Source organism: Hypomesus nipponensis, chromosome 6, assembly GCF_054491055.1.
Source record: "Hypomesus nipponensis isolate SF chromosome 6, ASM5449105v1, whole genome shotgun sequence".
In the NCBI taxonomy this organism is placed as follows: Eukaryota; Metazoa; Chordata; class Actinopteri; order Osmeriformes; family Osmeridae; genus Hypomesus; species Hypomesus nipponensis.
Window position 1 is genome coordinate 19210251 of NC_140366.1, and position 61931 is coordinate 19272181.

At 44.2% G+C, this 61931-nt stretch overlaps 3 protein-coding genes across 6 annotated transcripts; 2 read left to right on the forward strand and 1 right to left on the reverse strand.

The window, feature by feature from the left end:
* Window positions 1–7440: 7440 nt before the first annotated feature.
* mei4 (meiosis-specific, MEI4 homolog (S. cerevisiae)) lies at window positions 7441–27355 on the reverse strand. 4 transcript variants are annotated; one of them, XM_084700013.1, is made up of 7 exons: window positions 27014–27355; window positions 26540–26779; window positions 25072–25619; window positions 20567–20698; window positions 19152–19229; window positions 8146–8415; window positions 7441–8098 (listed from the first exon to the last, which is right to left on the reverse strand). In XM_084700013.1, the coding sequence occupies exons 1-6, from the start codon at window positions 27048–27050 to the stop codon at window positions 8161–8163; spliced, it is 1290 nt and encodes a 429-aa protein (XP_084556139.1). In that variant the 5' UTR covers window positions 27051–27355; the 3' UTR covers window positions 7441–8098; window positions 8146–8160. The 4 variants fall into 4 exon arrangements, with proteins under 4 accessions (XP_084556139.1, XP_084556138.1, XP_084556140.1 ...); XM_084700012.1 differs by having other exon boundaries at window positions 7441–8415; XM_084700015.1 differs by lacking the exons at window positions 7441–8098; window positions 8146–8415 and adding an exon at window positions 9153–11580.
* Window positions 27356–27494: 139 nt separating this feature from the next.
* LOC146287513 (5-hydroxytryptamine receptor 1B-like) lies at window positions 27495–30617 on the forward strand. The gene has a single exon (XM_084700016.1). It carries the CDS (start codon window positions 28272–28274, stop codon window positions 29418–29420), a length of 1149 nt encoding a protein of 382 aa, XP_084556142.1. The 5' UTR covers window positions 27495–28271; the 3' UTR covers window positions 29421–30617.
* A 14549-nt stretch (window positions 30618–45166) lies between these two features.
* impg1a (interphotoreceptor matrix proteoglycan 1a) lies at window positions 45167–59442 on the forward strand. Its single transcript, XM_084700295.1, has 16 exons — window positions 45167–45269; window positions 46550–46771; window positions 48023–48189; window positions 48680–48714; window positions 49195–49345; window positions 50076–50225; window positions 50859–50917; window positions 51521–51541; window positions 52298–52488; window positions 52608–52642; window positions 52828–53020; window positions 53456–56110; window positions 56654–57318; window positions 58118–58337; window positions 58645–58855; window positions 59253–59442. Exons 1-16 carry the CDS (start codon window positions 45167–45169, stop codon window positions 59440–59442), a joined length of 5268 nt encoding a protein of 1755 aa, XP_084556421.1.
* Window positions 59443–61931: the final 2489 nt, after the last annotated feature.

Below are 61931 nucleotides of genomic sequence, written 5' to 3' on the forward strand. Positions count from 1 at the left end.
CCCTGAAAGCCCAGCCAACGAAGGGGCAATATTCTAAGATGCATTACTGTGGAGATTGTTTGAATAAGTGACAGCCTGCATGCTGAGAGGAGATACGTCAATCAACACCGGACCCTGTTATGAGACTTGAAATGCCTCAAGTCGTGAACAGCCAAGTCTGACTCCGGGAGCTGGAGGGCGCCCCCTGTGGGTCGGGCCCACTCTCTCTCCTGTTCCACGCAGGAAAGCTCACGCTGGCATTGATTTGTCACCAGTCAAAGCCCCTCAAAGAAAAAACAACACAGAGAACAGATTCCTTCTTTCAATGCGGATTCTAAAAATGCAGGTTATGAACGATTGACACGTCAAACTGTTGGAAGTGGAACACAGAACGACATTTGAATATGTTGGCAACGGTTCCTGAGACGGATAATGTTGCACGCACCGATTATTCTTACCTACAATATAATTATTTAAAATATGTATTTATTTATTTCCTTTGTATGACAGTTTTATTTAGCTTCTTTGCATTCGATTTCCACACCTGCTTACATCCACTGCAAGCTCTGTCTCTATCTGCCCTTCATTGTTGTCTTCAACCCAATTCTCCATTTCTCCAAACCAATCTTTATGTGGGTTTTTACACAAATACCCACACATTTCCCATGTCAAAATGTCACAGACCAGAAGAGATAATGACTGAAGCAGCAATCATTGAACATGCCAATGAAATGATTGATTAATACTAACCTGCCCAACCTCTTCTTTAATTAATTCTGCACATATATTACCTTGATAGAGTTATAACCGTCAGATGAAAGGGAGGGAAAAAAACAACTCTCTTTCTGAACTTTGTCTGTTTGAGAACTTTAGAGTGCTACAGACATGTTAGATAACATTCACGCTATAAGTGCAAAGTTTTCTTCAGTAAGAGCCTGTCTGAAACTAGGGTATGCTCATATATATGTATCTCATAGCAACAGGTAGATTTTGAAACCTTTCATTTTGTTCCATCTACAGACACCTCAAAGTAAAGCATAATCTATCTACAGCTCAATACATGTAAGCCCATGAAGCTCAATTAGTAAACCCATGACCTTTAACCCTCGGGACGCGTGCGTTCTGAGAGCCCCTGCTCTCTCATGTACTCTGCTGTTCCTCGGCCAAGCAGCTGTTTTGTTCCAACTCTAATTTATGCATCTGTGAACATTGTTAGTGCTCTCATAGCCTCTGGGGTCATTACAGACATTGTCAGAGAATAATAATGATATGCAAATCCTATTAATTACACTGTGTTTATTCCTCTTGCCTGCAAGCTATAATTTGATTACAAAACCCACGTCCCTATTTGGTCTTCTGAACTGCAGGGGGACAGCAGAGGACAGGGGGGGGGGTCCCATTGCAGGGGATCTCCATTTGCTTTGTAAGTTTAGGAGATACCTCCACTGCTTTCCTGCATGTAGCAAAGACGCAAAGGATGCAGTATATAACTGCTCACAACAAAAACAACAGCTCATATTCTGCTGATGTTTCGATTGGGGAAGCAGTGATGCAGTAAGGATGTCCTGGGGGCCAGCATAGCGCAGCTTTTGTGTGACATTGACCTCTTTCACCAGCAGGGGCAATGTGGAAGCCTCCAACATATTCTAAAGGAGATTACGTTGTCAATACCTACCTATTTCACAGAGATCAATAGTTTGGATGGTCAATAGGTTGTCTAAGTAAAGGACCACACTTAAATAGCTTAAATTGACTTTAGCCTCAAAGTGGAATTCTCATAGAACACTCAATCCTCTTCCATCACTGAATTTAGATTTGTTTCCACCAGACAGTTATCTATGGTGACAGGTATGGGTACTGGAATGCATTCACACAAGGTTTAGGGTATTGCAATGTGCTCATTGGAAGTATTTGCTGTACATTTCCTTGTTGTATTAATTACGGTTGATGGAACACATACTCACTACTACACACAAGTCTCAACTGACCGATTCTCTCTCTGGTGTTTTAAACTGTTCGACCGTAAGACCAGGGAGGCATAGTGGCATGTACAGTTAGCAACATCACTGACGGGATCATTCGATCACAGGTCTTGCAGCTGCATCAGTAGGGTGTGTGTTACTTCAAGGGTAAGATTTCCATCTCCTACCAGTACAAGTATTTATGATCCTGTCTGGAAGGACGTCCCATCCGTACAGGCCTTGCAGAGTAATCAGTCACATTGTCCCACAAGTGCCCGGGAAGGAGATCGGGATGGAAAAGTTTGTTCATCAAAAGACTCTAATCACTCCTAAGCATGCCTTGTCTTGAGAAACACTTCATGATTTCTGGGATCAGTGAGAGAGCTCTCCTCCCCCACCTCCATCACAGCCATGCAGTATGAAACGTAGGCAGGCAGGTCTGTGACTAACAGCTAGAGATGCTGATGCTTGTCAGGGTAGGGGAGATGCTGGCGTTAGCCTGGAGGTGACAGCTGCTTCAGACGGATGGTTGAATCAATACATCCCCGCGTTGGGACTGTTCTTCAAGAAACAGCTGGCAACTTGGGGCCACATCATTATTGCATGACCTCCTCAAGCAAACTTTATCTCCTTTTTTTTATTTGCTGCATAAACTGATCTCTGCCTTAATCCATTTTCAAGTCATCTAAAAGGTCAAGTTTTACATTTAGTCATTTAGCAGACGCTTTTATCCAGAGCGACTTACAGTAAGTACAGGGACATTCTCCCCGAGGCAAGTAGGGTGAAGTGCCTTGCCCAAGGACACAACGTCATTTTTGGCACGGCCGGGAAACCTACCAGTGACATTCTGATTACTAGCCCGATTCCCTTACCGCTCAGCCACCTGACTCCCTTAAGTTCTCTTAATAAATGTAAGCCATTTACTCAAGTGCCTATGTCTGGCTGCTGACAGTACCTCACACTTACTGCTGTGAGTGAACGGGTATGCTGTTTAACAGGACACCAAGTCTTACACACAAAACATGCTGTTCACACCTGGGCCGACTAGGGCAGTCTCGTCAGGGCAGTCTCGTCAGGGCAGTCTCGTCAGGGCAGTCTTGTCAGGGCAGGGCGGGGAAGACATCTGACCAGGCCTCGCTGACATTTACAGTGTTCTGCCATTCTCAAATATGACATCCTATCTGTACTACTTTGACTTGCCAGTTTGAACGCTTTCAGCAGGGTCACTTGGCGAGAGGGAACTAATGGGATTTCACTCTTGATTAAAGTGTGGCGGAAGTGATGTGAAAAAGCTTGTCTCCTCGCTCGTCTCCTCGCAATTTCATTTAATCCTAATGCTTATTATGTAATATAGTCCCATAGGGTCAGTATGTAAGTGAAAATTGCTTTAGATAAATAAATAAAAAAGTTTCAGCTTTTGGCTATTCTTGTTAAATTGAAAAATCTAATCACGGACATTCTGGCAGTGGTAATTTATAGTGTTGTTGTTTTGTCAAGACAAGGAGAAGAGCTCGATGCTGGGATGTTTCTCTCCAAAAAAGTCTCTGTGCCTATTAACCTGTTTGTCCTGTGACAGTAACCAAGCCTGCTAATGACAGATGGTTGTTTGTGATTTTTAGATCAAAAACTGTTTCACAGACAGACTACTGAGTGACCACTAATTACTAAACGAGGGGGAGGTTGGAACATGGAGAATGCTCTCAGAGTAACAGCCTAAAGGTATTGGCATCATAAAGCACACAGCATATTTTGGGGACCAGAAACTCATCCCTAATGAGAATACCGGCTGTTTCATTAGGCTCGCAATGGCCCATTGAGAAAACCTTTACACACATGGATCAGGGACAGATGACTAGGTTTTTTGTACGATGACTGATGAAATTCCCCATTCTCGCTGATATTGGATTACACAACACAAATACTATAGACTAGAAGGTTCCTTCCTAATTTCACACAGGGCCTCCAAATAAAGCCCACTGACTCTTAGCTTGACAACAGTATCTAACGCATGCATAGGCCTTGTTGGATGCCCGAACTTGCGTACCAGAATAGGAGTTCCATTCCAAGCACAGCAAGGTACACTGTATGAGTGTCGGGGGAGGGTAATGGGACAGGGCTGGATGAAGGGATGCTTGGATCTCCCAAGGCCCTGCAGGTATACCACTGTACGTTCCTTCCTTTCTTGCTGAAAAATGAATGTGACTAATTGGCAAGTGGATGAAAACACCCCTGGATTCTAGTCCGAATCAGCCACAGTTCCACAGCCCAGAAACAGAGCCGACTGGAGCAGGCTTTCCCTGAGGCTTGGGCCTGGTTACTGCAGTGACCCATCAAACTGGTTCTATCCTAGCAGGACTTATTTTCCTCATGATGTTGGAATAGCTGCCAACAGGGGGGAATTAACAGTGTTTGCAGTCTTGTTTGCCTTCATCATAAATTCCCACAAGACTCCCGATATTGCTCAATGGAGTGTGGCTAGCTGGAGCTTTAGGTTTAACTGCATTAAGATTGATGGACATGCGTGAGGCGTTGAGGAGCTCTTTGACTACAGGCCATCCCTCTTCCCTCCAGCCTCCCTATAAAGCAGGCGGCCACATTCCATACTGACATGGCTGTGGAGGATAAAACGCTGTCACCCCCTCAGATGCAAAGCATGTCAAATTAAGACAAATGAGTCAGAGTCTGCTTCAATTTCCAGCTTGCCAAAGTAGATCCAATTCATCTATCAGATTCCACTCACGCTAGAGCCGTCGCACATTCATGAAGGAGGCTGCTTGCTGAGATTTCACGTCAAATAGACTGAGATAGAGATGAGAATTAAAAAATGCATGGTTATAAATAAAGGTTTTATCCAAAGTATATCATTGACTATGAATGTTACCTCTTATGGCATGGATGAGCGTAATTCAACAAAGTTTCAAAGACAATCACTCAGAGATGTCAACAAGGACATCTCCTGAAAGGGACTCTTTTAAAGTAAGAAGGAAAGCCCCTCTTTCTTACAGACGTCTCACAGCTGACGATGCTTGAAGAGCACCTCTTAATCCCACATTTGACTGTGGACAAGATTGCCAATAGCCTCTTAATGATCATTGTGTACCAAATAACCTTGAAAGGCAGCACGATAGGAGTGTACGTTTATGCATGTATCTGTGTGTGCGCTTTCAGAGGACAGCAGACTAAGGCCAGTGAAACAGATAGTTGATGCATCGCTAACATTCAGCTATACTCCCAGCAGAGTCTAATAAATCACTAGGTGTTTTCTATGCGATTCCAAGAGCTTATCGGACCCTTAAAACATTACAATTTTAATTAAACAAGGTTTCGAAGGTCCTGAAGGGACCATTTGATGCATATTTCAAGAGCATCTCAACGAGCAATTAAGTCATTCCTGAACATGCAAAACAGGACTATCTGTGAGCGGGAATAAATTGATGAAGATTTGTATATTTCTCAATATAAAAGACGGCACTTGCTGTGTATCGTCACCACTGTTGACTTGATCTGGCATCTTTGATGAAGGCCTCCCTGGTCAGTTCACTACCTCAGGACAACAAGTGAAACAACGCAGAAACGATATGAACACAATCAAGTGTAGGATGAGAAGATCGTGTTAAGGAACGGAGTGTGACGAAGGCATTGACCTGCTGTGTTGGTTCCTATTGTTCATTTTCTTGGGTTTCATACGCTAGGCTCTGTTGAACACCTAATGGATGACTTTTTAATGTCTCTACCCAGGATGGTAATTACTAGGGGGTAATTAAAACGTCGAGGAGCATCCAGTGTTGTTTTCCATGAGAGCTGACAAACTAAAAAGGCTGTATGGTGGACCTTTCTCTCTTGGTCCAAAGGCTTTAGTTAATAGGACAATAACCTTAGTCTTAAGTCGTTGGTCGGGTTACAAAGGTTTGCTTTATTTGTGCCAGGAATCGGAAGTTACATTCGTTAGGCGTCTCAGCTAGAGAAGCCCGCCTAGAAGTCAGTACAGCCGATATTTATACACTTCATGCACGTCATACAAATACTTTAGTCTGTACATTGGCAATCGGCCTGAATTAAGAATCTCTTGTGTGTGTAGATGTTTCGTTCTATCTCTGTGTATTTGTAGTGGCTGAGGCTGACACGATCTAGAACCAGACAGATCGCTCTGTGGGAGCCCTCTTGGTGTCTGTATCACAGACGCCCATCAGGACCTGGAGAATAGAGAGCCAATAAGCAGTCAGAGCTGCAAAATGACATCTGGGTCACATGCACCCTGAGGGGAACAGTCAAACGGCAAGCTTTTAACCAATGGCTGAAAACGACCGTGGCCTGTATCTAGAGAGAAGAGTCGGGCAGTTGTGTGGAAATTCAGGTTTTACACATCGACACATTACTCAAACAGCTATTATCATTTTAAAGCGACCTTGAGTTCTGGAAAATGTAAAATTGTTATTATTATCATTGAAGTTCCTGATTAAGATAATGTAGTGCAACAGCCTAAATAAAAATATGCTTTTGTAAATCTAGAGTGACCTATTTCTCCATATGAATGTAAGCGTCAACTCCAAACGCTTACCCTAAATGTTTACAAACATAGTTATGATTCCACTCACGGCAGCAATGTTTAAAAATAACCAATATACAGCAAAGTCATGATGCTATATTCTGAGCAAAGAAATACTGACTACTACATTTTTTTGCTGACTTTACATCAATTAGCAAATATACAAAGCTTTGGGATTGATCAGACCTTGACATTCAGCGGTTCTTCTTACAGCAGTATCTCACACATGAATGCATCCTCACTGCTAACGTCTGCTTGTAAGAAAATACTGAGGGAGGAGGAGGCCAGGGAACAAACACGCCCGGACCTCCCTGGTGATGACGCAGGTAATGACCATGTCGGTTCCTGGCAGTGGCATCTTCTGTTAGTTCAGATCCTCTCCTCGGCCTCTCCTACGTAGCGGAGCCACATTAGGTGTCTGAGCACGTAAAAGCTGTCTTGTTCCCCCCCCCCCCCCCCTTTGCGGGTGCCTACCTGCTTTGCTTGCAACAGGATATGAAAGATGAGGAGATCCCAGGCGGAGAGAGGCAGAGCAGAAACAATGGGAGTGATGGCTATCAGTGCCAGCAGCACGGGCTAGCGTTAGTCATTCACCAAGCTACTGCAAACTTATTTAGTGCTGGAGCCATTTGGGCTCTCATGCCTCTGCCAATATCAGAAAACACACACACACACACACAAAATAACCTATGAGAGTAGGTGGCAGCAAGTCATTCCAAGCAGTTATCCTGGTTCTCTATTCCCAGGAGGATAGGTGAGATTTGGGGAGGGTGAAGCTGCAGGTCAATCTGACTTCTTTCTCCTGTACAATCCACCACCGAGGCCGACTTTCAAAGGCCTAATGACAAACCTCACTGTTCCATCTGTACCAATGATTTTGTCAACGGTAAATGAAAAGCTTGCCAACAGAATATTAACATAACATGAAAAACATTGAGAAAATTGATAAAAATGTACGTTAGATTCCAGCTTTATTTACCTTTTTCTAATCCACAAAATCCTGCTAATGGCATTAACAAGTGAAACTGTAAATGTTTAACCAAGTGGATCCCTGACAGTAATGAGCCTGTATTCTCTGGGGAGGGGGTTATGCACATACTTTCACTTCCCCATGTATACAAATGTATTAAAAATGTGACGCTCTTTCCATAGTTCCTAGTGTTATCACTGAGGTCCATTGAACACTGCCACACTTAGCATAACAGTTAACATAACAGTGGGTTCTAGGTCTCTCCTGGATTTGAGTGAACCGTGACACTATTTTTATATAGTTCCGAGATAAGTCAATGAATAACACATGCAGCGTACTCATTCTGAAATCTTGTTTAGCCTTTGACTCCAGGAAGTGCCGGGTGGTGGAGGAAACAGCCCTACCCTTTGAGGTGGAATACCTAGAGCAGGATTTACATGAGAGTGGTGCGTTTGCTGGCAGGCTGTAGAAACATGGGGCTCAGAGGGGGGGGGAGCTCCTAACCTCCAGAGGTACAGGTCAGGTGGTGGAGGGGAGGAGAGCTCTTAACCTCCAGAGGTACAGGTCAGGTGGTGGAGGGGAGGAGAGCTCTTAACCTCCAGAGGTACAGGTCAGGTGGTGGAGGGGAGGAGAGCTCTTAACCTCCAGAGGTACAGGTCAGGTGGTGGAGGGGGGGGGGAGCTCCTAACCTCCAGAGGTACAGGTCAGGTGGTGGAGGGGAGGAGAGCTCTTAACCTCCAGAGGTACAGGGCGAACAGAGGAAACTCATCGGAGAGAAGCAGGACACGGTTCTCCAGGTGCCCCAACATGGTTTTCTGTTCTGGGGTCCAGTCCTGGCAGCTCACCCCGGCCCCCCCGGATGCCGGCGCCCCCTGCAGCAGCTGCTCCAGGATCCAGAACAGGTAGAAGGAGTTCTCATACAGAGCCACATCAAACAGCTCAGGCCCGTCGCTCTCTCCCTAAAAAACAGCAAGGTTACATTGAGGTCACATGGTAGGAACGTACAGCTTCTGACTGCAGATCAAACATGTAACGCTTAAGCGCGACTGCATGAAGTCTGTCTGTCATTGAAATGTCTGCATTCTTCTTCTCTTTCTCGTTTGGGCCATTCATACATGAAATCACCTGGGAGTATAGGGAGGAAACGGAACTGAAAGTGGTTCCTAATTAGCAGGAGAGGAAGAGTGGAGCGGCAAGTGCATGAGGAGCAGGTGGAGTGCATGAGGAGCAGGTGGAGTGCATGAGGAGCAGGTGGAGTGCATGAGGAGCAGGTGGAGTGCATGAGGAGTAGGTGGAGTGCATGAGGAGCAGGTGGAGTGCATGAGGAGCAGGTGGAGTGCATGAGGAGCAGGTGGAGTGCATGAGGAGCAGGTGGAGTGCATGAGGAGCAGGTGGAGTGCATGAGGAGCAGGTGGAGTGCATGAGGAGCAGGTGGAGTGCATGAGGAGCAGGTGGAGTGCATGAGGAGCAGGTGGAGTGCATGAGGAGCAGGTGGAGTGCATGAGGAGCAGGTGGAGTGCATGAGGAGCAGGTGGAGTGCATGAGGAGCAGGTGGAGTGCATGAGGAGTAGGTGGAGAGCATGAGGAGCAGGTGGAGTGCATGAGGAGCAGGTGGAGTGCATGAGGAGCAGGTGGAGTGCATGAGGAGCAGGTGGAGTGCATGAGGAGCAGGTGGAGTGCATGAGGAGCAGGTGGAGTGCATGAGGAGCAGGTGGAGTGCATGAGGAGCAGGTGGAGTGCATGAGAAGTAGGTGGAAAAATGAGGGGAGCAGAGCAGGGGGAAGGGCAGTTCCTTACCACATTTCAGGTTGTGTTTGTTTGGGGATTAAATTCCAGGGAAAGACCTGAAGCTCATGAACTTGGAACTTTTAAATATGGCTGTGTTCTAAAAAGTTTTTGCGACTACTACGTTTAAGGATACTTTCTATAAATTGTGAAACTAATCCTAACACCGCATGGGAGCCACACACACACACACACACACACACACACACACGAGTGGTCATGGATCCGGTGCCAGGGTTGCAGTGACCCCTGGTCTTGTCTGGTCTCCTGAAGCAAGATTAATGAGTGACATAGCACACGCGTGTGTGTTGGTCTGGGCGTTTGTGTGTGGATGTAAGCGTGATATTGCGTGTGATGTGTAGCGTGTGATGTGTAGCGTGTCACGGAGCAGAGCAGCATCCAGATGGCTGTCAGGTACAGCTCCGGGCTACGCTCTCCAGAGGCCTGACAGGATGTGACAGAGTCGACTTCCCTCCCGCTGCAGACGCCATCGGGATCAGATCACGTACGGCTTCTCTCTCAGGGGTGGAACGTGCAGCTCTCAAAATGGCTGCCTCAAAACTTTCACTGCCAGTTTTAGAAGCTTTGAGAGTGTATTCCCGATCACTGGTACATGGCCATACAGAACCTGTGTACATAGTTAGGGTTAGCTTGCACCATGTTCCATATTTCAGAGAAGACAAAGTTTTGGCATTACTCCGTAAGTAGAAGTCAAACTAAACTATAGCCCATAGTCTACATTTCCTGACAACACAATGCAGTCTAACCACTGACTTGACCACTTTTTAAAGCAGAAAACGCAGTAAATCTCTTAGTAGGGGACTTGAATGTAACTCTTCGCTCTGACAAAATTAGCTACTATAGTCCCATTGCAAGACTACTTTAATGAGATGTGCATTTCCACCCTTGACAATAGAACCAAAGAACAGAGCGTCGGAGGAGGAAGTCAACAAAGTATGCTGACAAATCCTTTTGAGCTGGGTTAATAAGTGACCAAAGAGCTTGCTAATGAACCCCTGAACAGCCACAGATGTGTCTTGGACACACACACGCAGTTTTCTCCAGAAGATGTTCCCGACTCTCCAGTCTTTTGAATGAGCTCACATCTCAGTGTAATACTGCCTTCTCCAGCCAGAGAAGGACTAACGGAGTGAGAGATGATCGTCACAAGATCTGCTCTAGTTCATTCTCTCAGATGAGCCAGTTTCCTGCATTGTGAGTGGTCAGCAGGGCGTTGTTCTGCATCCCTGTCGTCAGCAGAGAACAGAGACACCGTAATGAAATAGACCCTGAGAGCAGTTTTAATCGGGCATTTGATTAGACCTGGGGCTCTTTACTGATCTCAACCCTTGGCCAACCATCCCCATGCCCTGATTGGACAGTGTGCTCTTAGGACCCCGGAGAGAATGGAGCATAGAAAAGGGGAGGAAAATTAAGAATGTTAAAATAAGAGAAATGTCATGTCTTAGAGGACTGAAGGAGGTAATGGTACTGATGGACAGGGACTGATTACAGGGCAGAGTGGAGGAGGGAATCTCGGGTTCGATTCAGACAAGCCAGAGGCAGGAAAGTGGATGAAACTAAGCACCAGCTCTCTCAAGGCTGCCCAGCTCCACCAGGTTCCAGGGGTCTGGGGCCAGGTGACCAGCAGGCCTGACAGCCCAGTCTTAACAATCATCTACATTCATAACCTGCAGTCCTCTGGGGTTTCAGCTTTCAAAATGACCGCTGTATACAGTAGTGAGAAAAGGTTTTGGGCACCCAGGATTTTTTTTACACAAATATTCTCAGAAATATATCTGTTTTGTCTTCTGTATTTGTGCTGAAATATAAAAGTGCAATGTCGATTTTTTTTCTTTGTCTTGTTATGTTTTATAGGATTTTTGCTTTTAAAATATTTTTCTTTGTGCCCAAGACTTTTGCGCAGTACTGTTTATAGAAACTTCCTGACGGCCATCTTTCTTTCTTTACAATTCTGCTCTTTTTATCTTTCAGAGCTGCCTGGAGACTACCAGCTGTGGCCTGACATCCTCATTGGCACACCCATCCTTTCTGTTGACATGCTACATACTCTGTGCATTACAAAAGCATTCTGTCAGCACAAGAAAGAGTTATATTTTGACGGTTGTAAAAAGAATGCCACGAGGCCTCAAAAGAAAGTGGAACTTTCTTTATGTTGAACACATACAGCCTACACCTCATGATACGTCTAGACAGTTCTGGATCAATATGAAATATAACACGTTTGTGGATCCCAGAATGGCCACAGCCAGCGTTCCACAGCATCACCAGTGAAGGGGCCGACAGCCTGAACTCATCTCCAAATAGTCTGATGTAGTCTGCAAGGTCATCAAAACAAGAGTAAATGGCTCAATCTAAATCTAGTGGCTGCAGTGTAATTCTGTGGTGAGAGAAAAATAAACTCACACGCCTCAGATATTGCAGAACAAAATAACTACCATCATTCAAATACTCAAGGTATAAACACAATTTAACAGGTATAATTTCACTACATTACTTCCATTGTAAACATCAACAGTGCCGAGAAACTCATATTGCCTCTATCAAGCATACATATGATCGGCACAGGAAACCTTACCACGCTGAGTGAATGATAAGAAAAATATCAACCAGAACCCCCCCAGGCAGGCGGTATTGTGACGGCTGGTATATGAATGAAACTCTCAATACAAATGAGGAGACAAAGAAGTGGTCTTCTTCTCCACTGTCAGCCTCGTCCTGGCAATCTCATGCCGTGTCATCGTGCGTGGTCCGTCGGGTTTGGGATTACAGAGCAGATAGCGAATGAGATTCTTGCCGATTGTCCTCAGACAGATGATGGCCATTGTTCTACAGTGTGGACAAGTCGACGGTAACAAAGTCTTTGTTGCTCGCCCAGGAGAGAAAACAAGTACCGGGAATCGATTTTTTTTTGTAGTCCAGAGAACAGGCTTGTTTCCGATGCTTTCAAACCATCTCTTTTCAAGGCGGTGCACTGACAATGCAGATCAGACTGCAGATCAATCTGAGCTCCCAGTGCATTCTCCACTATTATATCAAATAGTATATTGGCTATTGTTTATATGAAAATGTTCTTTCCCTTGGGTATGTCACAGAAAAAACGCCCAGTTCCTCTAGGTTATCTCAACAATCCTCACCACCACAAAGTCTCCCTTTGCTAAATTCAAGAATACAGAGAATCCTCACACATTATTTGGGATTCTGGATCCTAAACTCCTTCAAAAGGTGTGATGAAGTCAAACCTTTTACATTTATGCTGGTAATGACCTGCTGCGCCATCAGGTTATATTACAACTTCCCCAGGGTTTTAACTCTTTAATATTTAGTTAATTTCACAAGGAATGGGTTTGATTGAATAGAAAAGCCCCAGGGGCTACAGTAGCAGGTTGCCGTCGGCGTGATTCCACAACCCAACATTTTCCTTATTTCTCTGACCGGCTCGTCCTTGGCCTTCTCTGCTCTGTTTGCCATCCGTTTTTCCCATTAGCCCTGGAGGAGAGGAGAGGGGAGCAGTGGCCCTCTGCTTTGACCCTGGCTCGCTCCAGCCCATTGCAGCCAGGGGACAGGGCCGTCTCACGGCAGTCCTGATTCACGTCATCTCAGCCACTAAACAGACGACGGATATCGACATGATCTCAATCTCCGGGTCCTGCGTGCGGGAATACTGATGGCAGGGTGAGAGCCTGCTGTAAGTAAAAGCTGTCTGATGTGTGTGTGCATGTGTGTACGAGTGTGTTTTCCTGTGTGTGTGTGTGTGTGTGTGTGTGTGTGTGTGTGTATGGAGTGTACCTCTGCTCTCAATACATTTTTTTAACTTCACAGAACTGAAGTAGTCCCCCGAGGAGAAAGGAAGCTCCCATGCTGAAGAAGAGTAAACAAGAAAAAGGCTGGTGAAGCTTCAGCTTAATCAAGAGAGACAACACCTTCCTGCTTACATTAAGAGTGCCAACTGTGGCCCCCAGTGCCATTCAAACTCTAATTGAAATGTCTAATGCGGTTTAATGAGTATCCTAAAGAAGACAAAAAGAGCGTCGTAGTCACATAAAGATCCTTGGTCGTGCGTCAACATCCTTTAGAGACACGGGCAGCTATCTGAGCACAGCATTAAAGAGAGGGAGGCCGCCACTGAACAGCTACAAACCCTGAGCATGTTGCTGACGCTGCCTTTAAAGCAGAGGACCTTGTTCTGACAAGCAGCTGACCTGGGAGCTGGCGAGCCGTGCGTTCGGAGGTGACGGCCGTGGACAGGGTCTGTCAAGGGACGAGCCCTTTCCCTTCGCCATGACGACCACTTAAGCTCGGTTGTGTAATTCGACTTCAGTCACACACAGCCTCATTTTGCCTCTCTGTTAGAGACGTAATGAGATCAGGGGCCGGCTGAAGGGAGACGACGTCTCTGATCCCGGCTGGTCCACCAACACTCCACCAACCCTCCTCTGCAGGCTCCTCCTCTTCTTCTCTTGATCTGACCTTCAAGTGCATCCCGTGCGGGGGAGATGGGAGAGATGCTCTAACCACGAGGGGTTAGCGTCAGAGTGGCAGTCGTTTGTTAGACGCAGGACAAGCGGCCTCTGACACATGTGGGGAGAGAGGCGTAATGAGCTCACACCACTGACAACACTGTCATACTGATGGCATACATCATCAGCGTGATGTGCCGGGACACAATCCTCCAGGTCCCTCTGTCACGCCAGTCAGCTGGATGCACAGCGCTACAAAATATGTCGACATCATATCCTGCTATAAGAGGAAGTCACTGCTTGAAAAGGTAGGATGACCGTCCGCAAGTTGACATGAAAGTCTTTCAGCATCACAGGAAATCACCACCAGCATAATGACCACCGCTCGTTCCCCAGCTCTCTTGTCACATTTCGATCTCAAAGGCCGTGTGCTTTACAGCAGATGGATGGGCATCAACACGGAGGTAACGTCCAGATGGATGGGCATCAACACGGAGGTAACGTCCAGATGGAGGGGCATCAACACGGAGGTAACGTCCAGATGGAGGGGCATCAACACGGAGGTAACGTCCACTGCGTCCTCATCTGCAGTCCAGTCCTGTCGGCTCGTCATCATCCTCAGCCTGGAGTCCTGAGAGCAGATAACTCTTCCTTACTGCCATAATGAGGGCCGCGGTTAGACATAATCTTGTGTCATTGCCATAACTGCCTCAGTATTATAATATACGACAAATGTTATTGATGTTCCTGCCGATTGCAGCAATCCAAAAGGGGCCAGACATTGTGGTCGGCCAAGATATAAATACTCTTGGGTCTGTTCCAGGACAAAGGTACACTCTATATCACCTCTCCTGCTGACTCAGACATGCAAAGAGTTACTGACCTCCCAGTGTAAGTCATAAAAAGAGACATACACTTGGCCGAAAAATAAACTGATGACCTTCCTGTTTGTTTAGGAAAGTTCCAAAAAAGGAATGCAGTGGAGACTTGTCTCTCAAGAAGTGAAGTGCTTTGCTGTGATGTCAGGCAGCACAACCTATCAAGCCACGTGTGTGTGTGAGAGTGTGTGTGTGAGAGAATGTGAGAAATATTTGTCCTGACAAAGCTTTTTGTAGTGACCCTGAGGCAGAGAAGGCGTCCTTCAGAGAGCCTGAATAAATATCCAACAGTGCACCACTGGTACAGCCTGTTCAGAGAAGGGTCCCGATTCAGGCTCTGATGGAGCCTGGCTGGAAGACAGTCTGGTGCTGTGGGGCTCTGGCTTGTCACTGCCTGGCACTGGCATCGACCCTCGGCCCAGACCTCCTGTGTGTGTGTGCATATGCACACAACACATTAAGGCTTCGGGCTGCCATGGCGACATGTAAGGAGAGGATGCTAGAAGAGGAATGTGCTGGTAGCGTATGAGGCTGCCAGGCACCGAAATGTCAGCTGTGGAGTGGGCTGCTCCGCTGAAAAGACCACATTTCAACTGACAAAGAAATGTCATCAAGTCATGAAAGATGAACTCGGTGTTTCAGTACTCCCGTCTAGATCTAAGGGACAGTTTGTTCTAGCGAGTATTAGGAGGCAATCGTGGCATTAGGAGAACACAAGCTGGTTCTACGGAAGTCTTTGGCTGGAGAAAGTGTTTGAAGCTCTGCGTTATCTAGCTCATGACATTTAGAGAGGAGAACTGAGGGGCTTTGGCCATAGACAGCATGAATCCAGAGATCCAGAAAATGTTCCCTGAGTGGCGGTGTGATTTCTTGGGCACCAACAGCTAATCTATGTGCTGCTGCCCTTCACAGGCTTCAGCTGGGAAACAACAGTTTCTCGTGGCTCTGCCACTGGAGAAGTGAGGCCTGGCTGGCAGCCTGGAGATTTCCATGTCTCATCCTGCAGCCAAACTCACAGAGCCTCTCTGTAGGCTGTCTGGAAGCTTTACAGACATCCTCTAATTGGAGGATAGATGACCCTTGGTCCAGGCAGGTCAGTGTTGATGCCTGTGCCTGGACGACCCTCGTGTTTCTCAGGAGGTGAGAGTGAACTACAAAAGGTTTAGTATCCCCTTCTAAAGGTCCCAGCACCCAGCAAACAAACAGCGGTTAGCATCTGTGTCGAAGGAGGAACTGTCTGGGTGTTCCGTGACTCGTTTGTCCTGTGGGCTAGTGTTGGGGACTGTGCTGTGACTGTCATGCCCTCTGACAGACCAACACGGTGCTCCAGATGGTGGAGCTTATCTGTATGCTACGCCGCTCTGAGGACAGTGGCTGTCTGCCACGGTGGTGCATGAACATGAAGCTGTGTCTGACTGACTCCTCTCTCCCCAGAACTGCACCGGCTGACCAGCAACTCTCTGATAGAATCTGACTCCCTAATGTGGCTGGTGAAATATGAATCGTCTTAAAATATCTTAATAAATCTTCTTTAACTGAAGGGAAACCTGACACCGGAGCACCTCTGATTGTACAGAACACCACAGTAACTCATGTTTATAATAGGGCTGCTAATCGTGATTACTGATATCTAATCAATAATCTGAAATTTGCCAACAACAATTGGTTGCAATGAAAATTAGGTGCATGCTCCGTAAAAATCTGGGTGAGAGGAGAATCCCCCCCCTCCTCCCCAACAAACCTGTAGCACTAACCCTTGCTGACGGTGTATGTCCAGGAGTTTCAGAGGGAAACCACCTGCTTCGCTTATCCCAAGTAAAGGGTTAACAGCCATCTCAACACTCACATCCATCGATGCAGAGGAGACACTAAAATACACTTTGTCTAACAAGTTGGCTGCTAGTGTATGCAGCAACGAAACCTACGAGAGACAGGCGAAGAGTTTGGCACACACACAAATTCACTCACACACGACATCTCTCTATGTAACTTCCACTTTGTGACTTCTCTGGAGAGAAGCGTGTGGCTGCATGTTGAGAAATTATCAAAACAAGCTCCTCCCTTCTCCGAATGGCATGCTCTTTACATGATCACAGAGATTTCTTCAACGCTTCGGAAAGCAAGACAAGCATCTGGCTGAGCCACAAACCCACTGAGAGACGAGCTCAAGGTGAAGTCTCCGCAGTCAAATTGGACTTCAACTAAACAACGGTGGCCTTCCAGGAGAGCGCGTGGGGTCTGGAACAGCTGTTCCTTCTCCCCAGGTAGGGGCGAGTGCTGAGCTTCTTATCTGGAAGAATAATTGAAGAAAACATGTTTTTTTGTCACCTCTCCTGGCGTGGTACTGTGTTGCCAAAACCCCCTGGTAAACCAGATATTCCCAATGTTCCAGTTTACAGTTGTGAGTGAAAAAGGTTGTTAATTGGAAGGACTAGACACAAACTGCCAGCAGAAGTTTTCAATCGCATACAGTAGCTGGAACCACACAGTGCATTGGTGTCAAATAGAAAGAACAAAGCTATCTTTAGGAGAGTGATCAGTTCAGGTTATGATTTCAAATGCAACCTTAAAAATCTGGATAGTTTACTCGGCTAAGAGAGCTAGTGTTCACATATCTTTAAACGCAGTCAATTGTATTTGTAACTAATTAAAAAAAGGTATTTAAAGGCTTAGTGATTTCTGTTGTCTAGCCTAACTTGATACACTGTGTCATCATATGTCTATGTCCCTACATGAGGATAAACTAGGCTACATGGACCCACGTCCTGCCTTATTGTGAGTGTCTCACAGCATGCTGGGAACAAACTAGTGGAGTCAGCCGGTAGCTGTAGCTCTGCAGCAGGAGTCTGTGTTCTGATCCAGCCCCCCAGCAGGGGAGGAGGGTGCAGGAGAGTGTGTTCTGATCCAGCCCCCCAGCAGGGGAGGAGGGTGCAGGAGAGTGTGTTCTGATCCAGCCCCCCAGCAGGGGAGGAGGGTGCAGGAGAGTGTGTTCTGATCCAGCCCCCCAGCAGGGGAGGAGGGTGCAGGAGAGTGTGTTCTGATCCAGCCCCCCAGCAGGGGAGGAGGGTGCAGGAGAGTGTGTTCTGATCCAGCCCCCCAGCAGGGGAGGAGGGTGTAGGAGAGTGTGTTCTGATCCAGCCCCCCAGCAGGGGAGGAGGGTGTAGGAGAGTGTGTTCTGATCCAGCCCCCCAGCAGGGGAGGAGGGTGCAGGAGAGTGCTGATGGACCTGATGCAGGCTTGACTGCAAGAGAGGGCATGGTGGAAAAACAAGCTTCTAGACCACGTGTCCGGGCTTCGAGGATTGTCTGATAGTTTTGATGCGTCATGCGGCCCCCTTGTAGTTTTTGAAGTGCAGCCTTCAGCTCCTTCCATGTACATCTCTCTCATCCCCTCTCCTCATTGTACAGAGCGGAGCTCATTGTTTTATGTTGTTTCATTGTTTGTCCAATCAACCCACAAGAGGTTGAGCATAATCCTGTGATATGAAAGTCTTAGTTTTTGTACCACAACAAAGACAAGCCTGTCTCGGATGAAGCTGATGTAGTGCATGTGGCGGAGGGCTGATCAGCTGATGTAGTGCTTCAGAGTTCCTCATCAGGTGTTGCCAATGCAGCGACTTTGTCGCCATATTTAGTAACTTTTCACCTTCCCAAGCAACAAAAAAAATCTAATCTAGCTACTTTCCACTACTCTGGCAATCTGTGTTTTGGTTGTTGAGCGGCGGCAAAATAACTGTAATTGTACTTTTGTGTTGTTGTAGCCGACAGTCATAGTATCTCACTCACTCTCCTGTGTTGTTATAGCTGCCAACCATGGTTAGTTTACTTAGGTTAAGGAGCTGGGTGTGGTTGGGTTAGAGTTAGTGGTTGGGTTAGTGGTTGAGGGCCACAATTTGGTTTTGATTTTGGTCATCACGTCATCTAGTGACTTTGCAGAGAGACATTAGCGACTTCACTTGATCTTGTTTGCCAACACTGTCCTCGTCACATAGTGCATTAGTCCTCGAGTCACATGCTCAAAGGAGAGGGTCGAATTGGGAAGTCTGGTTAAGTCTTTAAACACCACTACTCTTGAAACACTACAAGGTTTTGTTTACCTTTCATTTGTTTAATTCCTTAAATTTTCAGATGTTGTATTCCTGCTTCATTGACGTCCTAAGAAAATATTGGACTCTTATTTTATATAGATCCCTGGTTTGAGCCTCGCTCGCAGGCAAAACGAGGTTATAGAAATCCTCCCCATTTGCTTAGTGTTGAGCTGAGCCTGTGGCTTGGGCAGGCTGTTGTGGAAGAGGAGGACCAAACAGACACAAACACTGCCTCTCCTCAGTGGGAGTGAAGCTCAACAGGAGGATAATCTGCTTTCCTTTCCTATTCACATATTTCAATTTCAGGGGACCCCCGGGGGCAGAGTTCTCTGAGCACCTGCTGGGTGTGGGTGTGGGGGGGCGGGGCAGGGACAGTCTGACTCCCACCCCCCAGCACCATGTCTGGCTCAGACTAGGCCCTGACACCCGGGGATGCTTTGAGCCCAAAATAAACATTTACTAACCCTTCTGTCTGGAGTCATCTCGGAGCCAACATCGTTTCCTTCTGTGTCGCTAACCCGAAGACTTGATTTCTCAACACCCTTTTATGGAAATTGGACAGTGTCAAAGTTGCAGCAACACAGTTTGGCAAAAAAAAGAGAGAGAGAGACATGAAGAGAGACAGTGACAGAACACCTAGAAAAAGTGAGAGACCCAGAGAGAGAGACCCAGAGAGAGAGACCCAGAGAGAGACCCAGAGAGCGAGACAGAGAGAGACCCAGAGAGAGAGACCTAGAGAGAGAGACCTAGAGAGAGAGACCCAGAGAGAGAGACCCAGAGAGAGAGACCTAGAGAGAGACCCAGAGAGAGACCCAGAGAGCGAGACAGAGAGAGACCCAGAGAGAGAGACCTAGAGAGAGAGACCTAGAGAGAGAGACCTAGAGAGAGAGACCCAGAGAGAGAGACCCAGAGAGAGACCCAGAGAGAGAGACCCAGAGAGAGAGACCTAGAGAGAGACCCAGAGAGAGAGAGACCTAGAGAGAGCGAGAGAGACCTAGAGAGAGCCAGAGAGCGAGACAGAGAGAGACCCAGAGAGCGAGACAGAGAGAGACCCAGAGAGAGAGACCTAGAGAGAGAGACCCAGAGAGAGAGACCCAGAGAGAGAGACCCAGAGAGAGACCCAGAGAGAGAGACCTAGAGAGAGACCCAGAGAGAGAGAGACCTAGAGAGAGAGACCTAGAGAGAGAGACCCAGAGAGAGAGACCCAGAGAGAGAGACCTAGAGAGAGACCCAGAGAGAGAGAGACCTAGAGAGAGCGAGAGAGAGAGACCTAGAGAGAGACCCAGAGAGAGACACCTAGAGAGAGACCCAGAGAGAGAGAGACCTAGAGAGAGCGAGAGAGACCTAGAGAGAGCGAGAGAGACCTAGAGAGAGCCAGAGAGCGAGACAGAGAGAGACCCAGAGAGAGAGACCTAGAGAGAGAGACCCAGAGAGAGAGATCCAGAGAGAGAGAGACCCAGAGAGAGAGACCCAGAGAGAGAGACCTAGAGAGAGACCCAGAGAGAGAGACCCAGAGAGAGACCCAGAGAGAGAGACCTAGAGAGAGACCCAGAGAGAGAGAGACCTAGAGAGAGCGAGAGAGAGAGACCTAGAGAGAGCCAGAGAGCCAGAGAGCGAGACAGAGAGAGACCCAGAGAGAGAGACCTAGAGAGAGAGACCCAGAGAGAGAAACCCAGAGAGAGAGACCCAGAGAGAGAGATCCAGAGAGAGAGATCCAGAGAGAGAGACCCAGAGAGAAAGAGACCCAGAGAGAGAGAGACCCAGAGAGAGAGAGACCCAGAGAGAGAGACCCAGAGAGAGAGACCTAGAGAGAGAGAGAGATCCAGAGAGAGAGACCTAGAGAGAGAGAGAGAGACAGCGGGGTGATGGTATTATTTACCTGGCAGGTGTGCCAGAGGTGGTCTGCCACGCGGTCGATCTCAGATAGGACATGACGGATGAGTAAGGACTTCAACAGACTGCTCCCTCCCAGGAGGATCAGACAGCTCGTCAGAGTCTCCTGGACCTGGCTCTGAGGTACACAACACAGGGGCATGTCAACACAGGGCACTGTGAGGTACAACACAGGGGCATGTCAACACAGGGCACTGTGAGGTACAACACAGGAGCATGTCAACACAGGGCACTGTGAGGTACAACACAGGGGCATGTCAACACAGGGCACTGTGAGGTACAACACAGGAGCATGTCAACACAGGGCACTGTGAGGTACAACACAGGGGCATGTCAACACAGGGCACTGTGAGGTACAACACAGGAGCATGTCAACACAGGGCACTGTGAGGTACAACACAGGAGCATGTCAACACAGGGCACTGTGAGGTACAACACAGGAGCATGTCAACACAGGGCACTGTGAGGTACAACACAGGAGCATGTCAACACAGGGCACTGTGAGGTACAACACAGGAGCATGTCAACACAGGGCACTGTGAGGTACAACACAGGAGCATGTCAACACAGGGCACTGTGAGGTACAACACAGGAGCATGTCAACACAGGGCACTGTGAGGTACAACACAGGAGCATGTCAACACAGGGCACTGTGAGGTACAACACAGGAGCATGTCAACACAGGGCACTGTGAGGTACAACACAGGGGCATGTCAACACAGGGCACTGTGAGGTACAACACAGGAGCATGTCAACACAGGGCACTGTGAGGTACAACACAGGAGCATGTCAACACAGGGCACTGTGAGGTACAACACAGGAGCATGTCAACACAGGGCACTGTGAGGTACAACACAGGAGCATGTCAACACAGGGCACTGTGAGGTACAACACAGGAGCATGTCAACACAGGGCACTAACACTCAACATGTACCCCTCCACCCCCGCCCCTCTCCACTGCATTCAGGACCTCTCAGATCTATCACTCAAACTGACTGCTGAGACAATCGAACTCGGCGGTGTAACCTTAAATGGCCTTTACTAGTGCCAGCCACCACCAGCAGCAGTTTCAAACTAGAATTCAAGTGCGTAGCCTTTATCAAATACATTTTGGATGCAAGTGAATGCTAAAGAGGAATAGCATGAGTAAGGAGAGAACGAGATTACTTCAAGGAATCTCAAGTGGCACCATTACAGCTGTTCTCTGTAAGAAGCACAGGAGGCTTTCTGGCTGATGGTTAGGAGATGAAGACTGTGCTAAACAAGCCCCGACAACATAGTTGAAACATCGGACTGGTCTGATTGTTCCCCTTGTCCATCATGCAGCTGATTTGTCTAAGCACAGCCTTTGATGTTGGGCTTTGGAGGCTATTCTAGCCAGACCCACTACTTGAAAACAATACGAGAATGATACAACATTGATGTCGCTTCATGTGATATAGCAGGCTTGTGGTCGGAGACAAGAAACACATCACTGTACATCAGTTTGACACAAAATAGACTTGTGATGAAAAACAAGCAGTAAACATTCTCTGAGAGGAGCATAAGGGAGGGGGGGGGGGGTTTATGAGACCAGACAGAACCACCGTCTGAGCCGTTCCCAAAAGTTATTAATGAAAAGTGACTGAGCCATCCATGCTAGGACGAGTTTTCCAAAAAGAGTGATGTTTGAATGATGGCGCTGGGGAGTCTGGGTCGCAGATTTCACTGTCTGTGTAGCTTGTTCATGTACGACCTCCCACTAGACCTGTCTCCTCTAGACCCTCGTCACTACAAGGCCGGCACCAATCCCATGGACTCATCTTCACAGCAGGGAGCCACACAGAGACAGACAACTGGCTACCTGCATCACTTCTCATGACCGGACCTTGTCCAAGGATGTCTTGTTTAACGACTGCCTCTTGTTGTCAGTTCCTGTGACCGTGAGCCCGACCACCCCCCCCTCCCCCCCATGCTTGAAGGCAAAAGCAATGATGCCTGATCACAATCGATGCTCATAATTAACTTTGCTAACAGTTTTGCTTGTTGACACATTTATAGCTCAATGGTTTGGCTGCTACAGTATTTTACTGGCACAGGAATGAGCTCTTTGAGTCACAATGCATTAGCAAGAAATGGGAAACAGCAGCTGTAATATGATTTTCTGGATTTTAATCAAAATGAATGGACTCTTATTAAATCTAGAGTAAAAATAAAGGCAGAGGCCTGACTCAGATGTTTCCATGCCCATGACTGTACATTCTGTGTGCAGCTAAACCAGGAAACCGCTCTAAACACAGAAAGGGACAAAAAAACGTCAGTCCTCAGACTTCCATTTTCTGAAACAGACTATCCCCGTTCAAACAGCCTGCTATGCATCTCTTACAGAGATAAGAGACACAGAAATAAAACTGTGCGAAAACATTATTTAACTGTGACTTAACAGTGATATTACACTCCCTTGGCCCAACTGTGCAGTGACCTCATGAGTCATTTTTATGGAAATGGTCCGAAGGTTGGGGGCAGATACAGCAACCTGCGTTATGACTGTATGAACAGACAGCATAGTCTAGGAATAAGAAAAATACATTCCTTCATCCTCAAAAACACCCAGAGTCTAGCTCACGTAGCCCTGTATGTCACTGAGGGTCTCTGGATTGCATCTTGCATGATATGCATTTCTTTTCTGGGTGAAGGGGGTGTATTGTGTGTTTTTATCATGCTGTGGCTGCAGTCCTGGTCAAGTGGAAACAACTCTCCTTCTCGTCTAGCGACAAAGGACATTGCATCTTGTCCTCTTGTCCAGCTACACTACAGCCCAATTTCAGGAGGCCTTGATTCATGCACTGTGGCATTTTAGAGGTTCTGTGGCACTGTAGAGCCATCTTAGGCCACTCAGTCACTGCCTAGAAAAGGATCATTGCCAACTAAAAAAGAGTTAGTGTTGTTGTAGATGTACCCCCCTCCGATCAACACTTGTCAGCCTGTCTTAAAGACATATTACTCTGAACAGTACTGGATCAAAGATGACTATTGATGAAACTCCACTGCTGTTTTCAAATAAATACATTTGACATACAAACTGTCTGTAGGCTTATTTATGAATCTATTTAACACCTAGGTGTACTTTCCAGATATACAGTGGTGACTGATAATAAAACATTATTTTGGCAGATTTTAAACACATGATACACATGATACTGCAGGCTGCAAATTGAGTCATATCAAAATATATCAAAGCTAGCTTCAGGCCTGATTTCATTTAAATGAAATATTTGTTTAATAGCTTGTAATAGTGTTATGGATGACACCTTAAAGTAAAACTTCTCTGATTTTTATGAATCTCAATAGGCTGTATCTTTAGGACATCCCAGCATTCCTACAGTAAACCTAGCTGTATGCATCTGCTTTGATGCAACAAATGAATTACTACATCAGAAGATCAGAGCAGCCCTCTACAGTGGTTTGCAGTATAGATATGTCAGAAAATACCCCTTCCTCTTCATGTTGAAGGTAGAGACACACCCATCACAACTCACTGCTGATGGCCTATATTCAACTCCTGATACCAAATGATTTTCTTCCTCTGTTAGGATCTTAGAATTGGTGCTGTGCTGTCAGTCATGAAAGGGATGTAGTAGATCGAGGAAATCTGTTTTCCTCCTTTTTTGTCAACACTCTTGATCTCTCATATGAGTATTTAAAGCCTATGGTTTGAAAACACCAATGTGCATATGCATAATTACTAAGCACTAGGGGTGTAACAATATATCGTGGAACAATATATTGCAATACAACATTTTTACAATATGTAGCGTAGTTATGGCAATAGATTTACAATACGTCGTCCGTTTGATCCTATTGGTTGAGCTACCAGCAAGCAACTTAATCTGCACCTGCGTCATGCGTGCATTCACAGAAATCACTTGAACGGAGTGAACTAAATTGTATGTACAACAAAGAAAATTATTTGACAATGTTTTGGAAATAAATCTGTTAAGGGAATTTCAGTTCAATTTAAAAAGTTGTTTGAAATATCGTGACATGTGTTGTACTGTACACCCAGTATTGCGATATGTATCGAATCGTGAGCTGAGTATCGTTACACCCCTACTAAGCACAGACTTGCTGTAACACCGAGCTTCACCATGTCTTCCTATCCCTCCTGGATGTGTTATTAAGATTACTGACCATAAAGGTCTGTGCCTTTTACTGTTTTGTTACAAACCAAATGTCATTTAATCAGTAACTGACTCTAGGCTTTGACTGACAGTTAGACCTCTGGTGATAACAGCCTCATTTCATCTAAGTCAGAATTGTCATTGTCTGAAAATTGACTAGAATCGAATAAATCCTGTAAGCTGGACTGTATACATTTAAGAATCATGTTTAGCAAATGTCATGCTGGATTAAAAACTGACACATTCACAGTGTAAATGTCATGCATTTGAAACAAATATTTTGACCAGTAAATGCGATACTTATAATTAGCCTACAATATGATATTCTTACCCTGTTGAGCTGGTCGTTGTGCAGTAACACACCAATGAGCTCTTTAAGGGTGTCCTCCCCCTGTATGACGACAGGCCCTGGGGGCCTTCTCAGGGGGCTCCAGTACTCCACCGCCTGGGCTGCCACGCAAGCTGCCTGGCGGAGGAGAGGAAGTGGGGGCAGGGACTCCCGGCAGATGCCAACAACACTGGAGAGCAGCTGGCACACAGAATCTCCTACCACCGAACTGTCACTGGCACTGAGCTCTGCAGCATGGACGCCGCCATCGCAGCCCACTCTCCGGAGGGCACACACACTCTGGAGGAAGTGCATGTGAAGGAGTAGAGCCTTCCCCTGTGGGCAACCCTCAGAGGGGGAGAAGGAGGGGAGCTGAGGGCCTGACACAGCTGGCTGTAAGGACTGTGGTACGCTGGTGTCGGTGCAGCTTGGAGTGGGCAGTAGAGCCTCTGTACTGTTCTCTGTCCCACAGCCAGAGTCCAGGTCTGAGTTGAGCTGGTCGTTGAATGAGCCCATAAGGTCCTGAGAGAAAACATCCATGAAGCCATCTCCTGGGGGGGTCATCAAATCAACCATTAGATCAGACTTCCCACGTCAACATGACTCAGTGACTAAGTTGCACAGTGTGCTAATAGCTTTTTTACGTCAAGTCTGAAGCATGACATCCTGTGTCATTGAATAAGACATAGCCTAATGTCCTTTTCACCCATTTAGTTTGGTCATTAAACTCAATTCGCATTGGTATCTCCTTAAAAGTATGTCACCTTGGGTAATGTCATAGAATTTCTACTTTTGCAACAAAACCTTGTTTCCAAAGCAACCTTGTGTGCCAACGATGCACAACCTCAATAATTACCAAGACATTCATTATCCCCTTCACAATGCAACTAACTGAAGAGCCGTCTCACTCCTATTGAGATCTAATCAACACCAATGCAATACCTGCAGAACAGCCAATCTGAAAATAAACAAGCAACATTTAATGAGCATTGGTCTTGAAGTTAATCAATAAAACAATATTATTATGGAGGCTCACAGCTACAGTCCAGTTGCATCTATAAAAAATAGATAAACCTAAATGAATAAACCTATATCCGTATTTAATCGGAATAGAAACGGCATTTCCCCTGTTCCTTTAGCATAGGCCTTATCTATCTGCAGGGGCACTGGGTCCAATTTGAGATACTCGGTATGACTTGGCTGATGATCAAATCCTAAACCCTTCATTATCTGCAAAGACAGTAGCACGAGGGAGTATGCTGGCGGGTCGTGCAGATCGGCCAACGTCACACAAATGATCAGAAAGACTAGCCAAGGCTAATTGCCGAGAAATGGTTTCAATGAGGATAGATATTTACATTTAGTCATATAGCAGACGCTCTTATCCAGAGCGTTATACCAACGAAAATGATTACTTTGAATGAACAGTCAGAGCTCAGCACCATACTGTTCGGTAGTAATTTAGACCCACCAGTTTCATTCTGTTGCTTGCTTGGGTCGGAAAGCAACTTGGTGAGAAGAAGTTCTTGCCGCAGTTGCAGCACTTCCTCTTGCAGCCCTTGGGCTTTGGTTCTCCATGCCTCATCCTGGCTCCTGAGTTTGACGGCTAAATCTTCAGCATGCAGCCTACCACTTTTCCCTGGAGGCCTACTTTTAATTACAGCAACGGCCAAGGCTAGTTTGGCTTTCTTAACTCTCCACTCCAGCACATCTGTTTATGAAAGACGTTAAATCAGTATGCTATACATCGTTTGTTGAAATACCTTATGTCTCAGTAGCTAGCTAACGTATTACTACACACCAAAAGAAGACAGATCTTTCTTTGAACACACTTTATCTTATGTTATGAAACACCTGGACACATTGATTTTGTAATCCGTTTCAGGCAGGTCTTGCTGTTGTAAGTTTTAAACATTGATAACTAATTAGCAACTTTACTGCTTACTTTGTGCTGCCGAACCTCGTGCCAAGTCGCCATTCATCTTCCAGCTAATCACCAGGATGTTAGCTACTAGCTATATGATGATCAGTTTGTTATTCAACGATATTTCCTAGTTAACCTAAGCTATAACATTACTAAAATGCTAAGTACTATAGTATGTTAGGTTAGTTGGTTTGTTGCTACATAGGCAATATAGATGCGAATTGGGTCTCATTATCGCAAATGAAGGTGGATGATGACATTAACTTATGTAAATGTAACTAGTTGGCTAGCTCAAGTGTTCGGTTGATCACAGCGAGCAGTGAAGCTAGCTCTAGATAGCTAAAGTGAAAAGGTGAAGCGGGGGCGCGCGATTACTCTGTGAATGAGTGGATATAGACCAATTATCACCCTACGTCACACGACGTCAAGCAGGCTCAACTGCGCATGTCGGTGGCAAAAGACGAACTTCTCTCGGGTTAGTCTCCCGACTGCAAACATGTAGGCTATACATAGACCTATTCAAAGATTTAGAAAAGCTACTAATTCATGTGTATTACGAACATTAGGCTACATATGAAAGAGAAAAAAACGAAAATCCCCGCCATGTGTACACACACAGACACACACACAATCACTTTGTCTTATACCGACATCACGTGAAAAAATGCCGCGTTGCCTATAGATTTGTTATTATGTCAGAATGTAGGCTATGCTTATTTTAGCATTTAGGCTGCATAGACAGAATCCAAGGGCTTTATGACCCAGTGGATGAAACCACTCAGTCGAAGTGATGAGGGGGATAGGGCCAGTGTGATATCTGACAGTGTTCTGCAGTGCGTTCAGTATAAAACCAGTGAGATGCTTCGCCCGCGCCGAACTTCTTAAGTGCCGCACAACTAACGCTGGACTGAAAGCGACATCGAGGTGATGTTTTTTGTTACCACTTTCAGCGCGTTTATAATTTTTCAATTCACTTTTATCGTGAAAATGTATGGCAGTAAACATGGTAGAATAGTTTTTTGGAACGATTGTTTTTCCTCAGAACTGTTGCAGAAACCATTAATGTAAAATAATGGAAAGTCACGTCAAAAAGGATATTTCAGAGACAACTGAAAAACATTGAATCATTTAATTTTTGGAAAATCAACGTGCATCAAATGGACACCAATGACGATGGAGCGGTGTTTGATTTTGAGAAGATGACAAAAAATGCAACGTTTTATGTTGGATAAGCAATCAGCTTTTGAAGCTAGATGACATCTATCAAGCGCATCGAGGGATGGAGCACTCAAGTCACTTAAAGCCAACATTTGTTGTTTATGGAGAGTTTTTTAATATTTCAACCAACGATACAAATCGGACTTTAACGTCGAAAGAAGAGAAAGACTCTAGTTTGGCTTTCCAAGTGGGTTTAGCTGTTACGTTATCTCTACTAACTTTTGCGACGACTTTATCAAATGCGTTTGTTATTGCAACTATATATAAATCTAGAAAACTGCACACCCCTGCAAACTTTCTGATTGCTTCTCTTGCTCTTACAGACCTTCTTGTGTCCATATTAGTGATGCCAATAAGTGCACTGTACACGGTGTGCCAATCCTGGACTCTGGGTCAAATTATTTGTGATATTTGGTTGTCTTCAGACATAACGTGCTGCACCGCTTCTATTCTTCACCTGTGTGTGATTGCTCTGGACCGTTACTGGGCAATAACAGATGCTGTTGAATACTCCAAGAAGCGCACTCCAGCGCGCGCTGCGGGAATGATCGCCACAGCCTGGGTTATTGCGATCTCAATATCTCTTCCGCCCTTCTTCTGGCGTCAGGTCAAAGCGGAGGAGGTAACCAGTTGCAACGTGAACACTGACCATATTTTCTATACAATTTACTCAACTTTTGGAGCGTTCTATATTCCCACATTGCTACTTATAGCCCTCTACGGCAGGATCTATGTGGAAGCCAGAAAGAGAATTTTGAAACAGTCGCCTTCCAAACCTGGAAAAAGACTGACCTCAGCACATTTGATTACAAACTCGCCAGGTTCAGTTGCATCGACTTCATCTCTTAACTACGGAACTAACGACAATTGCTCTTGTGACACTACATCCACTGCTAATTTAAACCAGGTGAAAGTCACCGTGTCTGACGCGCTTCTAGAGAAAAAGAGGATATCTGCAGCAAGAGAGAGAAAAGCTACAAAAACATTAGGAATAATTCTCGGTGCCTACATCATATGTTGGCTCCCGTTTTTCATTTACACGTTATTAGTTCCTGTTTGTGAGTCATGTTTTCATCCAGAATTATTTGACATATTTACATGGCTGGGTTACCTGAACTCTTTAATTAACCCTATTATTTACACCATGTCAAATGAAGATTTCAAAAAAGCTTTCCATAAACTCATTCGCTTTAAATGTTGCAGATCCTGAAAGTAGTAATATCAAATAGTTAAAAAAAATGTGTATTCGATATAAAAGTTAAATAAATCACTCAACATCTATTATGTAAAGGATGCATGCTTTTTTAATAGTAAAAAATACTGTGGTTTTACTGAAGTAGCCAATGGTCATAGCCTTTAATTAACATAGTAATTTGGCAGCACCAAATTTATAAGAATGTATTCTTGTGTTTCACTGCCATGTAAAATGTCCAACATGCTTGGCCTGTGTCTGTTATGCTGTTGCATTTGTTGATATGCAATTTTCCGCCAAATCCTTTCTCCAAACAATTGATCTCCTCCTTTAATGGTTGAAATAGTGCGGTAGCTGCAGCTGGTTCGGCATAACTAATGGATTCTTAAAACCTCTGAAAAACAGCACACATATTTTCGTGCCTAAGACCTCTTGATTAAAAAAAATCAGATGTGCCTGCTTTTTGAGACAAGGATGACATTTAGCTAAACAGATAGAGATCATGTGTGAGGACTAACACTCATAATTGTTATGTAAACAGTCTTTACATTGTGAGTAATGTTTACTCACATTGGACTCCATACTAACTTCAATGTATCTGCATTGTAAAGTGTATGTACAGTGTGTGTACATTATTTATGTTATATTTGTTATATTTTGTTATGGAGCTTGACCTGTGTATGCAATCAAACCATTGCAACCCCACGGGGCATCACAGAATACGGTTTGTATAATTACACTCAATTGTCAATTATACCACAGATTAAACAGAGCCTATCGTGAAACAATTCACATATCACCACCCACCATCATTTTTAAAGCTTTCAAATTGTCCATAGAGTACATTCCATTACCGGTCTGCATGTACTATCATGCGAAGAAAAGATATATATGCTTAATATGAGTGTATTCATATTGAGAGAAGCCAGAACAATGCAATAGAGCTGAGCCAAAACTATTCAGTTGGAGCTCAACCGCTGCGAGGTACAGTGAAGAGCCAGACATTCACCAGAAAGTTCCAGTAGTTTTAGGAAAATTTACCGTTATTAAGTTGTGTGTTCTCTGTTCGTGAAAAAGAAAAGTCTGATCATTTGGTTTCATATGGTACGTTCAGGGTTTACGGTGGGGCACACTGAATGGGAACGATGCTTCATCAAAGATAGCTTTTGCTGTAAAATAACGCTTCTCTGCACAATGCACTGTATTTTATCTGGCTCTGTGGGTTGAAGCCTAACCCCAGCAGAGCACTGATCACTGCTGCTGTTTGTGGAATACAATAAATAAAAGGTCTATGGAATATTGAGGGTATGGACATTTTCCTTCAGAAGAAAAAGGGGACAAACTGTTCCAGTGGAATGTACATATCAAATGTGACAGTAATACGTTTCCAATTAGAGCTGATATTTTGATGGCAGCAAAGGGTAAATGTTTGTTATTGAGTTGTGCTGGTAATAATGTGTAGCACAAATAGCTTGGAGTCAGAGAGAGATATGCGGTGAGCATATCTTAGTCTTTCCTGGATCAGATTAAATTGACATCCTGCATTATGATAAAAAGACAGTAAAATTTCCCTTGATGGCACTGTTGCCATGCAATAAAAGTTTAAATGTAATATTATTCTTACACAGACACATAATGAATATCTTTCTTTCCATCTGAGATTGATGAGGCCCAAATTTTAGACTACTGTTTCCATGGTTCCTTGCTGTATTGCGTGGCTGCTCTGCAGGCACAATAGTGTCTTTCTGAAGACCAGCACATGGCTGGGATACAGAGAGATGGATCTACAGAGATGGATGAGAGCGATGGATGAGAGCGATGGATGAGAGCGATGGATGAGAGCGATGGATGAGAGCGATGGATGCGAGTGATCTGTGGTGTCACCGTATCTCAGTGATGGAGGGAGACATCCTAAATGACGTGACATTTACACCCACTCCCCCGGTCCTGTTATTTCCTCCATTGTACTGAACTCATCATTTCCTGCTAAGCGATGCATGATGACGGGTATCTATCCTGAATGCTACTCTATACTCTGCTTGTGTTGCCAAAACCTAACACTTAAGCTGTTGGTCTAAATGTAATCATACAGTCTTAGATACAGTATGTAACAGATGCATTCTATGCTTTTCATCCCATTGCCTAAATGACGAGTCAGAAATGGAATAATCAAGCCTGTGATTACAAAAGAATCCATCATCTTTGTTGCTTTGGGAGATGGGAACAAGTGGAAGTTTTAAACAGTTGGATTCTACGTGAGATGAGCAGTGTGAAACTGATCGGCGTGCCGTGAGTTCAACTCTGCCAGGAAGTGATGAATCTCCACTTCACATCGACGCGTGAGTCCCTCAGGCAGCTGAGAAGGGTGGTGTTTATACTGAGATCACAAGCCCAGCTTCTCTTCACAGCCTCTTGCTGTAGGTAGGCTATCCTATCCACAGCATTCAGCGTCTTGACTTCAGTTCGACAGTTGCTTGTCTTTACATTTCCAGTTAGTGAGAGATTGGGATGTGATGGAGAACCATCTAGACTAACTAGAAGTCCTGCTGTTTTAACTCTTACGTTTTCTGAAGAGGCAGCCATGCCGATGTGCCAGGGATACAGAGATTAATTAATATGAATAATTATTCATATGAATCATTAGAAAACAATATCAAACTGTGTAGCCTAAGCAACATGATCCATCCAAGTTAGTGACCACAATTACATGTTAATGTTCTACACCAAATTTGACTGTAGAACAGATAGCACTTATTTGGTCCACCTGAGTAGCTCCCTCTTTGCAATAATGACAGGTCAAACCAAATTAATGATCTAAAAAAAATGGAAGCTCATGCAGACATGTGCAACTCATCATATGTAAACAGGCCGCTCCATATCTGCTGCCACAACCGTCACAGCAGGGCAAACATTTCAAACTCTCCCATCCTCCTGTTTTGCTTCTGCAATCGGACGCCTTAGATTGCTGAGCTACTCGTCAGAAGACATCAGTGTCTCCTTATGCGAAGCCTCTTTTTATGTTTACATCAAATATTCAGCTGTGGATGGCTCATCGTGCACCACCAACACACGTATTCATTTCAGCTCAATTCCGGCAGCAAAGACAGAAGGGGAAAACACCTTTTGATGCTGTAGGTTTTTCCCCAAGCTCTGAGCCACCACAGGTGTACTGCACAAAACACAACTTGTTTGCTTGTGTTTGCTTGTGTGTGTGTGCCACATTCTTTGTTTCTATATATCTTGCTTTCTCTTGCTCCCTCTCATTCTCTCTGTCTCTCATTGTCTCTTTCTCTCTATTTCTTCTTTCTGTCTGCTGTCAATTCTTAGCATTGGACGCCCCAGTCACTTTGTGCTATGACACAAAATATAGCACACAAATGAAGCCAGGACACCAAGGCTAATGGAAGAGTGGACATGAAGATGCCAGCCCAGCTGGATGGAAACTGGGTTGCTCAAATACCCAGACTGACAAGTTTAAACATCCTCCCATCCCTAAGGTTTTGTAACAAGGCCCTCGACAGTAACACACACAGTATATTCATCTGGCAAATAGAGCCCCTACCAAGGCAGCGACAGTAGCCTACGATGTCTCATAAAGCTTCTCTTGAAGCATGGATGAGCTCAAGTAGGCTGTCAAGTCCCCCTTGGCCTCCTGATTTCTGCAGCGGCCAAAAAACCACATCGTTTCTCATAATTACCAGGCCTGTTTAAATGGGGGGTGCTTGATGTAATGCCATTAAAGAGAGAAATCCCAAGTGAGGAGGCTAAATGAACTCTGTTTCCGTGCGTGTGGAGCTGATGAAAACAGAAAGACAAGTGAGGCTCAGGCGACCAGCGAGCTCCTTTGTGATTATTTATTTACGTTCTGTATCATTTCATGGTTCCCAGGGGTGCCAGGCTGTGTTGCTGGCTAGGAAGCTGTGCAGTACTGACAAACAGGGAGTTTGTGAACTCTGTGTATCTCTGTCACATGCATGACCTGTGTCTGACATGGGGATACAGGGTACTGCTGTCATAGCTATTTGACATGACTCTATGAGGGGAATTCAATGTCCGTTGGAAACACAGAGAAAGAGAAAGCTCAAATATAATTAAAGTATTTGAAAAGCATTTTCAGATCCCTCAGATTCAAATGACTGTATTCCAAAGGGTGGCGTGCAATAAAGACAATGTAAAAAACTGAAAGTTTACAGAATCAAGAAGATACTACCTTGAAAAACAGCACATTCCCTTCCAACAAGGATGGCATTATAGAAAATCATGAATATGACATGAGCACACTTACAGTAGTGACATGTAGAATTGAATGCCCATAAGATGATGTTGAAGCTAGAGGTCTTCTATCATTTATGGGGAGATTTGTACAGCAGCGTTTCAGAGAACTCTAAAATGTAATACAAACCACTCAGGGTGAAATTATTGGTATGATGATGGCTATAAATGCTTTGTGATGTATTCCTTGAAAAACTCATCTGAAGAGCCTGACACTTGTTTTATTTGCTGAAATGTCATCTCATTCTGTCTGTACATAGCTGAATTTGGCCCCTTCTTCTATTACGCTGCTCCTGGTGAAATTCAAATACCCACCTCTCTGACCTCAATATTTGATGATGGCTCAATAACATGCTTTTCCACTGCAATATTTACTCATGCCTACAAATGACGAGAGCGACAAATGCAGAGACCAGAGATGTAATGTTTTATGTAAAGACCCTTTTCCCAGTCTCCACTACATCAATGATTGTCTGTAATAAACATCCTCTACCCAGGAACTTTATTTCTGTTGTCGATTGAAGATAAGAATCAATTGCTGATTGGAACATCCAATCATTCCTCTCCAAGTAGCTGTATGGCAGTTTGTATTTTTCAGGCGATTTCTTTTTCAAAGATATGGTTTCCTTGGAAGTGAATATCTCCTGGGAGATTTGGGCTGCTCCAGGGTGGCAGTGTCCTAGTGCTTTACAGGTGCTGCCCTGGAATAAGAAGCAGGAGCTGGGGTAGGTCTCTGCATAATGTACCTCGCTTCACAAAGGAGAACTGGGGTGTTTGAGTGGCCTGGGCCAGAGATTATGGATCTCACTAAATGTCAGGATATAGCTGTCTGAACCAAGCTTCCGAAATGACATAGGAAGAAGGGTTTTTGCTTGAGATAGTTTCACATCTTTAAATGAACCTGGTCTTCCGGTAGGCTATAGTTTCAATTGGTGCACCAGATTTAGTGTATTATCCGAGCCTAATTGTTTTCAATGGCATTATTATCCTAGGCATTAATCCCTGTGACTTTGAAAATGACCCGATTATTCTTTGTTGGATTTCCGAGATGGTGATCATTCGAAATGCAGTTCTACTCATCACACCTTAGATATCTACTTCAATATGCAGTCATGATTCAGGAATTGACTGCGTCATTATCTTTTGAAAGGGCATTGATGAGCCAAATTAATTAAGTCATGATTCCTCAACATCACTTGTTTATTATCCCAGAGAAAAAGGTTGAACTGTTTGTCAAGAAGGATTTTTTTCTAGTCATTAATTTCATGATTCCAAAAGGATATATTATTGAATTGGGATCCCAAGGTCTTTTTGTTGATAACCTCCATAATTACTTCAAACCATTGCATTTCACAGTAAGGAATGTCACTATAAACTAAATTAGTGTGTAACTTCCACTAGATAAACATGGCTGTTGTTATCCTTCTTATTGCACCTACATTGCCAATTTATCTTACATTAAGGTGGTCACGTTTGACTTGCAGATTTGTCAGCTTCACTCCAAAATAAATGATGCAAGAAACATGTAAATTTTCTCAATTGTTTAGTTCTCAAGCGTTCTGACACTAATGTACTGACTGAGTACTTCAGAGCCGTCCCAAACCTTTCAGTTTATTCTCAAGTGGCTCATGTTCCATCGTGGCCTAGTCTGAATGTGTTCAACTTGCAATAGGACCAGTCCGGTCCATACGTGAGTGTTTGCCCACACAAAACTCATCACCAAAACACTAATGACATCATGTACTTAGAGGGATCTGACTTGGGCTTGGAACCATGTGTTTACACTCCTAGCCCTCTCTTCTACTATCACCGTGGTAACCTACAAGAGGAAGAGGTTTAGGTTGATTGGTTCCATTTATTACACAATGCCATTATTTGTGAACAGCTAAAATATAAGGTAGTTTAAGATATTCAAGTTTGCTGTTTTATTTGTATTCCTGTCGCACAGCTGTTTGATTGGATGTCATGAATTTCATCTTGTAGTATGGGATGATAGCTTCTGTAGTAACTAAGGGAAGATGACATGATGTTCTACTGCAAGGAAAGAGGCGGAAATATTCCCTCTTTATAGTTTTATAGCATCGTCTGCTCACTCTAGTCATTTTTCCATTGGTTGTGTCATACTTTCTGTGTTTGATTACAGTATATACAATTTTGTTCTTGATTTTACTTGTTCTTCATGTCAGTTGTCGCAATGGGATGTTTTTGCATGTAACCATGTAGAAATACATTTGGTTGGTTTTGACATTTACTTAATAGTGTAAAGACAAGACATGATTTTCTGTCTGTGACCATTCAGAAAATGTTATGTATCTTTTGTCAGATGAGCATTTTAGCCTGTCACCCAGAAAACTAAATATATCAGTTGAACTGCTGCCTCACCTATCACATAAGACTGCGAAGGTCTGTTTGACAATGCAAAACACCATACATTCATTTAACAAGCTAGTCTTTGATAGACACACACAAGTCTTTTAAGTCTCATTATCTTGAGCTCACAAAAAGCCTCACCAAAGCAGAGATATCGACACTGTCCTCCAGCATTTGTACAAGGCTACAATGTTTCTGCTAGTCTTTAATTTTTTGTCTCATGCAAATATAGTACCAGTCAGCTGAAACAGAAATTAAATCATAAATTGCGCTTCAGTGCTATGAAACAATGTAATTTAATTAACTGCCCCATGCCTATTCTGCACAATTGCATCTCTGAGATTATAAAGGAAGGGTAGAGGTATCAATATTTCAGAGCGAGGCCACATTTCTAGCATACAGATGAATTTGAATACTCATTGGTGTTGCAAACAAGACCATACCCTTGCCTGTCAATGAAAGTCAAGCATGATGGGTCTAACGCCAAAGAAGATGAAAGTCAACTTTGATCACGATTCATTTTAACGGGCTGTCGTTTTGTAAATAAGGATGTTTGAAATGTGTGAAACGATGAATAGGCCTAAACATATTTTTATATTGTTTTTTTTTTTAAGGTTGCATCAGGCTCTCACTTGCTAAAATGCTTTGTTGCTTGCGGCGATATTAGGCTTTTTGCATGATACCTCTTCGATACTGCAACATCCTGATTAAAACATGTAAATATCAAGACTTTAAACATAGTTTTTGGTGCAATAGCTTACGTTTTCTAACATTGAGGCACCTTGACAGATCAAACAACCATAAAGTAGCCAATATTTGATATTTCTTCAGTATTTTAACTCAGACAGCAGATGTAGCCTTATAAGTTACAGTGGTGACTGCGACCTTGGTTATTAGGCTATACTTTTTTGGTGATGGTAAAGCAGAGGTTACCTGGCAAATGGGTTGTTAAAACAGAGAAAGGAGAACATTTTGAACTGCTCTGATTCTACTTTGTAAAAGGTGTGGTAAAACGAATGGCAGAGTTCACTGAATGCCTTGTTCTTATCTGTGCTGACCACTCCACCCAGAGAATGCTCCTGAGAGTGGTTTCTCATCAAGCACTCTTGCAGCAATTTGGAGGGCTGGGAAAGCGAAATCGTGAGAATTATGAATTAAATTAACTGATGTTGTCATGATGAAATTACACTTTGTGTTTTTTTCTTAAGTAACCTACTAAATACTTAATTTCAAATATAAATATTTTAATTATCATTATTACATTAATTATTTCATGACACTTTTCTTTCATGACACCATTACAGGGTTGATGTGCCTGGTTGAGTAGCATCACCAATTTGAGGATCTGAAAAAATCTGTATTGAAAAACAACACAGCCATATTTCAGGCCATATTAGAATATCGTGCATAAGTATTTCAAAGGCTATCTAATTGCAATACTCCTCTCCTCGGTACAGGGGTATACACAATTTTGAGATTGTGTAAAAAATGTAAGACGACACTAATGCAAAACAGAATGGATCAGGGCTTCACAACTTGGCAAAAAACAAAAGCCTTTGATCTCCCTCTATAGAACACTCAGAACTGGCTGCAGACCAGAGTTGTTGGCTAGTGCAACTAATGTTTAGCAAGGGCACTTAGCTATTTGTCGATTTAAATTCAGTGTAAAATAACTTTTACTGCCATTTCAAGGCCGGTAAATTGTATCATTCAATTAGTTATAGTGAAACAGCGTTCCCGTACAAGAGTGGAGACGTGTTTTATCCGGGCTGAATTATAGTTTGACCATTGTCATAGGAGTTCAGTTGCTGTGCTGCTTTCAACTGGTCACTTAAGTAAAGTAGGCCAGACTAGGCGAGGGTTAGGGTTCCTCCTATAGTTACGTTAAACTCCGCCCCCAGAGGAGCTGCGATTACTCTCACTGACAGAATGCAAAGTGCTGAAGATGAATCATAGTGACCAGCACTCCTCAGCTTATCCCCCATGATCACAGCAGTCAGGAGATGACTTATTAATGCTTAGCTTAAACACACCAGAGAGCTGCACTGGGGGGGCTCTGACAGACACTGCCGGTGACTCTATCTCCTGATACATTATCACCTGTACTAGGGTGATTTATGGAGCCACGTTCAGTTTCTGAGACTGTTCCGACCCTTTACCACACAGAGGGGGTGTGTTCCATCTGAGGGAAGCTACTAGAAACTCAATTCGCAATGACACCCTGCTGACTCTGAACACAACTTTTTTTTAGAAACTAAACAAAGGACCAGCAAAATATTATTACATTTTTCAAATATAGAAATACAACAAAGCATTATTTTTGAAGCTTTGTGATTAGATCTTTTCTGGACGGTGAACTCAGCTTCCTCATAAAAGTTCTGTCTTTTTTTCTTTTTACCCTTCTGTTAGCTGTGGCTTAACCCTCTGACTTCATAACTGAGTGTTTTTCAGAGGTGCAGGCTGTAAAGTCGAGGGCTGTACGAGGGGAAAGTACTAAACACCCTTTCAGTCTCGGATTTGTTAGTCCTGTCAAGACAAAAATCGTTTTACCTGAATAGAAATGACTCTATTTGTGAGTTGGGCTACATATTTAACAGGATCTGTTGAGGCATGAAAGAGTTAGGAGTGGGATGAAAATGATAAATAATAATTTATTACAGACAGAGCTATTCTTGCTATTTCATTTTATTTAACATCTTCTCAGGTTAGACTTTAAATTATGCATCTCTGTTCTTTTGCAAGTTTAAATAGCTGCTATTCAGCTTGAGATATTTAGAGGAGTCTAGGAGTAAAACTGCTGTGAAAGGGAATGGAGGTCAGAGTCCGTGCACAGTCTTCTGGACCTGGGCTGACAATATCTGTGACTGAAGGAAATGCTACACAAATTCAGGGTCTAAAAACTGACATTTCTCTCTCCAATTCAGAGGGAACGTGCTATCATCCATATTCTAATCAAACCGCCTTTCTCATCCAAGTCTAAATAGATCTGAAATTGAATGAACTGACAGAGGACTAATTTGCTCATTTCATTCAGCCTCTCAAGAAATGAAGAACCAACAGATGATAATGCTAACCCATTATGACAACAACGCTGCCGAGCTTCACATTATCAGTTCCTTAACAGGATACTAAATGCATTTTTGGGGGGCTTTTCAACTCAATGGGTATGATAGTGGCCTTTATCATTTCAAAGATTGAAATTATACACAATGGTTATGTGCCTGCTCTCATTTCGATTAAAGCATTTCAATTAAGCTTGCCACATTTTTTTACAATTCATCCACCTCAATTTAGCCCTATGTGTATTAAATCCCTTGGACTGCAACCAGGTTTTCTATTAGAAAAATGCTATATTTGCCCGAGGCCTTGTGGTTGCAAAACATAGGAGTTAGTTTGAGGATGAAGCAGTCTGTCATGTCATGTGTGTCTGAGTGTCTGTGTGTGAGTGGTGTGTGTCTGAGTGGTGTGTGTCTGAGTGGTGTGTATCTGAGTGGTGTGAACGAGGTGCGTCCCTTCCCCCTCAGTATGATGATGATGTTGCACTGATGATCTTGGACACAAACTGTACCTTCACTCATGGGGAGGACGGAGAGCTCCATTGACCGTGTACCTCCAAGCACACATCCAGCACCGTGTACCTCCAGGCACACATCCAGCACCGTGTACCTCCAAGCACACATCCAGCACCGTGTACCTCCAAGCACACATCCAGCACCGTGTACCTCCAGGGACACATCCAGCACCGTGTACCTCCAGGCACACATCCAGCACCGTGTACCTCCAAGCACACATCCAGCACCGTGTACCTCCAGGGACACATCCAGCACCGTGTACCTCCAGGCACACATCCAGCACCGTGTACCTCCAGGGACACATCCAGCACCGTGTACCTCCAAGCACACATCCAGCACCGTGTACCTCCAAGCACACATCCAGCACCGTGTACCTCCAGGGACACATCCAGCACCATGTACTTCCAAGCACACATCCAGCACCGTGTACTTCCAAGCACACATCCAGCACCGTGTACCTCCAGGCACACATCCAGCACCATGTACTTCTAAGCACACATCCAGCACCGTGTACCTCCAGGGACACATCCAGCACCATGTACTTCTAAGCACACATCCAGCACCGTGTACCTCCAGGCACACATCCAGCACCATGTACTTCTAAGCACACATCCAGCACCGTGTACCTCCAGGCACACATCCAGCACCGTGTACCTCCAAGCACACATCCAGCACCGTGTACCTCCAGGCACACATCCAGCACCGTGTACCTCCAGGCACACATCCAGCACCGTGTACCTCCAGGCACACATCCAGCACCGTGTACCTCCAGGCACACATCCAGCACCGTGTACCTCCAGGGACACATCCAGCACCGTGTACCTCCAGGGACACATCCAGCACCGTGTACCTCCAGGCACACATCCAGCACCGTGTACCTCCAGGGACACATCCAGCACCGTGTACCTCCAGGCACACATCCAGCACCGTGTACCTCCAGGCACACATCCAGCACCGTGTACTTCCAAGCACACATCCAGCACCGTGTACCTCCAGGGACACATCCAGCACCGTGTACCTCCAGGCACACATCCAGCACCGTGTACCTCCAGGCACACATCCAGCACCGTGTACCTCCAGGCACACATCCAGCACCGTGTACTTCCAAGCACACATCCAGCACCGTGTACCTCCAGGGACACATCCAGCACCGTGTACCTCCAGGCACACATCCAGCACCGTGTACCTCCAGGGACACATCCAGCACCGTGTACCTCCAGGCACACATCCAGCACCGTGTACCTCCAGGCACACATCCAGCACCGTGTACCTCCAAGCACACATCCAGCACCGTGTACCTCCAGGCACACATCCAGCACCGTGTACCTCCAGGCACACATCCAGCACCACCCGGAGATCACAAATCAGAGCATGTAGATCCTCAGTAGTCTCACTGGCTGGACGATAGGCTACAGTACTGTAACACTGCAGTTTTCTAACACCTTGTCATTCTGTTAATGAGACACATTTCCAGAGACCCTGACCCGGTAATACCTTTTGATGTTCTGTCGGTATAATGTCCCAGGGGCCTCTAGACGTTTCCCATTACAAGGTCAGATTTGTTAGGAACAGGACCGTTGACATTAATGAGAGATCATCTTGGTGCAAACCCCTAATTAGATCTATTACAAGTATGTGCTCATTGAGACATTCTTCATTAGGCTTTGACAGTGATGGACTCATCTCTAAACTCTACCCATTGGAAACTGAAGCCTCAGTTCTCCAGCCATAGCTTTCATTGAGAATTACACCATTCAATTCCCTTGGCAATTATCTGTCTGGGCAGACAATGACCCCCCCCAAGCACCGGAATAACTTCTTGTTTTGTCATTTATATCAAACCTTATGCAATAAACAATCATCTGTTTCATTTGCATTTCCTGTTGTTGTTTGGTGTACTTAAGATTTACATATTCTCTTTTATTGAGTGAGTTGTTAATCAAAAATTTCAAATTTTTAACTGACTATTATTACACGTAGACATATTTTGAAAGGTAATTTTTAAAAGGCCAGATGATTTACATTGGATGCGTAGATGAAAGACGAGCTTTGCTAAATATTTTTTAGCGGCATTCATCCTTCGATAAAGAACAGTACTTTGCTCTTTGTGTTTATACACAGGATCCAGTGCTTACATAGTTCATTATATGAATAATTATTGTCATGGAAGAATTGTGAGTATTGTGGCCTGTCTGCTGATATCAAACAGACATTAAGGATAAGTTTCTTGTATTATGTGAACATGCTATGTGGTCGTAGCCTGCTGGGGGTTCTTTTCTGAGCTGCGTCAGCACTAAAGTACTTAACACGGATGTGTAACTTCAGAACCACAAGATTTATATGTGTGTGAGATGAGGGACTTCAAAGGCTCATAGATGAGATGGATCGCTTGTGAAATGGCCTAGGTCTGGTTTCAATTCCTTGGTCGCAACAATTCACCTTGATTTAGGTCAAATTTTACCATGATGTTCAGACTCACGGTCGATACAGAGTTATCAAACAGAATACATAATCTCTAACTCATTAGACATCTCCCATGCTTGCTGTCCGCCTCAGTCTTTTCATAACTTATCAAACTGAAGGAGTGGAAGGCTCACTTTGCGTTTCAGAAAAGTACCATACCATATATTTAGCTTTACAATTTGATGCTTTAATACTGTTAGAAGAAAAGGTTTGAAGATGAGTTTTGAGTCACTAGGGTCTGCCTTTTGCCTACAGGCATCAACATAATGGAGCCCCCGGAGAAAGATATCTTTTATACATAACAGTTCCTGTATTTTCTCTACCCTATTGTGAATCTCACGCCAGTGTCTCCCACTATATGCCCATTCTCAGGGGCATAACCCCTGTTAATCCCTGATGGAATATATATTGCAGCTTCTTTAAAAATAGTACTCCATCCGTATTGTAAGATCATGTGGAAAATAACCTAATCTGTCGGAGGTGTGATTCTAAGCAGTTTATCATGACAGGCGTAAGGGCAGTGGGGGATTCATCTCACCACAAATCCCTTCATGTCACCTGCAAATCACCCAACCCCATGTTTGTATTTTGATATGAATCAGATGGTGTATATATGAGTGCCTTGACACTGATTGTAGGTGTACAGTATGGTCTGTAATTAAAAAGTGGGCCCTCTTTTGGAAGCCATCGTCACTACACCTGAGGGCGTTTTCTGTTAAAGTGCCAAACAAACCAAGACACAACCATGTAGAATCTCTATAGAGCTTGTATTTGGTTGTAATGTACTTTACTGTGAAATTGTCTACCTGTCTTACACACATATGAGTGTAATGTTGGTGATAAGGCATATTGTACAATTCATGTACGTTAAATTGAAAGGTATTGGACTTCACATAGAACTTAAAGGCCTAAGTGAGTGTGCAATGTGTTATCATTAATGTGTTATCATCGTTAATTTGTTATCATTTATAATTTTTATGGGCCTGACCAAGAAGCACTGAAGGATAATCCCTTCAAACCATGGAAACCATAGCTACAATGAGAATGGCTCTACCTAAAGTAACATGACACAAGCAATGCGTGATATCAGTCTACAATGGACCCCAGAAAAACAGCTGAGGATTTCTGATCCTCTTTAGTCTGTGAAGTGTTCCAAGACTGGCAATAAATATCATGCCCTGTCTGTGGTAATTAGGTACAGAGCCAGACTCTGGAAACTGTGTCCAAAAATTACTTTGCACCCTTTACTAACACATAGGACTATTAAAGGCAATGGAAGGATTTGTGACTCAGCGGAAAACAAAGCAAAGGATTTACACAGCCTCAGGTTATATTGTAGCTTGTGGCACTATGGACTAAAATCAGATTTAGACTCAAATGACCCTTGAAAAGACTCAGACAAGAGGACACTAGGCAACTGATCATACTTTGTTTTTATTGGCATCATGTGCTGACTCCACGCCTCCTCAGAATAGAACAATATGTCATTGTTAGCATCTTCTGAATGAGCTCTAACCCTGTCTCTGACTCGAAGGGGGGCTTGTCTTTGGACTTCCTCTGAGTAAGACAACCAGGACATCTGGATCCTCGAAGCCCTTGTCCTCATTCCCTCCTCGCTAAGAGACCCGCCAGCCAATCAGAACACCCCACTCCACCACACCGTGCAAGACTGAGACCCCCAGCTGTGTCGCCACGTCAGACTTGATCTCCAGTCTGAATGGGAATCCACGATAGGATTATCTTGTCCAGTTGTTCTTCCTTTAGTCAAAGTCACTTGACCTCCACTCACGGCGACCTTTGTTTACGCGCAGGGCTTTAAGCTTTATTTTTAGATATTAAGGGTTATGCGGAGAGGCTTGTGGGACTAAATTGAATGGATTATCCATGCTACTGTATTATACTCTTCCACAGATCATGTTATGGTTCACTTGGTTGCTGTCCTCTGGGAACTGTGTTGATGTTCCAGTTGGCTTGTTAGTTACTGCAGGGTTGTGAGAGTGCAGACCTAATAAACCTTGTTTATTTTTTTAACAGAGCAACTGTTTGAACTTTCAACAGTATTCTGTGAAGAACTGGACCTTAGTGTGGTACACAGAAATTCAAAAAACAAAATTCAGGGTTCTCCTATAAGAAATAAACCAGCTAATTTTGATCTTGTGAAAAATCTGCAAAAGTCGGCAACAAAATGCCTGGATGCAAGAGCCTGTTTGAAGGCAAATTAACATCTCACCCAATTTGTGAAATTGGCTGCAATCTGAGATTCTTGTTTATCGCTTCCTTTTGTTAAAGATTAAATTCCATTTGGTCTGATGCCTTGGTGAATAGGGCAATGACTGCCGTCTCTGAATATAAATGGAGTTGGTCTCAGAAGTACTTCATCAAACGTCAACAGTGTTCTAGAGTGGGTGGACCCCACAATGCTAAATGTAACATGAAAGCCAGAACATTGTAACATGAAAGCCAGAACACAGACTCATTAGCTTAGCACTTCAATGAGAGACCCACTACCACCAGAAATCTATATAGAGAGAGGGCTGTTGATAGAGGTGAGACAAAGTTTCAGCCCAATTACGGTGACACATTCTCTAATGGATTAGATGAAGCGCATGAACTTGTAATTGGAAATGCAAATATTTGGGTTATTTTTGTAGTTCTATTTTGACGGAGCACATTTTCTTTGTGCTGTCACGTAGGTGATGTTTGATCTTTCACTGACGTAAACGGCTTCAACTTTCCCCTACTCATCCGAATCAAACGGGTCACAGTTCATGAGGACATATCCTTAGAAGACTTAGGCTACTAACACCTCTGCCAGACAATCCTGTTCCTTGGAGCGGGGGAGCAAATCCACCATTGGAGTTCCTGCCCTAAACCTCAGAGGAGACACAACACCATCTGACACACACGGCTGTCCCATACTTTACTACCCACAGAGCAACAGAACACATTGTCTTGCTAAGAGCTTACTTAAAGCTGTGCTTGCGGAGTGCCAGCGAAGCTTGGGCAGATTGGTAGAAACTTGGAGAGGGAGGCTGTGCTGGGTCTGGTGGTCTCTGGCCTGTGATGCTGGAATTCAGCTTGGAGAGGATGGGTGAGAGAGCCAGGCCAGGGAAGGGTGGACCTGGGGTGGCAGATGCTCCCCCCCAGAAAGCCACTAACAGGATGACGCCGGTGCTGCTGGGCCCATGGGGTAAAGAGGGATTATGTCTGAGCGGTAGATAAACAGATTATTCCCGAAACAGTGCTTACTTTTTTAACCCTGTCACTCTTGTCACACTTTGAAAGCATCCACAATCCTTCTGTGGGCCCTGCTCTGCCAGCATCTCATCTCCTGCCATGTCCATCACACGACATCCTGGAAGTCGCAACCATCGGCAGGGAAAGCGGGTCGAAGCCTAAATGAGCATTCACCTCTGTGCGTGAAGAACTGATGCCCAGATACCTAGTGATCCCTCTTGACCATGGAGGAATTCACCGGATCTTTATGAGATAAAAGACACCACACCTGGATTGTAATTGTTATTCTTCAGAAACAAAACGCTTCCAAAATGCCTTGGAAATGGGGACTCTTGATGGTTTTATTTCTCTTTGGTCTACAGACCTTTGGAATGCAAGGTAAGATCAGGTTTGGATCAAGGATCCACAGTGCTTTCTAAACCTCAAGGTCAGAAAAGATTGTGTTTTTCCTTCCAGCAGTCAGAACAGTTTGTTGTTGTCTAAAGGTTTAAAATGAACAACAATAAAGGATCAAATCAAGTCTGTCACGGTTGATTAAACTAAAAAATATCAGGAGTTTGTGTTTGTTCCTGAGTATTTAGGATCAGAGCATGCACCACTCATAAAACATATCACACAGTATTACTGTCATGTACAGAACATCCCATTCAATTATACTGTACAGAGTATTTTGATTGGGTTGGGTTGACAATACCTAATGAATCAGATTTCTTCTCAAGCATACCTGCAAACATCCATATTTCTTGAAGCCAATAGCCCTCACACCCAACCTTTATGGTGATGGTAAAGAAAAGGAAAGCCTGCTGTGATTGCATAACATACTAGCACCAGCTTAAAGTGACGTGATTATGCCTTGCATCATGCTATGGTTGAGACTTTAGACCAAAGGTCAGCTTTAATGCCCAGTTATATAAAGCATTTACAGCTGATAAAAGAATGTCTGTCGTTGTCTGAAGTTATTATACGGTAACTATAAGCAGAATCACAGTATCTAAATTGTGTAGCCAAAATCAATCCACAGCAGATTAGATGTGCATGTTGTTTTCTGTGATGGTTGGATAACTAGTCCAAAAAAAAGGCATTTTCCTGAAATTAGATTAGATGGTGTAATTGGGACTGATGCAACAACAAATACTGCAAATCATGTAATAGGTTTTTAATTAGAGAAAAGATGTTGCGAGCTTTGGTGTCATTCCAGACTTACTCCATCCTGTCTTTGATTGTTGCTGTTAGAGACAAGAGGAGACTGGAGGACACAGAGGGAGGCCGTCAACTCGATGCATTTGGTTCAGCTTTTGAGGACAACCAAACAGACGGCTACTGTCCACACAGTCTTTGACTTGGAGAGACAACGAACAAAGAGGTCTGCAATTTTCCACTCCGGGGTGAGAATCTGTCCACAGGAAACCATCAATGAGGTCATCGCCAGCCATCAAGCTTACTACAAGCTAAGAGGTACGACCTTCCCAGGGAAGGAGTCAAAAGGGTTAACAGTCGTAGAGTTGATCTCATGGTACCCTACTTTTAATACACCTGAAGGCATGTAGTCTACTGCTGTATCAAACATCCTCCGCTCTCCAGTTAGTGGAACGAAAAACAAGTTTCCATCTAGAAAGTCGTTCCTAATTAAAGACAAAATTATGTGGTCAGTCCTGAGGCAAACATGAACTACTTTGTGAGACAATTGATAAAACACATTTGGGAGTTTGAATTATAATATGACCTCAGGTAAAGCAGAATAAGATATACTTTCAACCCTCAAATTGGAAACTCTGTGAACTCTCCTAACATCAAATAGAACAACTGTACAGTCATTTTAATGTAACCAGGCAACAACCTAGTGTTGTCACCATTGTACAACATGGACTCTGTTTTCTTAAGATGCTTCCATTCTTATCCAGACTTCAAGATAGCATTTGTCTGGTTTTGATTGTCAAAAGATTTTCTGAATTTCACTATACGCACAGTACTTCATGACATTATGAAAACATACATGATTCTGCCAACCACAACTGAATCCTACTGTAGTGCTCCTGTACAGTAATAGTAGAGTATTGAGAGACAAAGAGCATGCTTCATTTTTCAGTGGGCTATTGTTTGTTTGTTTGTTTTCCTCAAATATAGACACTAAGTAGTGGAAATCAACTAGGATGACTCTAAGTGTGATCCTACAGGGATAGGGGAGTACGGCACTATAAAACAGCAGAAAGGGTTTCAGGCTTCAGTTTCTAAATGAGGTGGTTCATTGTAAGGACAATCAATGTCTTTTGGAAAGATGGACACATCCCTCCAGCTTAAATGACCTGCTATTGACATTCGTAGAGACTGAATTGATCTGCTGGAATTCACACCATGTTGACTGGGTTTAAGACAATGGGATCCTAATCTGATGAGGATCTATATTAGCCGGTAGTGAAGTTTGTGATCTCAAGTGATAGATTCGATTTCTAAAGGATTGTGTTTACAACAATACTCCTGGGAAATGTAGGTAATAGGTCTCCCCTGTTGGAAAACCAACAAGGGTTTTGGTTCCTATTAGAATTTTGTAGTGTTAAAGGCAATGGTTTGCTTATTTTGAAAGTGTAACATGAGGCTTTAGGTAGTTTGTGACGAATCCAAATGAAGTACTTTGATCCTGAATAGAAATATATTCTGTTTTAGGACGAATGTCTTGCCTCACTGAAGAACTTTCTTTTTTTCGGTTAGTTTGCCAGGAAGCAGTATGGGAGGCTTTCAGGATCTTCTTCGACAGGATTCCTGGAACGACTGAGTACCAGAGATGGGTGCACACATGCCAACATGGCTCAGTCTGTGTCTCTGACCTAGCCACTAACTTCAGCAACTCAGAAGAACACATCAGTATGGTTTACAGGGTAAGGATATTATAGCACATAGTGAACTAAATTACCTTGTTTGTCAATGTGATCATCCACAGTGATTGGGGTGCAGATTGCATTTTCTGAACAATTAAGGTATCATTATTCTTTTTGCAAGACAAATGATCAAAACAGAAATGGGATCATTTCTTTATCCTGTTCACTATTCTGTAAACAACCAGGAGTGAAGCATCTGTTGATTCTATAGCAACAAGGTATTTTTCTCCTTCTCACTCAGAAAAGCTGTTGACATTTGGTTAATTATGTATCTGTCTCTCGAGGCATTATGCTGCATCCATTATCACACACAGAAATGCACTATCCATATGGCCAATTACATTTGATAATACACAAAAATATACACAATTACTGACAGTCCTCTCCAGGGTTGCTCTATATTCCGTGCGTGTATTACAATTTTTTTATACGTTGTTGCTCTGAGATTGTTTGTTTGACTCCGGTTGTGTTTCTGATTCTGCTCCTACAGAGGATGAACGTTCAGCACCGGAGGCCAGTGCCACAGTAAGTCTAATATACAGTATTTATACAGTATTTATACAGGATTTTTCATGTTAAACGCTGTTCAAAAGAGGCTCTTTTCCCACAACTTTGATTCCACTTATGTATACTCTGTAATGTGCATTTGGTGGATGTCTCCTGTGTAGATTCTCACTAAAGTGGTTCTAAATGGTAGTCATTAAAGAGCCTATCTCAGCTAGCAGGAAAGCTGAAAGGTACTACAATGTTTCAAAAATGATTGGTGCCCTTAATTGGAATAGTTTAGAAATGTATGCATCACTAATCAGCACATCTAACAAGAACCATATTGTACATAATTACAAACTGGCACACATGTACTGGAATTTGCATAATTGTTAATTGACATCATCTGCTCTTTGGTCTGCAGAGAGGTGACTACGGCTGCAGCACCAGACGCATCTGAGACTGCAGGTCAGGCTCCACATCTAGACGTGAACGATCGTACACTTTTGTCTTTCACAGTCTTTGTAACCGAGTGATGGTGATTGGTTTAGGTGCAACGGAGGCTGATGTTGTGTCTGAACCGGACGATCATGTGACCAGCAGTGCTGTTCCCCCTGCCACTCCCACTCCCACTCCTACAGTCCTGGATGAAACCCAGGCCACTAAGGAGGTACGATACCACAAAGGCAGTTTGGCTCACTAACAGCTTGTAGGCCGACAAGAAAAGCTAACAGAAATAACATGGATTCCTAGTCTGAACAGCTGTCGTCTAGCACTTACTCAGACATTGTGTTTGAGCTGGTAGTTTTGAGGCACGTGTTGTGGTAGTAGTGGTACCAGGCTTCTCACTGACACCTCTGAACATAACAGGTGCAGCTAGTTCCCGAGGGAGCAAGGGTAATGCATCACATTAGATGATGTCACTCACACAATCAACTGCACTGATGGGCTGATTGAAGGTCTACGCCTTCTCCTTCAGAAGACTTGAATACTGCAGGCATTCACAGACCCGGACACACATGTTCACACATCATGCGTTGCTATGTACCTGCATATTATACAACTGCTGCCACCCTCCACCACCCCCAGGTTCTCCATGCTATCTTTTGTATCATCACTACAGGATAACTAACATCGCCTCATAACATAACTCGCCTCAGCCTGCTTGTTAGAAAGTCTACTTCTGGTTTTAAATGATTTCCGTTCACCAGGGAATATTACATCCTATGCACCCTGCCTTGTTAGTGTATGTACTTGTTCTACGCTGGCTACATGGGCCAAGGCAGGGTGTTACCCCTTAGACATTACCACACCACCAGAGACAAAACCCATTTACGTTGCAGTAAATGGTTAAATCAATCCTTGAGTGTCTTGACAGAACTGTCATTGGGTCTCCCTAGGACCCGGAGCTTCCCAACCTTGTGCCTGAACAGCCTGTTGAACAGATCGTAGAGTTCAGCATTGAGCTGGTGGACCCGGGCTACAGGGAGCTTCTGGATGACCCAGACTCTCCCCAGTACATCGACCTGTCTCACCACCTGCAGGACCAGGTGGGACTCCGTGGAGAGCAGGCTAAACTCATGGAAGCCTGAGCTGTAGATATTCTCTAGACGGTTCCAAAATATCTAAGGCCAGTTATAGTGGCAATATATATCTTTATTCCAGCTCACCAGTGTACCACTGTATCCTACAAAGGCACCAGGTAACCCTGCTATATTCAGCAACACAAGGTTAATGTGCAGTTGTATCTGTCCCTGTGGCCTGAAAAAGTAGTTCACTGTAAAGAAGCTTATAGTAGGAAGTACCATAGGGCCATGTGAGAGAAAGGGAGCAGATTACCAGACCTCCGCTTGGACAGTGAGGTCTAAGAATTTCAATCACTGACGGGGAGATCATCCTCTGGTTGTAAGAACAAGGAGTCAATTAGGTGTTCTTTAATTGAATCCGACTGAAGATGATTGTCAAGATTGTGTATGCTGTACTAAATAGGTACTTACAGTATCTCCACTCAAGAGCAATGAGTGTATAATTAAGACTTGTACATGACTGTTGTCACCCAGTCATTCTGAGATGACGCGTGTGTGAGTTCACACTTGTCAGCTGTGATTCAATGTGGTGTTGAGATATTGAGGCTGCAGACAGGACACTCAAAACTAAAAAGGTTTTCATCTTCACTTTCACAGATGAAACACGTTTTTGACAAACTTCCAGGATTTAAGGAGATCAGCGTTTTGGGAATCAGGTGAATCTTTCGGCATGCATATGAAACATGAAACATTTTGAAGTGCAAATGAGAAACGAGGAAGTGTTAGTGGGCAAACAGCGAAACAGCTCGGAACGTAGCCAGTGTGGACATGCTTAAGCATCGCTTGTGATGTTGATGGGAAATTCCACTGAGGCTTTGTCATTTCATCAGAGTTCATTTGGCAAGGCCAGAGTATTCATTTGAATAGGTAATGAGCTCATTTTCACCTAAGCTGTGGCTGAAAGTCAGTCGAAATGCCAGTGATAGCCAGTGTTGAATGTTGTGTTCTGACTGACAAGCAGAACCACAGAGCCCATGTAAGACAGTGACACTCCAGTTGTCTGTAAAGCCAGTAACTTAACTATATTTATTCACGTGGCAATAATGTTTTATCGAAAGGAAAATATATATTTATTGTGTCCTTATTACGATGCACCATGTAAGGTTGGCGTTGGTGTTTGATTAAATATATTATTTTGAATGTACAGGTGCTCTTTGGCAAAGAAATGAATGATAATGCCATGATGAATGTCATTTTCTCTTTCATGTCATTATAACGAAATACTGATTGCCTGTTCTCTTCCCTTCTTCAAACGCTAGCGAGACCCAGGATAGTGACGGGTAATTCAGTTATATTGATGAGCAACCTCCTGACTGGTAGCTGTTTCCCTGTGTGTTTGTGATTTTGCCTAGCAGCCTCACGTTCCTTTTGTTTGGCTCTGACTCTGGGCTGTGGAAGGGGATACAATTGCCTAAACACAAAAGCCCCTTGACAATTACTGCGCCATCTGTGTGGAGATGACAAGTCAATATAGAAACATGGTGCATATTGTGGAATACAGGACCACTGTCTGCAGAAACAACCCCTTTTTTGTACAGTCACTATCCAGGTAAACATATCAGACATGGTTCAAAGTCTGAAAGGGTTGCTAATGCGCCTATAATTTTTGTTATAAAAGAAGCCAAGCTGTCTGTAGAAATGGCGAAGCTTTGTGAATACAATAGTTATCCCTTCAGTAATTTTCCTTCGGTGCAGTGTCTTGTGCTGTCACATCCAGTAACGAGCATGCCAGTCAGGCCACAGTTTCTCCTCTAATGTGATAGGGAATTCACAACTAATACAACCTTTGCTTGATAATGGTGAAAACAAGAAAAGGCACCATACAGAATATTAATACCATTTGATAATGACAGATTTGCATGACCTCTATTCAGAACTCTGTCCCACTTATCCTACACACTAGCTGAAGTAGTGACTGCTAAGTGGAATGTCTCACAGCATATTCCTGCTGTCGATGTCAGTGTCTTACCAACATCTTTGGAGTTCTTGTCACCAGCATGCTGATGTCCTGAATGTTAAAACTCTTATTTCCCCAGACCAGGAGGGGTGTCAGTGCACTATTCCTTGGTTTTCGAGACCAATTCCCTGGACATCAGTGCAGATAGTTCTGAGGAGGCTACTGGGACACCAGTCTCTGCTGGACCCAGCCTGCAGGACATGGTGGCTAAGGCCCTGAGGGAAGAAGCCTCTTTACCTGTGGATCTAGACTCACTGACATTTCAACCAGGTTAGAGAACACAACTTTGAATTTGATTATCCTGACATAATAGAATGGGACAAGAATGTGATTTTGCCTTTTTTGTGGTTATTTATTTATTGTTGTGTGTGGGTGGGGGGGGTCCACAGAAAAAGTCACCATACCAACTATAGAAACACTTCCCGTAAGTGTGGGATCAACAACTGTTGAAGTGAGTAAACAAACTGTATCTAAATTGTGTGTGTGTGTATATATATACAGTACCTATACTGTATATACATATATATATATATATATATATATATTTTTTTTTTTGTGTGTATTACATCAGAGAAATATTAATGTTATTTCACTCTTTCATTCTTGTAGTCTAGTGAGCCAGATTCACACAATGACCTTGAAATATCGACAGCCGAGCCAGGAGTCAACATAGAAAAACCACGTTTAGATCTTCCATTCAGCCCTGTGGAGAAGGAGAATGCTCTGGCCACCCTTCTGGATCCCACAGCTGATCCTGGCGTGGACGAGGAATCCGTCTCCTCCGATGCAGCCCAGACAATCAGCACTGCTCCACCCTCCATCTCTGAGGAACTCACTGAGGCTGAGGAAGGAGACCTCACTGAGGCTGAGGGAGGAGACCTCACTGAGGCTGAGGGAGGAGACCTCACTGAGGCTGAGGGAGGAGACCTCACTGAGGCTGAGGAAGGAGACCTCACTGAGGCTGAGGGAGGAGACCTCACTGAGGCTGAGGAAGGAGACCTCACTGAGGCTGAGGAAGGAGACCTCACTGAGGCTGAGGGAGGAGACCTCACTGAGGCTGAGGGAGGAGACCTCACTGAGGCTGAGGAAGGAGACCTCACTGAGGCTGGGGGAGGAGACCTCACTGGGGCTGAGGGAGGAGACCTCACTGAGGCTGAGGGAGGAGACCTCACTGAGGCTGAGGAAGGAGACCTCACTGAGGCTGAGGGAGGAGACCTCACTGAGGCTGGGGGAGGAGACAGGGAGAGTGAACCAGGACCAACAAGTGAGCCAGAAGAAGAGGTGCCGTTTATCACGCACATGATCGAAACCATTAAAGAGGGAATTGGTGAGCTCGTGAGAGACTTCATCCCGACCCCACCCGCGACCTTTGTTGCTAAACTGGAAACCGAATCTACGGATGTCGACCTTTCTCCCAATTTGATATCGGAAGAGGACCTTGCTCCCGTTGTTGACAGTGACAGTGATCTCAGTCCGGAAGTCAGTGTGGAGTTTGTGTCCACAGACACTCCTCAGATGCTGCTTACCACCATGACCATGAGCCCACCTGCTGGAGAGGCTGACGCAACACCTCCTGTGACCACTCTGTCGGCCATTACCGATCAGCCACCTACTGAAATGATTGTCGACCTTCAAGAAGAAGAAGTTCTTAATGTAATTCCTGGTGAAGATGAGACAGAATTGGTGTTTCCTAGTCCTGATGGCAAAGGAGCCTCTGAAGAAGAACATGGCGCAGAGGCTGAAGCTGACGTTCCAGAGCTCGTCGAAGTAGAAATAGAGCCAGAAGAGGAAGTTGAAGTTATAGAGCCTGAGGTTGTGGTTATAGAGCCTGAAGAGGAAGTTGAGGGTAAAGAGCCTGATGTTGAGGTTATAGAGCCAGAGGTTGAGGTTATAGAGCCAGAAGAGGAAGTTGAGGTTGAGATTATAGAGCCAGAGGTTGAGGTTATAGAGCCTGAAGAGGATGTTGACGTTATAGAGCCTAAAGAGGATGTTGAGGTTATAGAGCCGGAAGAGAAAGTTGAGGTTATAGAGCCAGAGGTTGAGGTTATAGAGCCAGAAATTGAGGTTATAGAGCCAGAAGAGGAAGTTGAGGTTGAGATTATAGAGCCAGAGGTTGAGGTTATAGAGCCTGAAGAGGATGTTGAGGTTATAGAGCCGGAAGAGGAAGTTGAGGTTATAGAGCCAGAGGTTGAGGTTATAGAGCCAGAAATTGAGGTTATAAAGCCAGAAGAGGAAGTTGAGATTGAGGTTATAGAGCCAGAGGTTGAGGTTACAGAGCCAGAAGAGGAAGCCGTGGCTATAGAGCCGGAAGTTGAGGTTATAGAGCCGGAAATTGAGGTTTTAGAGCCAGAGGTTGAGGTTATAAAGCCAGAAGAGGAAGTTGAGGTTATAGAGCCAGAAAAGGAAGTTGAGATTGAGGTTATAGAGCCAGACGTTGAGGTTATAGAGCCAGAAGAGGAAGTTGTGGTTATAGAGCCAGAAGTTCAGGTTATAGAGCCGGAAGTTGAGGTTATAGAGCCAGAAATTGAGGTTACAAAGCCAGAAGAAGAAGTTGAGGTTGAGATTATAGAGCCAGAGGTTGAGGTTATAGAGCCAGAGGTTGAGGTTATAGAGCCAGAAGAGGAAGTTGAGGTTGAGATTATAGAGCCAGAGGTTGAGGTTATAGAGACAGAAATTGAGGTTATAGAGCCAGAAGAGGAAGTTGAGATTGAGGTTATAGAGCCAGAGATTGAGGTTACAGAGCCAGAGATTGAGGTTACAGAGCCGGAGGTTGATGTTATAGAGCCGGAAGAGGAAGTTGAGATTGAGGTTATAGAGCCAGAGATTGAGGTTACAGAGCCGGAGGTTGATGTTATAGAGCCGGAGGTTGAGGTTATAGAGCCAGAAGAGGAAGTTGAGATTGAGGTTATAGAGCCAGAGATTGAGGTTATAGAGCCGGAGGTTGAGGTTATAGAGCCAGAGGTTGAGGTTATAGAGCCGGAGGTTGAGGTTATAGAGCCAGAAGAGGAAGTTGAGATTGAGGTTATAGAACCAGAGGTTGAGGTTATAGAACCTGAGGTTGAGGTTATAGAGCCGGAAGTTGAGGTTATAAAGCCGGAAGAGGAAGTTGAGATTGAGTTTATAGAGCCAGAGGTTGAGGTTATAGAGCCGGAGGTTGAGGTTATAGAGCCGGAGGTTGAGGTTATAGAACCTGAGGTTGATGTCCCACAGCCAGAAGAGGAGGTTAAAGTAAAGCCAGATGAGGGGAAAGACGAGACAGTAGCTGAGGTACTTCAGCTAGAGGATGGAGAGGAGACATCTGAGCCTGCAGTTAAAGTTCCTATAACTGAGCCAGAGGAAGAAATTGGGGACGTTTCTGAGCCTGAAATTCCCGAGCTAGATGTTAAGGATGAGGTTTCACTGTCAGTGGGGGAACCGGAGGTTGAAGTTGTAGAGACTGAAGATGAAAGTAAAGATGGGGGAGAGGTTATTGTGCACGCAGCTGAACCAGAGGCAGAACTAGAAGCAACAGAAGGTGCTCTAGATGCAAGTGTGGACCTCAAACTTGAGGAGGATGTTAGCGAGCCCCCAGCCGAAACGATTAAAATCATTCAACCTGTGGACACAGTTGAGAATGTTCACTTTGGTGAGGATGCTCTTCAGACAATAGAAGACACAGAGACACAGGAAGCGAGAGGTGAGACGGCCTTCCTTCACCCCGTTGAGGAGGATGACAATCTACCTGTTGGGCCAGGACAGAGAGAATCTTTGGAGGAGGGACAAGTTCAGCCAGAATATGTTGGCTATGAGGATCTCAGCCCTGCAGATGATGTTGAAGAACCGGAAGAGACGGACACTGGTGACCTTCAGCCTGACGAGCAGCTGACTGCTCCACCAGTAACACATGCTGCAGGTAATGACGTGCAAGCCATCATAGCTGTTTTAACTCACAAAAAATACCATACAGAGAGTGAGCGAGCATAAGGCAAAGAGAGAGAGAGAGTAATGATGCAATTTAAAAAAGGACTTTCACCAATAGAGCTGGGAAGTTACATTACAGCTAATAATTACAGACCAACCCCTGCAGAAGAGATTACTGTTCTATTTTTGGAGTGAGTGCTGCCTGCTGATAAATGTTCTGTCCTGTTTATTATTTGATGTGGAGTAAACACAAATCTTTTGACACCTTGTTAATTAGTAGGGCTCAGACTGCTGAGAGACACATTATCATTAAGACAGAAGATTGATTTTTTAAATAATTGAAAATTGAAGAATATTTAGAGGATGCTGGCAGCACAAATACATCATCATCTTTACACTATTTTGGGATGACAGTAGAAAAATTATGAATTCTATGTATAGTATTAGGCAGCTAGCAATGGGCAGACATATTTTATTTGAGCAAACCATATGATTGATTCCAACTAAACTCTTTTTCTAAACTCATATTTCAAAGAGGTGACAGCGGCTGTAAATCAGAACACATCAGAGGACAGCAGTCCCGAAGAGACGGAAGAAAGCGATTCATCCACGAGTGAAGAGATTTCTGTAACAGCTGGGTCTATGCTAGATACCATTCCAACCCCACCGGCAGATTCTGGCTCTGTACCTGAGATACCTCCTACAGAGCCATTCATAGACAGCGGGCTCTTCGAGGTGGATGAAGGGGAACCAATCAGCGAGGATGTGGAGGATGAAGAGGCACAGCAGCCTGGGGTGGTCGTTATAGATGAAGAACTAGAGGAAGTGGAAGAAGAGGAGGAGCAGGGAGAGGCAGGGGTTCAAACTACTGCACATCAAGCCCAAGCAGAATCACCTCTCGCTGAGGTAGTACAAGACTTGGCCGCCGAACTAGACCAAATGGATGTGGTGAGCACTGAGACCGTCGACCTACTGGACTATGGTAGCGGAAACACGTTTGCTAATGAAGAGCATCCTTTCGAGACCACGGCATCTCCACCTCTGAGGTACCTGACCACACCTTCCATGACGACCGCGAGTAAAGGCAGGGAGCTAGTGGTCTTCTTCAGTCTGCGGGTCACAAACATGAGGTTCTCAGATGACCTGTTCAACAAGACCTCCCCTGAGTACAGGTCCTTGGAGAGCACCTTCATGGAACTGGTGAGTAAACATATTTATAGGGATAGAATGCATTTGACCAACATCTTTGCCTTGAGAATGAGTAGGCGAATGCCACTCTGCAGGCATCTAACGCAGACCGTTGCGTTAAGGGGCGCGCCCTCTCCTCGTCATCTTATATTATTATATCTTATATTTGACATTAATAGTGTTAGACTGATTTACTCTACCGACCCACAATAACTTCAAGCCGAGACAAACTCAATACAAGGCTCATTATACAGAGCAATGAGTCATCCAAGCTAATGAGCGGAGGAGATTTAAACATGCGGTTGCGGATGTTGTTATTGGAACAGGTTGACTTAGCCTTGAGGCCTGTATTGTACCTACAGTCCCTACCATGTTACCTCAGGATCCACAGGAGATAGAAAACAAAAGACCTACAGTTCCAAATTAGCTGAGATATCCCACATTTTGATATACAATAATGTAATACTGTGTTTGCTCATCCAAGAAGAAAAGATTCACATGTTTGATCTTTGTGTTTAGAAGTCAGCATCACAATGGTTTGTGCAGACAGAGAGAAAATATTCTTTTTCACCAATTATGCTGTCAAAGCATTTGTGAATGTGTGAAAGTGAAAGGTGATTTTAATAAACCGAGCACAGTAAATGACTACATAATTGACAACTTAGAGCATGGCTGCTTTATAAAGTTGATTCCAACTAAATGTAATGTAGTTTCACAATTAGCAATGAAATGTGTACTATAATAATAGATGGTAAAATGGTAAAATAAAATATTGTTTACGTTTTTAGTTTTCGTCCCTCCTTTTCTCTAGCTGATACCATATCTTCAGTCAAATCTGACGGGATTCAAGAAACTGGAGATTCTCAACTTCAGGAACGGCAGTGTTGTGGTCAACAGCAAGATGAAATTTGCCAAGTCGGTTCCTTACAATGTCACACAGGCTGTACACAACGTTCTGGAGGACTTCTGTAGTGCCGCAGCCAAGCACGTGGACATTGAAATTGACAGCGGTTCATTGGACATAGAGCCAGGTATGGCAGTACTGTTGCACTGTTTAGATACTGAGAGAAATATGAAACATGTTACAGTGTGATGTTAACAGTGAATCCGACAGGATAGTCCTTGTACGTATTTCATTGTTAAAAGTCGAATATGCTACCTGACCATTATTATGTTAGCAGGAAAGAGTAAGTGAACATGTTATTTCTTGTCGATGACATCGATGTTGACCAACGCCAGCAGCTAAACATTCAAATTCAACATAAGAACCTAAGGGGGGGGAGAACATCTACCAGAGAATACTAATTACTCCTTATATTTCCCCCTCCGTCGATGTAGCTGACCAAGCAGATCCCTGTAAGTTTTTGGCTTGCAACGAGGTCTCGCGTTGCGTGGTGAACCGGTGGAGCAAGGAGGCGGAGTGTTTGTGTGACCCTGGCTACATGACGGTGGACGGACTACCCTGTCAGAGCATCTGTATCCTGCAGCCAGACTACTGCTTCAATGGGGGGGAGTGTGAGATAGTCCCAGGTCATGGAGCAGCTTGCAGGTACCTTAGCATAACTCGAAGACCAAATATACTGGAACGCTGTTTACATTATAGGGCTGAAATTGGAGTCATATTATACACCTTAAATGTACTCTATTTTTGGTATGTTATTGATTGTTTTGGTCTTTTTTACTAGCTGGCAATCTATAACTTCTAATTATGATTTAATCAGATTTACTGTTGAATTTCTTTTCTTGCTTTTGTGTTTACATGTTTAGATAAAAGGTGCAACTTAACCATTACCTCATGAACTAAAGACTGCAATTTGCTTCTACTGTACAACACACACACACACACACTTACACACACACACACCCCAACATTCAGACACGCATGCACACACTGGAAGGCTGTGTGGTTAATTTCTGCTCTAACCCAGTCTCTTTGACCTCTTTAGATGTCCTGTAGGTAAATACTGGCACTTAAAGGGAGAGCGCTGCAGCGAGGTGGTGGCCATGCCTGTAGACCCCCTCCTTTTCATAGCCTGCCTAATGGGCTGGCTCAGCTCTGTATATGCCCTGATAGGTCTCATGATATTCATGCTCAGTCATTATAGACGGACCAGAGACACAGTGACTTTGGCGTAAGCAGGTCTTTTTTTTCCATGTCAACTTGCTGTTGAAGTGTGTTGATTTTTTGGGGGGGTATATTAGAAAGTTTCTTTGTACAAATAGCTCATGCCTTCCTCTAGCATCTCACGCTTTTAGTTTTGAACAAATTCACACAGCTTTGAAAACTGAAAACTATTTTAGTAATACAGTTGAAACCTTAACACATTTTTTCAATAGGTTGACGCACCTTTTATGTAATCGCTCAGCTTGGGGTCCCAGTTTCATGTTGATTCTCTGGAGAAAAACTCATTCTAAATCTCATTAGATACACTCACCTCACCAACTGATGCAGAGATATATAGAAAGAGAACAAAAGTATTCCTTTTTTGTATACAAAATGATCATGTTAAAATGATAGTGACAAAGACTCAAGATACATTCTCTCTTTACAGCATTATTAGACATAATGTTTAATTATCCAACATTTATATCTTGATAGACCCAGGATTTATATTTGTAATTTTTATAAGTGGACACATTTCCCACAGAGCAAGTCCTGTGACTAAACAATGTGATAGTAATTGATCAGTAATCAGTCACTAATTGCTAATTACAAGTATCCTTACATGCAAACCTTACCAATTGTTTAAGTAAAAGGTTAAATTTTCAGGTTTGACCCTGGCTCCTTGATCCTGTTAGCAAGTGTAATTGTTGGAACAGCTTTTCTGCTTGTCTGGGATTGCAAGGGTTTCACCCCAGACACAGACCCACCCCGGGCCAAGACTTGCCTCCTTTCATTAACACAGACCCTCACCTTTAATCCTACTAGCTTACATACCAGTTAGGGAAGCACATAAACAACAGTAAACAAGCCTTACTTAGCCAAACCAAAAGGTTATTATCAAATGGCAATTCCTATGCCCCAGTTATCTTACCGTGGACGGTTTAAAATGTCGGCTGCCAAAGATATAGCACAGGAACCATTAGATTGGTCTCAAACCAATCTATAACAATCAACATTGCACTGATAGGGCCGCCTGGACATATATAATTGAAATGTCAAAGGATCTTCCTTTCACATCTGCCAGAAATAGAAATGAGAGCTGCTGGTGCTTTGTCTGAGTGAGTGCTGCACCACACACCTGCCTCCTGCCTCCTGCCTCCTGCCTGCTGCGTGATGTCTGCTGTGTGGTCTAGAGCTCCCTGACTAACCTGTCTTCTTCTACAGAAATATCTCTTGTCGTGCTTCACCTTGTGATATTGTCCTCTTGGGATAATGTATAGTCTTTTAAAAACGGTTCTATTGTTTCTTTTCACATTTCTTATGTGGAGCTGCTGTAAGTGCTTGTAATTACTGTCTGACGGCTTTTATTCTTGTCTTCAGCAGATCCCCTGGTACAGGTTCCCTCCCTGGCCTGACAAGATAGATGGTGACACAACAGTCAAAGCTGCTCCAGGATAAGGTGAGAACAATTTACTAAGTTCTTTAATTCAAAGAAAACATTTGAGGGAACAGAGAATGAAGGAAAATCTCATCAGCCCTGAAGATCGATCTGACCACTTTTAGAGCCTGATTATGTTCACCAACCTGTCTGGGTCGTTGATGCTTCAAGGCTGTGTACAAAATTGGTTTAAGAGTTTTGTGTCTCCACAACAGACTTGTTGACACCACTGACGGAACTAAACACAAAGTCAAACCTCTTGAAGGGACCCAGACTGCTTACCGTCTGTTTTTCAGCTCTAGTAGGAGGGCAGGATGATTGCCAAGCCGGTTTGTGGAGGCAGAACCCAGTGTTGGCCTATGAACACAGGCTTTGTCATTAGGTGATTAGTCTGGCCCTCACTGATCCCTTTGGGCTGTGTCACTATTGTCAGGGGACTGGCTCCGCATGCACTTTCTTTCAAATACCCAGAATTCTGAAAGGATCAGTATGGGATTGTGTACCATGGACGCAACGCGTTTCTATAAAAAGCAGCTGGGTCAAGATGATCAAATCGTAAGAGTACTTCATACAGTATACCAGAAACCTTTTGATTGAATACACTGCACCTCTTTGATTCCATGTGCAGGTATGACAGTTGCTGGAAGACGACGGGACAAACACAGAAAAGCTTACCTGACCTTACCTGAAGTCCAGTCATGGATCATGTTGAGGACTGTGGAGAAGAGAAAGGCTGTCTGTTCCCAGTGACAGCCAGGTGACATTCCTCAGCATGGTCTCTGAGACTCCTGTCTCTGCGGGAACCAGAGTCTGGGTTTAACAAGGAAGGAGCCCAGACGTTTTCTGACAGAACACTTACAGGCAAACTGTGTACATTCATGGCCTGTCATTTCCATCTATAGATAAAGGACGCAAGACTTACATGAGTTTTGACAGCGTCGAACAAGCTGTTAAAGCTTGTCAGTGCTCACTGGACCACTAATTGCTATTCCTTTGTACATATGTGTGGAGATCTATTTTTGTGTAGCGGACAGCTTGGAAAACATGCATATAAATAGAACTTTAGGCAAACTGAAATGTTTT

Coding starts and splice junctions, on each gene's coding strand:
- mei4 (XM_084700013.1), bottom strand. CDS start 27,050: ATGAATGGCGACTTGGCACGAGGTTCGGCAGCACAAA. Junction 26,780..27,013: donor ACGAGGTTCGGCAGCACAAA/GTAAGCAGTAAA, acceptor TTTCATAAACAG/ATGTGCTGGAGTGGAGAGTT. Junction 25,620..26,539: donor CAAGCAACAGAATGAAACTG/GTGGGTCTAAAT, acceptor TGACCCCCCCAG/GAGATGGCTTCATGGATGTT.
- LOC146287513 (XM_084700016.1), top strand. CDS start 28,272: ATGGAGCACTCAAGTCACTTAAAGCCAACATTTGTTGTTTATGGAGAG.
- impg1a (XM_084700295.1), top strand. CDS start 45,167: ATGGGTGAGAGAGCCAGGCCAGGGAAGGGTGGACCTGGGGTGGCAGAT. Junction 56,111..56,653: donor ACCAGTAACACATGCTGCAG/GTAATGACGTGC, acceptor CATATTTCAAAG/AGGTGACAGCGGCTGTAAAT. Junction 58,856..59,252: donor GGTCATGGAGCAGCTTGCAG/GTACCTTAGCAT, acceptor TGACCTCTTTAG/ATGTCCTGTAGGTAAATACT.